Consider the following 72,089-nt stretch of genomic DNA (forward strand, 5'->3'; position numbering starts at 1 on the left):
TTAAAAATAAAAAATGGCGGGCGTGACACCTCTCTTCCTGAGGTCATCATGCCTCATGTGTAAACGGAGGAGGGATCTCACATTAATCGCAATGCAAGATCTTCACTCCTCCATCACGAACTATCAGGTAGGTCTAGCTAAGGCCTCTGACACTTTGAAAATGGTTTGAAAACTGTATATGGCGTGTGACCTGTTAAAGAGTAGCGCCTAAATATGTAGTGAGTTAGCTTTGGGGGCTGCGGTAGTTCCTTCTATAGACTAGGGTCATGTCTACACCAGGGGAGGGGAGGGGGAGGGCCCCCTGACTATGGAATGGGCCCCCAGACTATAGAACGATCTCCCTGACGAGGCTCGCCTGGCACCAACGCTGCTATCTTTCCGGCGCCAGGTTAAGACTTTCCTCTTTGCCCAGGCATATGGCGGCACATCTTAATCACCCACATGTTTAGTTTTTTTAACGGTTTTTAATGCTTTATGTGTTGTATGTTCTGTGTTTTAGAATTTTAATTTTTTTATACTTGTTTTTATCTCAGTTTTAGAATTTCTGTAAACCGCCCAGAGAGCCCTGGCTATGGGAGCAGTATATAAGTGCAATAAATAAATAAATAAATAAATAAATAAATAAATAAATCTCGTGATATGCTGATCGTGAGATCCTCCCCTTCAGTCCACATGGGCTGCATGACGTCCCAGCCATTGCACCCGTCGCGGTAGCTGTTTAAAACAAAAACAAAACCAAGAAGAGCCGGAGCACTTGAGTGCTCCAGCGAAAATAACAAGGTTAAAAAACCCCGATCCCACTCCCCTCACTCTCTTCGATGGGCACAGAGCACCTGAAGAGCTCTGTGCCCCATGCCCGATTCCCAGGTCCTTGCGTTTACTTGTGAGGAGCTGTGATGAAACTGGGACAGCTGCCCACACCTCCCGTGGTCTCGTGACGATCCCAAGACTGCAAGGAAAAATGGGCTAAAAGCCGTCCCGGTTATCCCAGGGAAATGGAGGGATCTTCCCTCCCTGCCCCCGGGATCCCCTGTGCATCATGTGGATGCACAGGGATGATCCTGGGGTGATCCCCAGGATAAGGCATCATCTAGACATGCCCAAGGTGTGCTACAGAGAGAGGACTTAATCCCATGTCTCTGTTTTTCTGTGACTCAGAAGGCACATAGCAGGAGTCCTGGTGACTGTAGTTTGTGGGTAGGGTTTATGCAAAAGCAGCTGGACTTTGTGAACCGCCCAGAGAGCTCCGGCTATTGGGCGGTATAGAAATGTAATAAATAAATAAATAAACTTTGAGATAGCTTCAGCCCAAACCATTTAGCGCTTTAATCTCTCAGTTTTCAAACTAACCTTCTAAAAAAGCTTTAACAGCCTGTTCAGCAACTTCCAATCATATATTGCTTTGAATCTTCTGGAGGTTTATAAAAAGAAAATCATTAATTATACTGAAAATGTAAGTTTCCCAGATGCTGGGTGTTTTTTGTTTTTTGTGTAAATGAACATGAGATTCTCCAATATTTGCAGAGTTTCCTGTGTAATGAAATTGCAGCTGTTCTAGCAGACACAGTAATTTTGTCGAGAGGAACATGCTGTTATTCTGGTTCTTTAAATATTTAAAAATCACTTTGCAACTATTTCCACAAAGTACACAAGCAAAAAGCAATTGAGCAAAAATAGCAATCATTAAACCTGGAGGTGTGCTAAGCGCAGCAGGTAGCATACAAGATTCCAGTGCAGAGTTCTGCTCTTCCGGACGCAAAGTCTGGGGCTACTGTTCTAGCAATCAACAAACAGATTTAAAAGGGTGATCAGACGTGGGAGGGGGCGGATCGTGCCCAGCCACAAACTTTTGTAAGATCAGAGAATAAGAACTAAAACTAAGCTGGCCTTCCTCACTACATTACAAGAACATTTTGGTTCTTTCAAAGAAGTCCATTAAAGTCCATTTGGTGCATTAAAAGAAGTCCACTATCTCAATGATTATTTGGCAATGCCTGCAAAAACCAACCAACCAACCAAACCCTTCACTTCCTCGTTTTCACAAAGAGCTCTCTCTTGCTGGTGCTCTTTACAAGCTTAATAAGGGCTCACAGGGAGGCTACGCCAGAACTTCTATATTAGCCGGGATTCTGACATCACCTGCTACCACCCCACCCATCCCCAGCTTTTCCTTTTCCCTCTGAGCTAAGCTGCAATCCTCAGTGTAGCTGTTTTTTGTTTTTGTTTTTTGAATTTTCTCAATAACAACATATTGTTCCCTGTTGTAACGCAAAGTATCTTGGTCTCATATGGACAATTAAGACCTATTTGCTTTGCAAAAGACCTGTTCTTGCTCCTGTTAAAGATAAAAACGGCTAGAGCTGGTTTCTTGATATGGTTCACCACAGCTGCCTCCATTACACCACTGCTTATCAGTTCATAATTCCTAATTGGCAATGATCAACTACATAGCTAATCCAGGAAGAAGAATAGGGTTTGGAAAAAAAGGACAGTTCTGCAATTTCCACAAATATTGCATTTCTTTTAAAACAGGCATTTTTATCCATCTATCTACACAACTATCTATTTTCCAGTAACAATTCCTTTGCCAAGCGAAATCTATACTAGGGCTGTGCTCCGCTTTGGTTCGGTTCGGAGAAGCGATAGCGGAGCGGCCTGATTTGCCTCTGACAAAGGCGGAGACGAATTGGGTCAGGGGGCTGCGGATTGAGGTGAAGCGGTTCACCTCGATCCGGAGCTCCGGATGCAGGTAAGTGGGGGGAGGGGGACGCACCTGGGGGAAGTTCCGGATCAGGCCACAAAGTGGTTTGGGGTGTCCATGCACAGCCCTAATCTATACTGCATCACTCCAAAATGCTGCTTGAAACGTGGCTAGGGTAGCAAGCTCAGCAAGATGTGTTTGGCCTCTTCACCATCTTCACCAGACGTCTCACTTGTACAACGTATTTTGTCCAATCCAGTTCCCCTTTGACTTTGAAATATGTGATATAAATTTGGCTTGGCAAAAACATCATTACTAAAAATAAATTGATTGCCAGATAGCTGGATAACCTGTTTTTCAGCTTGTTTGAGTGGGGAAAATGCACATTTCCAATGGGAAAAGTAAATATTTCTGGGTGTGTTCTTCAAAAGTATGCACTTCCCCCCATTGACGAAACTGTGAAAAAGCATTTTTTAAAAAAACCCTATAGGTTAATGCATTTTTCAAACACTATCACAAATTGGGGTATTTGCAAGCATATCTAGGGAAAAAAGTGCTTCTGCACATGTTCACTTTCAGAATTGTGATTTCCCCTTCAGTCTATGGAAAATAAATCTTCACTGGTAGATGTTATAGACCTCAGACAGTCAATATTTTAAAGCCTTTGGAATAAAACTGATTTCACTTTGTTGCAGCCCAAAGGTTGCAATCCCGTGGGCTTTTAAGACCTACCTGCAGTGCAAATTAAATACACTCCAGTAGATATTAATTGTTTATAATTAATATTGTTATAATTTTTGTGAACCGCCCAGAGAGCTCCGGCTATTGGGCGGTATAGAAATGTAATAAATAAATAAATATAATATAATATAATATAATATAATATAATATACTTTCTTTCAAATTGCCATGCCCCCAAATGGTTTTTGCAGTCATACTTATTATGTTAATGTTAAGCATCTTATTGATCCTCACTTCAGTATTTCCACAGGAAAACTTTTCCAAGAATTTAATCTCTCTCCCCCACCCCCACTTTAAATCTTGCAGGATTTTTCAGTGTGCATTGTAGCAATTTATGTTCAAACAGTGACACCCAGTGGCTACCTGTTTTTATAACACTAAACACAAATCTTTTTTATTGAGTCCCACAAGGTACAACCTTATGCATTTTTAGAGAGAGAAAAGTCCTACAACTCTCAGCATTCCCTAGCCGTCCCCCATGCTGGGAGTTGTAGAACATTTTTCTGTCTAAACAATCATAGGATTGTGTCCCTATTAATTCTTCATTTGCCCTTTTAAAACTAACCTACCAAATGTGTGTGTGTTATAATTACACATCTCCTGAAAATATGCAGGGCTCCTTTGGACTCACCAAGAAGATAGCACATTGATCTTGCCATTTACAGTGTAATCCATGGGTAAGGTACTTGTGGCTCTCCAAATGTTTTGGCATACAACTGCCATCATCCCTCACCATTGGTTATGCTGGGAGTTGTGGCCCAAACAACTGGAAGGCCACAAATTGCCCACCCCAAGTTAATCCTGTGCATATCTTCTCTGAAGAAAGTCCCATTGATTTCAATTAATTTTCTTTCCAGGTGAGTGTATGTAGCAGCTTTCCCCAACCTGGTGACCCCCAGATATTTTGGATGACAACTTCAGGATTCTTGACCGTTAGCCATGCTGGCTAGGGCTGATGAGAACTAAAGTCTTGGGACCACAAGACTTTAGTTTTGGGACCACAATACCTCATGGAATGCCTCTACCGACATGAACCTACCTGTACACCACACTCAACATCTAAGGTTCTCTTTCAGGTGCCTACTCCAAGGGAAGCTCAGAGGATGGCAACAAGGGAGAGGGCCTTTTCAGTGGCGGCCCCCAATTATAGAATGATCTCCCCAACAAGGCTCACTTGGTGCCAACATTGTTATCTTTTCAGCGCCAGGTCAAGACTTTTCTCTTCTCCCAGGCATTTAACAGCATATGTTGAGTTTTTTAATTGACCCCAGAACAGTTGTTTTAACTGGACATTGTCTGTTTTTATGCTTTTTAAATTTTGTATAATTGTTTTTAATGTTCAATGTTTTGATCTTTGTAAACCGCCCAGAGAACTTCGACTATGGCACGGTACATAAATGTAATAAATAAATAATAATATAACATAAAGTCTCCAACATCTGAAGGGCATCAGATTGGGGAAGGCTGGTGTATAGGACTGAAGCCTTAATTAATCTAACCTTTACAGGGTATTTTAACATTTATACCCAACTGACCAATGTGTCTTTTTTCCCCAGAGCAATTAACAGGATTAGAACAAAACAATAAAATCAAACACTAAACAATACAATAAAACAGCAGACAGTGTCAGAGGTGTTAAAGTGACAAAAGGCATTGGGAAATGAAAAGGTCTTCATCTGGTTCTGCCAGGGAAGCCCCCCCCCCCCGGAAGAGAATCCCATAAAGGGGACATCACAGCCAAGAAATCCCAATCACCACCCATCTTGCCACAGGTTGTGGGGGCATCCAGAGGAGGGACTCCAAAGATGGATCTATGAATTAACTCCCAGGCTATGAATTAATCTGATCCTTTAATGGGGTGCATCCCCATCCAAAACCTGTTGAACACCGCCTCCTTGAGCAGACAGTGCCTCCATCTTATCAGGAATGAGCTTCAGTTTATTGGCACTTATCCAGTCAACTGCTGATTGCAGACACTGATTTAGCACTTTCACCACACCACCTCACCTGAATCAGATGTAAGGGGGGTGGTTGTCTCAGCATACTAATGATGCCTCACTCCATGGTCTTATTCAACAGTTTCATGTAGATGTTAAAAAGCATAGGGGACACAACGTGTCAATGCAGCCCTGCAGGGTTCTAGCATGGCCTTCTGAAATTGACTCTCCAGGTAGGAATGAATCACTGAAAAACTGCCCCCTCTCACAGTCTTCAACCCAGAAAGCCTAGCCAGAAAGATACTGTGGTTGATGGTATCAAAAGCTGGCACACTGTCCTTCTCCCTGTGTCGGGTATTGTCCATTAATCAAGGGAGTTTCTGTACAAAAAGCAAGCCTAAATTGAGATTGAAATAGATCCAGGTTGAATTTGAGATGGATCCCAAGAGTATCCCTTGTTTATCCTTGGCTCTTATCTCTATTTTCTGTTTTTGCTCCTGCAGAACATAAGGCCTGTGGGCTAATTGCAGCTCCTTTCCTATCTACTGGTTTCTTGCCTTTGCCTGGAAATTCCAAATCTTATTTATTTATTTATTTATTTATTTATTTATTTATTTATTTGAACATAAGTGCCATGCTGGATCAGACCAAGGGTCCATCTACTCCAGCACTCTGTTCATACAGTGGCCAAACAGCTGTCAACCAGGGACCAACAAAGTAAAGCAAGGATGCAACAGCACCCTCCTACCCATGTTCCCCAGCAACTAGTGCACACAGGTTTACTGCCTCTGACACTAGTAGCCATTGGTAGCCTTCTCCTCCAGGAATTTATCCAACCCCCTTTTAAAGCCATCCAAATTGGTGGCCAGCAATACATCTTGTGGTAGTGAGTTCCATAATTTAATAATGTGCTGTGTGAAGAAGCACTTCTCCCACCAATCAGTTTCATGGGATGACCCTGGGTTCTAAGATGTCTCCATATCCACATTCTCCCCACCATGCATATTCCGCCCAATAGCCAAAGCTCTCTGCTCTCTTGGTGATCTTTTCCTACATTTTTGTGGGACACATCTAAGCACCTTCTAAGACCATTAAATTGAGGTGGGGCTAGGAAAATATCTGCCTCTCCCTCAGTTGAAGCGGGCATACTGGAATGGGTGTGTTGTTCCCAGATCCACCAGTTCACACGAGCCAGCTCTATCAATCAGGAATAATTTTGCAAGGAGCATAATCTATGTATCTGCCCAAAGTGGCAATGCCAAGCTACATGGAGGGTGAACATTTATAAGAATATGTCCCCTTTTCAGCTTGATGACAACCTGGAATCCATTTTTTTTTAAATCATCTTTATGTTTAAACAAGAGCAAATTGGCCAGATCTACACCTTGTGTCAAATCATTACAAATGTGGAATAAAAAGCAAGAAATAAATTATGAAAGCAGTATATGGAATGTGGATTGTGCCCCAACAGTGATCAGCGCACTTCAATACCATCATAATGCAGTAGTATAGCTCTAGCCCTGTCTGTAGTTCCTTTAGCACAGAGTGCTCACAATGCTTTACTTGTGCCTATTAACTACTTAGGTTTTAGCAAATCTAATCAAGACCTGAGGTTGTGCTCCAAGAACAAGTGAAGGTTTCTTGGGTGTTTGGTGGGATGGCACATGTCCAGCATTTCTATATGTCAACAGGAAGCTCACAAGTTTAACGGATAATGATCCTGACTCCTCTTTGGCAGCTCTCAGAGAAGGTTTCATACTTTAGATAAAGACTTCAACGAAGCCGCTTGGGATAGGCACACGCCTTGCCGTGGCAGGAGTGATGAGACGCTGGCAGATTCCATCAAAGTCTCTGGCTGAGGCTCCACCTTATAAGGCCAGAAACCTCTGGCTGCATCACTGGCAGATTCAGGATGTCTGGGGTGTTGAGCTCTTTCTTAGCTCAGCATCCTGAGTTCTGCATTTGGACCGTGAATAGCCTCCAGCAGCAGCTCTATCTGCTCTGTGGGGAGATGGTCTTCCAGCTTCCTCCTGAGCCTTTCATTCCACGGAGGGACTAAAATGCCAGGCTATTTCTGCTAGGCCCAAGAAGACTGAATACACACACACCCCACTACCACTCCATAACGTCAATGTCGGCTGCACTGCTGCAATGTTGGAGGACATTGTTTCCACTCTTGAGAGCTAACCAAATCCTTAACTAGGAACAAATTCCTGAATTTGCTTCTTTTCTTCCTCCCTCCTCATCCTTTTTTCCTTTTGTGTGATCTCTTTTAGATTGAAAGCCTGTGGGCAGGATGTGCTTGTTCACTGATCTCTGTAAGCCACTTCAGCAATCTTTTTAGCTGAAGAGCAGAGTAAAAATGCTTTAAATACATGAATAAATGTGATGCAGGTGTCATGCGCTTGATATTATTTTGCGTCACGAAGTTTTGCTACCTCTATACGGAGGGCCATTGTCCATTACAACTTGTATGGGTAGCGCTGTTCAAACAAAAAGTGTTCAGAAATTTTACGGCGCTTGTGAAAGTTGTAGGTGAGCATGCAAGGTAACTCAGGTGTCTTGGAATATCCACACCTACCACTATGAGAAACATTGTTCTGAAGAATAAATGAAAATAAATAAACTTCAGGTTGTTACATTCCCAAGGAGATATGGCTGGGTTTGGACGATCATTGGGGAAAGGAAATCACGGTGGCTTCTTTCCCCCGTCGCACCCGTGCTAATTATGTGCCTGCCAGTTCCCTAATTACCATTGCCATGGTCGGGTTGCCATCTCATCTGGACCTGTCAAGGAGCACAGCGCAGTGGCTTCCAAACCACCCTAAAGGTCATGCTTGATTATAGGGGACACCAAAATTAGCCGACCAAGGGCAAAATGGATGGATGACATTCTGGAGGTGACAGACTTGACCTTGGGGGAGCTAGGGGTGGCGACGGCCGACAGAAAGCTCTGGCGTGGGCTGGTCCATGAAGTTACGAAGAGTCGGAAGCGACTGAATGAATAAACAACAACAAAAATTAGCAAAACATTGAATATATTTGTAATGTAAACATCTAGAAGTAAAGGAAAACCCAACTGGAGAGATCTACAAAGATGAGTGGAGTAACTATTCCTAGTTCATTATTATGATTTCATTATTAAAAGACAAATTAAATATGCTGTCTTCCTCAGAGGATAACACTTTCATTCTTTCTTTTTTGGGGGGTGGGGAAAGCTTCATAAAAATTCTAGCAATTGAATCCCATTGTGAATAAAAACTGTAGAGAAAATATAACTGTTGAGGTTTTTGGATAAGTTATCTCCCTTGGCCTCTTATAATAAGACATGAGAAATTAAATTCTTCGGTCCTGGGAGAGCATCCCAAGGGCCATTGGCCAGTTAAGATCCCTCCTCCTTCCAGGTGCACAGAGAGAGAGAGAGAGAGAGAGAGAGAGAGAGAGAGAGAGAGAGAGAGAGAGAGAGAGAGAGAGATTGGCCTTAGCAAAACCCAAGGTTTATCCCGGGATCGTCCCGGGATCATCCCTGTTCATGTAAATGACACACAGGGAATCCCAGGAGCAGGCAGGGACGCCGCCAGGACAACCCTGGGATAAACCTTAGGTCTAGCTAAGGCCAGAGAAAGAGATCAGAGCTCCAACATTAGAAGGAAAAGTGTGGGGGAGGCAGATCTGGGACATGTCTTGGGAGGACCAGGAACCCTCCTCGTCCCCAGTAGGGATGTTATACATCCCTTTCTGAGTGCAGAGAGGGAGAGCAGGGCTCTGAAATCAGTAGAGGAAAAATGGAAGGCAGATTTGGGACATGTCATGGATGGACCTGGATCCCTCCCAGTTTGCAGTAATGTCCCAATATGGGGGGTGGGGGTGTATACCAGCCCTGCAGCTGATATAAGTAATCCAATGGGAGGGAAACTGGAGGGTGGGGTAAGAAAACCCCAACATTTACTGCTCCTCTTTTCCCTTTCCCCTGCTGGCCTGACCATTACACCGTGTGCTGGATTTTTCCAATGTCAGACCTTCCCACCATCACCACCACAAGTAGAATTATGCTGCACACCAGTTAAGTGATTATTCAAGCTGAGAATCTTATAACACCTCTAAATTTACTGATGCTGATTCAGAAGGAGAGCTTCTAAATGGAGAGCAGATTTAACACCAGTCTGCACAGTGGATCCCATCATGGTCCCAGCACCTCCAGCAAAGGGCTTTTGAGCTTGGCCCCACAATCACGGCTTAGAAGATATCACACAGAAATCTTTTGCGCTGAACAAAACCAGAAATAAGTACGTGGCATATCCATTGTTAATAAATTTGAGCAGAAGCAGGCAAGCATGTAATAGACTCAAGAAAGGAATCTTTAAAAGTATCTTGAATTGTTGTTGGAGTAAAAATGGAAGCAAAGATTATTATTTGTCAAGAATTCCTCCTCGAGCCTGGATTTGCTAGCGGTACCTGACCCCAGTGACATTAACTCAGACGTCTTCTGCTGCTACTGCCTCCCCTATCAATCAGTCAGAACTAGGGGTGTGCACGGACCCCCCGATCCTCTTTGCACCCGATCCGCCCCGCCTCGATCCACCTAGGGGCCACTCCGCTCTGCTGCAGAGCTCCGGATCGGAGCTCCACAGTTGTGGGGAGTGGCGCCAGGTAAGGTCCCCCTCCCTCCTCTCCCTTACCTGCATCCATCCATGGTCCTGCAGCTGCTTCAACTGAGCCCAAGGACTCAACCAGAAAGACTAGTTGTGGCCTAGTCTTCCTGTTTTGAGTCCTCGGGCTCAGTTGAAGCAACGACAGGACCGTGGATGGATGCAGGTGAGACCCCCTCCCCCTTTCCCCCTTACCTGGCTCTGCCGCCGTCGCCGCATGGGCGGCAGCGACAGTGGCAGGGCCAAGTAAACCCCCCTTACCTTTTTTGCAGAGCTCTGGATCAAGGCGAAGGATCCACCTTCACCTCGATCCGCTCCGCAACGCTCCGCGGCTCCCCCAATCCTCTTTGCCTCCGCCTTAACGGGAGGCAAAGCCCCCCAATCCGCTCCTGCTTCTCTGCTCCGAGAAGCGGAGCACATCCCTAGTCAGAACAATCTCTGTATTCATCAGTCATAATTCAAATTTTACACCTCTTGTTATGGGGTTTAATGGAAATATACAATATTCAAGCTTAATAAAACCTTTTCTAAAGAACTTATTAATAGAAAGATTGTCTGGACCCACTGACAGAAAATCTCTACACTTTGTTATGACAAAGCATGGTTATTCAAATCTTCTGCCCATTGTGGAAAGTAACTGATGAGCTACGCCAGAGCACTGAGTGCAAACTTAGTAGAAAAAATGACACTTTTATATTGGAATACACATTGAATAAAAGACTGAGAAGGAATCTATTTTTAAAAATCATGCTTTCTATGTCTCTATATTTCTCTAGTTGTTGATGTATAAACAAATACAAGTATATACCCTTCAAGGGATTTGGTATATTTCAGACATTAGAGGGCACTGTTGACTTATTTTTGTTTCATTCATTAAAAACCTGAAAATAAATATTTTGTCCTGCCTTTCCATATTTTTTTAAATGCAAACTATTACTAAAATAGCAGATTAACATTAGACGACAGCATAATGTCTAATTCTAAGAAGGCCTGGGAAAATAAAAGGCCATATGTGGGGGACCTCTTATCATGGTGCACCCGTGGAGATTGGTGGATTCCAAACGGCTTGCCCTGTCACCAGGGCCGGCGATTTTATTCGAGCCCTCGCCAATCAATGTAATAGGGGAGTGACATAGGTGGTTAATGCAACCACTCCTAAATACTCTGTTCTGTTAGTTAGAGCTGAGTCAACACCCTGGGTTTCTGGGAAATGATCAATAGTCAGGGCAAATGCATGGTAAATTTGGCCAAAAACAGGCTAGAGGCCATTTTGGAGCAGGGGCACACAACCTCTTTCTCCCTGAGGACCAGATTCCATTTTAGAGAGGTTCTCAGGTAGGGTGACCATATGAAAAGGAGGACAGGGCTCCTGTATCTTTAACAGTTGCATAGAAAAGGGAATTTCAGCAGGTGCCATTTGTATATATGGGGAACCTGGTTAAATTCCCTCTTCATCACAACAGTTAAAGTGCAGGAGCTATACTAGAGTGACCAGATTTAAAAGAGGGCAGGGCACCTGCAGCTTTAACTGGTGTGATGTAGAAGAAATTTCACCAGGTTCTCCATATATACAAATGACACCTGCTGAAATTCATTTTTCAATACAACTGTTAAAGATACAGGAGCCCTGTCCTCCTTTTCATATGGTCACCCTATCCCAGGGGCCACAACTCAGGGGAGGATGCAGCTGAAGGCATAAGGGAGGAGGGGGAAGGGAGGGGCCAAAATACCAACACATTTTAGCATGAAACGCTTACTGCCAGTAACAAGGCTGAGGAGAGGCACTTCAGCCATTTTAGAACAGGGAAAACGCTGCTGGGAAACCACCAAATGATCTGTGGTTGAGAGAAAGAGGCCAGGGGATGAGAGGCCCTGGGTAACCCAGGGGTGGGGGCAGGTTGGGTCCCCAAGCTGGCCGAATTTGGCCCCAAGCCCAGAGATTCTGCACACCTGTTTTAGAGCCTATTCCAGGGCAGCGATGGCAGCAAAGAAATCTTTGCCACCAACATTATATACTCAGTGTCAGTCTGCTAGCCATTGTCTTTCCTATCTACCTCCATCAGGAATCCTAGCCCCCAAGTTATAGAATCACTGTTCAATCATGTCAAGTATATATAGTGTAGCTATTTCCATAGAGCGTAAAGCATTCAGCCCAAAGCTTTAGGAAATGGGAGTGATTTCTTGGCCATTGATCAGCAAACTGGTGTAAGAGGCAACAAAAATTCTATTGTTCTATTCACCAAGAACCATTGGCCATGGCTTTCCAGATACACATCTCCATAACTACAGCTGTTCCTCAGTTATCCAGTCAAGGGGGCAAATCCCTTGACCTCAATCCAGGTGAAATGTTTTTGGCCACTGCTAATACATAACAGCTGGAGGAGAGGGCGTGGAGAGGAATGTGCACCCGCCATGCACATCCTTTGGGGATGTGAAGCACATACATATATTATCACGCAAACCACAAAAAAGAAAAGTTGGTATGTTTAAGAATGTGCAATGCGTCCTGTTTCCCCCCAAAATAGTATTTTTATTTAAAACAACATCCGTACAATTTAAAGAGTAGGTGTTATAAGAAGGAAAGCAATGAATGTGACTGAATGTTATTGACCCGCTTGTTCTATGTTAAATCAATTTTCATTCCATCTTGATAATAAAAAAGATTTACTTAGACTATAGGAAATCTATGGACTGAATTCATAGAAATTAAAAAAAGACTAATTCCATAATAACTTAGCAACGAAAGCCTATTTAATCTTAATTGCCATTTAATTACTAATTCAGACAATAATCTTTGTAGCTACTCATTAATTGAAAGGTTATCTAATCAGAAGAGGCAATTAATTCCAGACCCCCAAAAGAATAAGAAATCCATAATCCATTCAAAGAAGACCTTTTCTTCAAATGTTTTATTACAGTAAACAACCTTAGCTTGTTTCTGGTGGACAGTAAACAAAATGATAGTATGAACCCATTGTGATTTTTTAGCACATGGCTAATGATGTATTTGCAGTTCTAAAGCTCAGTAATTACTATTTAATATGAGTTAAAGCTCCATGCAGCCTGATCCAATGCATAAATCAGAAATACGTTCCAGTGTCTTCCATGTAGCTGTGCATCAGATTCCAGCCTTTGCTGATTAATTCAAACTGAGAATTTTAAAAGCAGTTAGCAATGTGACTTGGAGCTTTGCCAGGATTGTGTACTTTGACTTGTAGTTTCTCTTGAAGTTGTCAGGCAGTATATAGTAGTTCCCAGCACCTGCTAACAAGGACCCTTTTGAGTTCAGTGCCAAGGAATGAACCTCTGACCTTCTGTGTGTAGAGATGGGCTCTTCCACTCAGCTATAGCTGAACAGCTACAGCTTTACTGAAGTAGTTCTTTGGATCCTGGCTCTGATATTCCTTTTAGGGAGGAGGTGAGGCAGCAGGCTAAATGTGGGTGTGTTTGAAAGCAATGGTCTATTCTATTGTACCCCTCTTACACAGCTGAAGGAATCTAATCACTTGCTTCCAATAGGATAGCCCCCAGCGGTCATTCCTGTTTGGGGTTACAATATAAATGGGATCATAGCTGTTTTCCTCCACCTATATGTAGTACACCTCTTCAGGTAGAGTTGGTGCTTCTTCCGGGCCCACTGTGCCATCTGGATTGCCATCAGGAATGCAAAAACACCAGCTGGAGAAGAGGGAAAAGATTGCTAGTCTATGGAGATCAAATGCAGCATGCCAGAATGGCTACTCCCACCACACCCTCTGCAATAGGGATGAAGAACCTGTGGCCCTCCAGATGTTTCTGGACTACAACTTCCATCACTCTTGACCAAAGGCCATGGAGACTGTGGCTGATGGGAATTGAAGTCAAACAATATCTGAAGAGCTAAGCATTCCCCATCCATGCTCTAAATAAGGCAGACAGCATGAAACACAGCATAATGTATTTATTTTAAGGTTGGGACAGAGTTTTGCCCCGCACCAGAATCTGTATGTGAATTCCAGCCTCCAAAGGGGATATAAAAGCAGTTTGGGGAGTTGGCTAAGGACCTGCTGCTTTTCAGTGGGGTGTGGACCTGCCCTAGAAATTATCACATGCCTCAATTGGCTGATGTAGAACAAAAACACTAGGATTTCCTATATTTTGATCTGACTTCAAAAATGGTGGTAGCAATTGCCTTCCATGCTTGTCACAAGCCAACTGGAGGCTTGAGTTCAAGCTCTCTTCAATCAGGTCATCTGATAGCTGTTCTGGGGAGGGGAGTCTCCTCCCTCAAGTCAAGATGCTCCTTAAGTAGAGCTCTGATGGTAGTTGGGGGACCAAGTGCCATCTCAACTGGGATTACTGGGAGCTGGATGGCAGGCAGCTCCCACCAACCTGTTTTGTCCTCTTTCTCCTTCCCTTGGGGCAAAAATATAGGAAAGTAGCAGAAGGTGGGGAGGAGCTCTGGCTCATTGGTAGAGCACATGCACAAGGTCCCAAATGCAACTCTCAGCTTCTTCAGGTAGGGCCAGGAAGGGATTCTGCCTGAAACTTTGGAGAGCCACTGCAACTCAGTGTGGACAACACTGAGCTAGGTGGACCCATGGTCTGACAAAGTGTAAGGAAGCTTCCTAAGGTCCCCATGCCCTTCTTCCCTGTTTTGGAGCATGTTAGGTGGGGTGGGGTGGCACCACCTTCTGGGCTGCATTAGACCCACCTCCTCACATCCATATCTCTGCACGGAAGCCCTGAAATCCAAAAGGGAGAAGGAAAAAAACAGTCCCTCCTACTTATCTCGTGTGGCACAGAGTGGTAAGTGGCAGTTCTCAGGTCGACTCAGCCTTCCATCCTTCCGAGGTTGGTAAAATGAGTACCCAGCTAGCTGGGGGAAAGGTAACCGCGACTGGGGAAGGCCATGGCAAACCACCCCGCTTCAAAGTCTGCCAAGAAAACGTCAGCGAAAGCAGGCGTCCCTCTAGGAGTCAGCAATGACTCAAGTGCTTGACGAGAGGTTCCTTTCCTTTCCTCCTACTTATCTAGTTGAGAACTTCAGGTACAAAGGAGGCTCTAGCACACTTCAAAGGCTGTGATAACTCATATCACATCCAAAGGATGCTAATCCAATGATGGATCTTTTGTTTTACACCACCACCAACACACACACACACAGATACACACACTGGATCAGAAACTCAACTGGAATTCTAGAAGCCATTCTAGCTTCCACGATCCATGCTGAAGTTTTGACAGAGCAGAATGAAATAATTCCACTGCTGTCCCAGTACCACCAACTGAATTGAGCTATGCAAACATTAGTAGTAGTAATTTATTAATGCTTAGGCCATAGGCCATTTGAATACAAAATAGATACACTATGAAGGAACAACAATATAAAAATACTACATATAATCCCAAACAGATCATACATAATAAAAGAATAAAATTCAATACAATCAAAAGCATAATTGGAATATAAAATTTGTAGTTAAATAAGAGCATTTCCAGCACAGTCAACTGCAATCTCAGTAATAAATCTTGCCCGAATGTTCATTGCTGCCAGGGCAAAAAGAGATACTTTGTGCGTTACCCTAGAGTCAGTGTCAGACGGGAGAGAGAAAATCTTTTCTGAAGTGGTATTGAAGCGTAGTTGATACAGAATAGATTCCAAAAATTTAGTTCTTGGTTCAGAGTATAAAGAACAGAAGAGCAAATAATGAGGCAGGTCCTCAATTTCTGGGCCCCCACAAATGCACAGACGGAGGGCCAAAGGGGTGCGCTGATATCTGCCATCCATCACAGCTGTAGGCATAGTTTGAAAACGGAGGGCTGTAAATGCTTGTCTAAGCTTTGGGGATGTAAGCTTTACCAGGTAAACAGCCCTTTGGTGGTCAAATTTATAAAGCCTATACCATTTTGAAAATTTGGAATTGTTAACGGCTTGTCTGTCCAGCCGAGCGCCATAGTTAAAAATATATTCCTGAAGTTTCTCCTTTGAGTTCAAGACAGAAAAGTTGTCAAGAAGAGCAGGATACAAGCGATGCAAACATAGCTCAGTTCAGTCAATTGATTAAATGGCAGTTGAGCAAGTTAAAAAATTGAATTGTTTGACAATCTGAATAGCTCTATTGCTCTCAAGAGACCAGCAGAAGTCAATTCTAACCATGCTGACCATATTCCTAAGGCAGGTTCGGGGGGAAGAGGGGCGGAGCCAGCTTATTCAGCGTTCTCCGTTATAGCAATAATTTGCTCATCTATTTAATGGCGTGCTCTTACCTGGCAGAGTTTGCGTCATCACTGTAAAGCTCACCCAACAGCCAATCTGTTGCAAAGAAAGAAAGAAAGAAACCCCAATCATCACACTTAAATATAAACACCTAGCTGCCTTAGACTATCCCGATTAGCTAGGTCACAGCCAGACTCAAAACCAACTTTCCAAGGGTCCTTCACAGTTGCTTCTCCCAGCAGTAACAGACCTATCATTCATAGCTTTATCCCATGTACCCATTTCCCTCGAATTATCCTCATAGCGTAAAGCTGTCATTGTTGTTAGTTAAATCACACCCTGGGTGGCGGTGCTCCTAAGATCCTTCGCATGCCAAGAAAAGAGTTTAAGGGGGGAAATGTAAAAAATCAACAGATGACCCAATCCGATTCAAATTTGGTATGCTCAAAGCCTTCATTCATATTTATTACTGTGCCAATTTTGATGTCTTTATCTTTAAAACTTACACAGATGTAAGCATTTGTTTAATTTTTAGTTTAAACATATCAAATCATCCTCTTGCGCCCCCAGTGGCCTCTCAGAGAACAACAAAAGATTTGCTCTTAAAGGGGTAGTAAATAGGACGGTTCTTTTGGCTAAGAAGCACAATTAAAGCAGGATGCATGGGAGTCAAAGCAGATTATAAGCAGTCAAAGCAGATTATAAACTGAAAAATTCGGAGACTTTTGCATGCAATTCACAGTGATTGCACAGTATAACGCTGGTGTGATAAAGCTACAAGTGTACATAAGCAATTCGCTTCCCCAAGCGGGAATGCAGTGGCAGGTGGTTAAGCCAAACTGCTCACCTGAGAGTACAGAGATGGGAGGAGACTCACGGAAAAAGCTGAAGCAGAATCCTCTGAGGCCAAGTGTTAAAGTAGGGTGACCCTATGAAAAGGAGGACAGGGCTCCTGTATCTTTAACAGTTGTATTGAAAGGGGAATTTCAGCAGGAGTCTTTTTTATATATGAAGAACCTGGTGAAATTCCCTCTTCATCACAACAGTTAAAGCTGCAGTATAGCTCTTGCAGCTTTAACAGTTGTCCATACTCTGGTAACCTCCAAATTAGATTACTGCAACGCCCTCTACATGGCCTACTCTGAGGGAAGCTCGGAGGGTGACAACAAAGGAGAGGGCCTTTTCGGTGGTGGCCCCGACTGTGGAATGATCTCCCAGATGAGGCTCGCCTGGTGCCAACGCTGCTATCTTTCAGGCGCCAGGTCAAGACTTTTCTCTTCTCCTAGGCATTTAATAGTTTTTAATGGACCCCAGAACTGTTGTTTTAAATAGATAATGTTGTTTTTATGTTGTTGTCTATAAGTTTCTGGTTTTTTAAAAAAAAAAATTGTATACTTTTTTAATGTTTACTGTTTTTAACTGTTGAAAACCACCCAAAGATTTTCAGCTGTGGAGCGGTATATAAATGTATTATTATTATTATTATTTATTTATATAGCACCATCAATGTACATGGTGCTGTACAGATTACACAGTAAATAGCAAGACCCTGCCGCATAGGCTTACAATCTAATAAAGTTGTAGTAAACAATAAGGAGGGAAAGAGAATGCAAACAGGCACAGGGAAGTGTAAACAGGCACCGGGTAGGGTGAGGCTAACAGTATAGAGTCAGAACAAACTCAATATTTAAAAGCTATAGGGAAAAGAAAAGTTTTTAGCTGAGTTTTAAATAAATAAATAAATAATTGTGATGAAGAGGAAATTTCACCAGGTGCGACATGCATACAAATGACACCTGCTGAAATTCCCTTTTCTATGCAACTGTTAAAGATGCAGGAGCCCTGTCCTCCTTTTCATATGGTCATCCTAGTTAAAGGGGCAGCACTAGAAAATTACGGGGTCTGATATATGAAGGGAGGAGGGCCTGGTGCTTCACCTCAGAACCCAGATTGTCATTTTATTTGGCATTTTTGCTGTGGCCATGAATTCCTGGTCTCACACAAGCAAAATGTGTATCACCCCCTGAGCTAAGCCCTCTTTTGTAAAATAAACTCATTCAAATGCCTTTTCAAAGGCGGCTCTGCTGGAAGCCAGGGCTGAGATCCTAGATCAAAGCAAAGATCTTTGTAATACTAAAATCGGATATACGAGAGAGCTCAGATCTAACAAGACTGCAACAATGTAGCACCTCGACACCACTTGCTTAATTTGCTGACAGGGTGAGTAGAAAAAAGAATACCTCATAAGTGTAATTTGGGCACGAAACCAATGTAAACAGCCATGTGAAAGGGTTGATTGATGGACTTGGGAAAGAGGTTTTATTTCCTTCAGGAAAAGAGAAAAAGCCAATATTTCATTATAACAGGTTTAGGAGTTACAAGAGCTTTATTCCATCCTATGAATTTCTGTTATCATTAATGCAGAAGTTATCCTCGGTATAAAATTATTTATGGCCAGGAAATGTTCATACTACAAATGCAAAGCAGCTTCAAATTCACTTCAGTTGTCACGGTTCTCAGCCAAGAACTTCTGGGAACAAGTTCTATGGAAGGACCAACAAACGATTCTCCTCACTTTCTCAATGATACAGTTTTCAGGATTCTGTAAGAGAAACTATGTTATACCTGTTACAAACTGCTTTAAATTGTGTAGTGTAGATGTAAAGTAACACACATACATACATACATCAATATTGGAAACTGGCAATGAAATAATTGTAGCATTCATAGAATCATAGAATAGCAGAGTTGGAAGGGGCCTACAAGGCCATCGAGTCCAACCCCCTGCTCAATGCAGGAATCCACCCTAAAGCATCCCTGACAGATGGTTGTCCAGCTGCCTCTTGAAGGCCTCTAGTGTGGGAGAGCCCACAACCTCCCTAGGTAACTGATTCCATTGTCGTACTGCTCTAACAGTCAGGAAGTTTTTCCTGATGTCCAGCTGGAATCTGGCTTCCTTTAACTTGAGCCCGTTATTCCGTGTCCTGCACTCTGGGAGGATCGAGAAGAGATCCTGGCCCTCCTCTGTGTGACAACCTTTTAAGTATTTGAAGAGTGTTCTCATATCTCCCCTCAGTCTTCTCTTCTCCAGGCTAAACATGCCCAGTTCTTTCAGCCTCTCTTCATAGGGCTTTGTTTCCAGACCCCTGATCATCCTGGTTGCCCTCCTCTGAACACGCTCCAGCTTGTCTGCGTCCTTCTTGAATTGTGGAGCCCTGAACTGGACGCAATACTCTAGATGAGGCCTGACCAGGGCTGAATAGAGAGGAACCAGGACCTCCTGTGACTTGGAAGCTATACTTCTATTAATGCAGCCCAAAAGCACTTTAAAGCAGTAGTGTAGATCCTGCCAGGGGCTTATTCTCCAATCTGCCCTTTTCTCTGCACAGCGTTGTGAAAGAGAGCCTCTCTCAACACTGCATAGGAGAAATTATCCTGTCAGCTGATCTGCATGGGAAATGTGTGTGTGCGTGTGTGTGTGTGTTTGTGTTTGAATGGACTGTGGGTGTGTTAATGGGATGTGTCTGTGCGGGTTTGTGAATGTCTCAGTATGGGACTCCACCTACACTGAGTTGTGGCTCCACCCACATCTGATATGTCCCAGCCCAATTTAGCCCTTGGACCAAAAATGGTTTCCATCCCCATCGTATTCTAGAGGGTGGTGAAGTTGGGCATTTGCTGGGTGCCCCAGATCAACAAAAGGCCCACCAACCCAACACCACCACCATTCTCACTTTATATAAAGAAATCCAAGAAAATGATTCTTTTTTTTTAAAAAAAAAAAAAACCCTACCATATTAAAACCAGAGGTAAGACTATTTCATGTTGGCTCAAGCTCCACAAAGGTGAGAAATTGGAAGCTTAGGTGAATGCTTTCACAGTTGTGCCCCTGGATCAGTGATGATGTTGTGCAATGTCACAAATTGTGCTAGACAGATGGTTAAGAAAAATGTCACAGGTAAGCCAGTGAAAAATGAACTACAAACCTGATTGATTTTGATGGACTAAAGAAACGTTGATAAAATGATTCCCAGCTTCACACACCTGCAAAACATTTGATTTGTTTTTTCTTAGATTTTCACAATGTAATTATACCACTGTATATTTCGCTGGCGGGCCCTAGTGTGGTGGTGAAGATTTAGATCAGCCAATGAAAATCACAGCAAATTTGCTCTCCACACCCGTAGACAAGGACAGGAGAGCCCCAACCAAGCACATGAACATGGGTTTCAAGGAAAGAAAAGATATTGCTCTCAAAAGACAAATCCCTGCTAATATCCACAAGAGAATGACGTATGCAAATTACCTGATCTATTTCTTGACTCTATGTCTCAATCTTCAGAGCATGAACTTCAAAGTACATCTCTTAGAACAGAGGTGTCAAACCTCTTTTAGCCTGATGGCTTAATTCAATTTTAGAGAGGTTCTCAAGGGCTGCATTCCAGTGGTGGGTGGGGCCAAAGGCAAAGGGGGTAGAGCCAAAAGAGAAGGCATGGGGGCAAGATGCCGAAAATACCAACAGAGTTTAGTTCAAAGCTTTGAATGCCAGTGAAGAAGCCTTAAGGGAGATTTTTCAAAGTTTTAGAACGGAAAACCCCCCAAAAGGCAGGACCCCCCCAATGATTGGCAGTTGGGGAAAGGAGGGGCTTTGGAAGGGAGCATGGCCATCTGGGGAACCCCAGAGGGCCTGATTGGGATCCTAAGGCCTGGGTTTTGACACCGATGCCTTAGATTTCAATAGCATTAGGATTCAAAAATTAAAACTACACCTTCACATCTTGGAGCTCACCAAGGTAGATACAAGCTAACAGTCAAGTATGAACATCAAAGTAAATTGCACCAAATACAAGCTAACAGTCAAGTATAATTGCTGGCCACATGCTTGAAACCCTTCCCCCCCACACACATTTTTACATTTCCAGACAGGCAGCAAAGCCAACAGTTTTATGAATGCTGCTGTCTCTATCTGCTACTGGGCTGTGTTTGGCGCTGTAGGTCACAGGTTGTGCAAGCCTACTCTAGGGTGTAGGGATGAAATTATGGGAGTTACATTTTAAGAGCTAAGGTACAAACAGGCATTCCACTTGTTTGTTTGTTTGTTTTATTGCTAGATATGCTTGGATGTGTTCCGAATCAGGCATTACGTCCCACAAAAGTTCTTCTCTGGGTCAGAATGTAAAAGGAGATTCTGTACATGTGCCATTTACAAAGCTGTGTTTGGCCTGCTTTGTCGATATAAGTGCAAAAGTATGTTCAGTGAGGGAGAACTTTCCATATGAACATCAAAGTAAATTGCACCAAAATTGAAAGAGCCCCCCTTAGTTCATCTGTTTTTTGTCCAAGTTCTGGACACCAATCACAGCTCAGACAATGCTTTATTAAAGCACTCAAACAGTGCATTTTTAAGGCTCCAGGGAACTGTGGTTAAGCTCAGAGATGTACCTGTGCCTGAGGAACAAGGCAGCTCTGTAGTCCTTGAGTTTAGCTATCCAAGTGCATTTTGATTTAACATGAAGGCTTTGTGGAGGAACGTTTTAGAGTGAACACAGGTTATGTGATTAACAATTATAATTTTTGGTGTCACCATATCATAAAAAAAAGCCAATTCCAGTCATATCGAAACTGAACCCCAGGAGAATTTCAGATGGGATGCTTACAAAAATCTCCCCAACTGAAGAGGTGGTCTGCCAGGTGTCTTCACTAGGTCCAAGACACAACATATGGAAGCCACAACCAGGCCTTGCAACGTTCAAGCTCTATGGAGAATTTGACTGTTCCATTCACCTTGTGACTTCTTACAAGAGCCTAGAATTTTACATCCCCTCTCCCAAGATAGTCCGTCATTTGGGTTTACTTTCTCATTTCCTCTTGTGAGAGGATATGCAAAATTAAATGCAAAATTATATTTTCCAATATCATATGTATGATTGTCCCTCCTCCCTGCCCATACATACCAGAAACACAAGGGCAGCAAAAGAAACTTGCTTGTTCCCAAATGCTAGAAAACACAATGAAATCATACATTAGTCTTATGTATGATCTAAAATCTGCTTGGGTCTTTCTTTTGGTAATATAAAGCATTGGCCTTGTTCTGGAAGGAAGCCTCACTCTTCTGGAGCTTTCTATATATCTCTTTACCTCAGGAGCTACGAAAAGTTGGGTCTCAAACATAGACATGAAGCTAGTTCATTTCTACAAGTTTAACTTCATAAAATTTCAACGTAGGAGAACTCCATTACTAGGAGGGGATCTACACTAGTATATGTAATGTTGTTTTTACAGTCATTGAATGTTTTGTTTTTGAATTATTTAAAACGTAGCAGTTTTTAAAACGTTTACTTACTTTTCTCTTTCCATGGGAATGCATTCCTTTTGGCCACACTAAGAAAATAAATCCCTTTGTTCTATTTCCCCGTCCGCCCATTTCCCCTCCCACTTCCTCTTCTCTCCGCTTTAATTGCCCCTCCACCTACAAACAATCCACCAAGAAGCTTCCCAAAAGTAAAACTGGAAGTGGCTGCAAAAAAGAGGCTAGAAAGAAAAAAAACAGCTCCAACTTTGGGCGCGGAAATTACATAAACATGCCCCCCCCCCGGAATGTGATTGGCTAATTAAGAAATACAGGAAACCCATTTAATAAGATGAAATCGGCCACATCATACCAAATAGAATGACTTATTTCAGAGAAGTTCAAAATAAAAACCGGAGAACAGACAACAATAAAAAGTCACAAACTGAACGTCATGTGGCAAAATACTACCAAATGCACACTTAAAAACGGTAAGACACGTTCTTATTTGACTAGTGTAGATTCCCTCTAGGTGTGCTTACAGACAGGGTTATCATATTGCCACAGGTTTCCCGAAGCAGATTGTGCAAACCCATTGCAGAAATACTAATCTGGAGTAATGAGATTAATTTCTTAGATGTCTGTCGGTCACCCAAAAAATTAATTAGAATCCAGATTGGATCAGGCCAGTGGGGGGCAGCCATGTTTTTCTCCCAGCAATGCATCTGGAAGGATGTTACATTGTGACATAACATCCTTCCTGAAATGCATTGTGGAGTGATGTGGCTCCAGATCAGAAGAGCAGTGCAGATGCTGATTCACACAGCAGCCCCCCACCCAGAAAAAAAACCTGTTTTAAAATGGGAAAAAGAGACACCTCTCTGCCTGTTTATTCCTACAAAAGTAAGTCTCCCCCATCCCCAAGAGTTCTGGAATGCTGTCAGCCCGATTGCGGATTGTGGGCTTCTTTGTCCCCTCCCTTTTGGTCCCCATCACCACTGCTGTGAATGTGCCAAAAAAGTTTCATCTGAAAATTTCAGTGCAGCTGGTTGATCTATCATAGAATCATAGAATAGCAGAGTTGGAAGGGGCCTACAAGGCCATCGAGTCCAACCCCCTGCTCAATGCAGGAATCCACCCTAAAGCATCCCTGAAAAGGAAAGCATCTCTACTTACATGGAGGAGTGTACTGTGGGTGATTGATGTAGTAAGCGATCCAAGAAGTGAATCCCCAATAAAAAGTACAACCCTGTAATATAAATACAAATAGAGTGGATATAATATCAAAATCAATTACTGTCTCCAAAGCATTTGGCATAACAGGAAACATAATGTTTTCAATAATAATAATAATAATAATAATAATAATAATAATAATAATAATAATAATAATGGTATGCAAATGCCTTGGAGGAGGCCAAAATCCAAAGCAAGGTATTTCTGAGATATTTAGACTAGGGCTGTGCACGGACGCCCCTCCCCCCCGCGATCCGCTTGATGGCCTGATCCAGAAAATCTGGATCGGGCCCGATTCTCTTCGCGCTGCTCCGCTGGTCCCCCGCTCTGCTCTGCGGAGCGAGATCCGGCTTCACCGCCGTCGCCGCATGGGCGGCGGCAGTGGCAGTACCGCCAAGTAAGCCACCCCCTTACCTGCGCCCATCATCGCGAGCTTCATTTGAGGCCCTGGCTTGAAGCCGGAAGAGGCCTTGGCCTTCATTTCTGGCTTCAACCGGGGCCTCAATTGAAGCCTGCGACGGACACAGGTAAGGCTCCCTCCTCCCTGCCCCCTTGCCTGGCTCCGCTGCTGCTGCATGGATGGTGGCGCCGGCAGCACCAGGTAGGCCAACTCCCCTGTCCCCTTACCTGCATCTGTGGCGGGTTTCAATTGCGGCCCCGGCTTCAAGTGGAAGAGAAGGCCGCGGCCTCTTCCGCTTGAAGCCGGGACCTCAATTGAAGCCCACCACGGATGCAGGTAAGTCTCCCTCCTCACTGCCCCCTTACCAGGCTCCATCGCTGTCACTGCAGGGACTGCGGTGGCGCCAGTTGAGGCCCACTCCCCCCCCACTTACTTGCATCCGGAGCTCCAGATTGAGGCCATCCTCTTTGCCTCAATCCACAGCTCCCCCGACTCTCTTTGCCTCCGCCTTTTCCGGAGGCGAATCAGGCTGCCTCGCTCCTGCCTCTCTGAACCGAAGAGAAGAGGAGCACAGCCCTAATTTAGACCATCTCTGAATCCTGGATGACATGGTTCCAAAGCAGTCTAAAGTGAAGTGGACCAGTCCCTAGACTTCAGACCCAGCTCAGAGGTCTTCTTTGTGGCCCAATACTACAAGCTCTTTGTAAATGGACAATGTCAGGAAGGGAAAAGAAGGCAGGCAATTTGGGAAGGATGTTACTAGGGCTCTATTTTTTTTTACTTCCAGTCATAGTGGTTTGGGGAGGGAATAGAAAGAACATGCCAGAAACTGTTTCAGTGACTTCAAGGATTTCTCTTCTCCTTGTTGAATGTGCTAGCAGAGGTGATCCTCCAATGGGGAAAAAATAGAAAGATTTTGGATGAAAAATTATGGTTACATTCCACGAACATCTCTTTGGTGGATGTTTTTCCCTCTCCCCGCCCACACACAGTTGGCTTAAATAATTACCTCTACCGTAGAGCACCCCCATCCATTATTTAATACCCTGTTCTTTCTAAATAGAACGAAAATTGCATATACTGAGATATCAGGGCAGCACGGTTACTAACAGGGACTGGCCGACGAGACCACATCACGCCAGTCCTTTTCCAGCTTCATTGGCTGCCAGTCCAGGTCCGGGCCTGATTCAAAGTGCTGGTATTGACATTTAAAGCCCTAAACGGCTTGGGGCCAGGCTATCTGAAGGAACGCCTCCTCTCGTATGTACCTGCCCAGACCCTAAGGTCATCCTCAGGGGTCCTTCTCCGTGAGCCCCTGCCAAAGGAAGTGAGGCAGGTGGCTCCCAGGAGGAGGGCCTTCTCTGCTGTGGCACCCCGGCTGTGGAATGAGCTCCCTAAGGAGGTTTGCTTGGCACCTACATTATATGCTTTTAGACGACCTTTTTATTCTCCCAGCATTTTAACAGTCTATAAATAAATTTTAACTTGGTGTTTTAAATTTCTAATTTTGCATTGCAGCTGTTTTTATCTGGTTGAGCTTTTATATTGTATTTTATATTATGGTTTTATACTGTTGTTTTATACTTTGAATGTTTTTAATTTTTGTGAACCTCCCGGAGATCTCCGGCTATTGGGCGGTATAGAAATGCAATAAATAAATAATAAGTAATAATAAATAAATAATAATGTCAAAACCAATTGTCGCCCCCAGCATCTGTTGTTACGGTTACCAACTTCCTAAGTATAGTGACTCGAAATCCATGGAACAAACATAGAATATAAATTAATAATAAACAAATAAATATTGTATATTTATATATATATACACACATACAACAAGCACATTTGTTGGACTGGCTTCGATATTTTTGGCCAGGATGTAGATTTACCAGTCAAAGTAATCAAAATAATGGATGGTTGGCAAGTATCAACAATAATGATTTTTCATTAGCTCCTAACATTTAGCTATTACTATTTTAATGTTCATTAAGCACCACAGCCTGTTTATATAAAACATTGCTCTTAGCAGCTATCTAAGGCTGCCCAATGGCATTACTCTCCCTCCCTCTCCTCCTCAACTTTCTACCTCTTTCTTGGTTTTAAAGGTCATTGCTAAAACTGAAATACAAACGCTATATATCTGATGGCATCTGCTAAACCAAATACGATGACATGTACTTATTTGATATTTAAGACCTCTTGCTATCCCTGTAATGTAGGCCACTCATAGTGGCTTTTAGGAGAGGCTGTACTTCTCTGTCAAATCGTTGGCAAGAGTAACTCGCATAGTGGTTCCGTCAAACAGTTGGGACTGTATTTATTTACCTCCCTTGAGACTGACGTGTTACATGCCTTTGGCATACTGTATGATGCTTTGAACTGGAGTCTTTAAAAAACCAGGCAAGTATGGTGCAGTGGTTATAATGCTAGACTAGGGCAGATCCTACACCAAGCAGGATATAACACTTTGAAAGCAGTATATGGAATATGTCATGGCCCCCAACAGTGGTCAGTGCACTTCAATCCCGTTATAAAGCAGTAGTGCAGACCCTGCCTACGATTAAGGAGACCAAGGTTCAATTTTATTCATTTATAGTGGTTTGGACCCAGATTTAGGTGTGTGCAACTGGGCTGGCAGAAGCCCTCTCCTCAATGTAGCACCCCACTGGCCCCCTAAAAATGCTACACAGAGGGACCCTACTGAATGGGGTGAACTGTGGTGCAGGCAAAATCAGAAGAGGCGTCTTAGGTGGGTAGAGCTCTTCCATTTCCAGAAGGCAAATTATAGACCCAGTGCAGTATTTATAAGCCATCCTACCACAAAGTTCTTTGGATTGCTCTTGACATATTCCCACTTAGTCATGAAACTCAGCGGATTACCTTGGGCCCATCACATATTGTTATGAGGATAAAATGAGTGGACCTGGAAGGGCAGGGTATAAAAGCAATAAATACATTAATATTTTTTTTTCTTTTTTTGCTTATTCAACTCTACAGTGTAATATTTCACATATGACAGTCACCTTGATCATATTCTTCAGGGGTGTATGCCCTTCCGAAATCTTATGGACAAAGAGTGTCTCCAGAAGATGTCTGATATAGTGCAAACAATGGCAGATGCAGGCCAAACTGCAGAAATGACCCCAAAAGAAGGAAGTAAAGATGACAACAATTATTATTATAATGCTAACAGGGTTGCTGTAAAAATGACCAAGATAATGTATATAAATCACTAACTCTCTAAAATGCTAAGTGTTAATCTTAGATGAAGCAACTTTATCCAGAGCAAAACAGAAAAATTCGGCCAGGGTTCATCTTAAGATCTTTCTATTTGACAAGGGAAACTACTACTACTACTCACCCCAAAACCCAGTGGGGCAGTCCATACACACTTAAGATGAGGTGTAACAACCACCCTGCTGATGTGGTTCATCATATTTTACTAACATAGTAAGTCAGGATGGTACATCACATTAGCGCACAATGGTATGTTAACATTCCTGTTTGTAATACAGCATTGATATGTAGATTTCTGAAGCAGGGGTTCTCAAAGTGTGGATATAGCCACAATGTATAATTGTGGCTATATCACAGATATAGCCACAGTTATAGTCAAAGCATAGACAATAGCCCCAGGGCCTTGCTAGACCCAGTCGAAAATCCGTGGAGAGGAGGGGAGAACTCGCGTTATGACTAACGCGAGATCTTGCCCTTATGCACATGTGAGCCACGACGAGCTCTGGAGGAGAGCCATTGCGGCCGCCATTTTTTTATATTTTTAAAGCGGCAGCAGCAGCACAGGGGCCAGGAAAGGTAAGTGGTGTTTTTATTTTTTAAAAAAATATTCTTCCCCCCCTGTCCCCGATCTCATCGCCCTGGCCCCCTTCTCCTTCCCTCCCATCCACCATGTCTGATGCCCCCCCTGCCCGATCGCCCACCTCCGTGCCATGCCTGCCCGATCACCCGCCCGCCATGTCCGATGCCCCCTCCACCCCCCTGTCCGTGATCTCCCCACCCTGGCTCTGTTCTTCCCCCCATCTCTACGGCTGGGTCCGCTCTTTCCCCCCCAGCTCCCAGCTCCCCCCTGTGATTTCTCTCCCCAGCCTGATGGGCACAGGACCTGAGGCCAGGACTGTGGGAAGAACTGCACTACAAGCGGTTCTGGTTAGCACGGTGCCAGGGCGGCTTGAGCCCTGGCTGAGGCCGGGATCCCCTGTGCAACATCTGGATGCACAGGGACGAGCACGGGCCTCACACCGCGCTAACCCCTGGTCTAGCAACGGCCTCAGTTTTCAAAGATGATTGTTTGCACGAGTGCAGGTAGAAAAACAGTTGTGAAGGGTCTGGGATGGGGTGGTACATGTCCCACCCCACAATTTATTTTAATTATTAAAGACTCTTTTCTTTTTTCATGGGACCAGTAAAAGAGCCCAGTGGTCATTAATGTGTGCTAAACTGTTTAATGGACACAAACATCACCTCCCACACCTCCAAATTTATTTATGAATTCTATGCTGTATTTGTATTTGTAAATGAAAATGAAATGAAATATGTGAGGACGTTAATTCGCTCAAGGGCATGTGGATCTAGCAGATGAAAACATGTCAACGAAAGGACAGCGAGGCTGTCTGGGTGCCAGAGGGAACACTCCATTCCTTGCGCTTATATTGCAGAATGAAAATGCGCTTATAACTGAAAGGTCACTTTTTATGTTTACTGTAAAGCAAAGGTGTGTGAGAATTTCACAGAGGGCAGAATATAGCTTGGAAACACTGAGGAAATAAATGCATACCAGAAACAGACGGTTTATTCCATTTTAGCTGTTACGGTTTTCCACTCCCCAAATCCCAAATGCTGTAGTTTGGAGAGGATACGGAGAACTCTGCCGTGACGCCTGGGGCCTCCCACACACAACTACAGCGTTTGGGGAGAAGGAAGACTGGTAACTCCACCTACCTCTGGGTGCAATGGCTTTTTTCTTCCAGTTTACACTAAGATGCTGTAGGACAGGGGTCCCCAATGCCATGGTGCCCACAAAGCTTTTCACTCCCTGCCCCCTTCAAAAAATGTTTTAAATAAAAGCCTTGGAAAATGCTAGGGTGGTTTTCTTCCACTCCCTTTCTAGCCTCACTATTCCTGCCCCTTCACCACCACTGCCTCTTTACCTCACTGTTTCTCCTCCTTTTGTCCTCTAGCCTTGTTCTTTTTCCAGCCCTTTGACTTGTTTTTCCACCTTCTCTCCCAGCCTGCGGCCGCACTATTCCCGTCCACCTCTTTAGTTCACTGGTTTTCCTCCTCTTAGCCTTTAGCCTTGCCCCTTCTCTCCCACTTTGCCTTGCTGTTTCCCCCTGCCTCTGGCTTCTCTAGTTCTGTCCCCATCCCTTTACCTTGCTGCTTCTGTCCCCTCCCAGCTTTTTGCCTCACTATTTCTCGCCCCCTCCCACACACCTTTCTAGCCCATTTTTAACTACCCAGCCCCTCATGGCAGCCATTATGTGTCTATGACAGCCATTTTATTGTGGTGCCCACAGCAGTTTCTCAAGTTCCCAAATATGCCCCCAAACATATAGAATACATTGGACTAATTTCCGTTGGATGAGAACCATTATTTCTTATTAATAAAGCATTGCCCTATCTCTCACTGTTGCAATGGAAACGCCTCTAATAATAAGCACAGTGTCTAAGGCAGCCTTCCCCAACCTGCTGCCCTCCAGATGTTCTGGATTACCAGCCTCAACATTCCTAAACATTCACCATGCTCGGTGGGGCTGATGGGAGTTGAAATCAAAAGCATCTGGAGGAGGCCAGGCTGGGTAAGTCTGATCTAAGTAGGGTTTGGTGTGCTCAGCCTTTGCCCTCCAGAAAGTGCGCAATTACCCTGGCATTATGCACTTCCCAGAAAGCACACTTTGCTGCTCTCCACCAATAGGGGCCTTAAAGTCCCTGTTAAGGCCACCATGGCGGGGGGGGGGAGGCTGGAGAAAGTGCATATTTTTCCCCACTGCGTTAATGGTGGCTGCCATTAATGTAGTGGGGGGAAAGGGCTGTTGCAACCCAGAAGTCAGGGCTGACCGGCGCCCGAGCATTCTTGAAGGCTTGAGAGCATTCAGGACGGAAGAATGTAGGCTGTGTTTTCAGGGCAGTGAAAATATATTCCGACCAACTCCATTGAACATAGGTTAACTGGGGCCTTAGCTAGACCTAAGGTTTATCCTGGGATTGTCCCAGGGTCATCCCTGTTCATGTAAATGACACACAGGATATCCCGGGAGCAGGCAGGGACAATCCTGTGATAAACCTTAGGTCTAGTTAAGGCCTCAGTCTGCTCTCTAAGAGAAGACAGAGATAACCTATGCGAGAAGTGCAGATTATTCTTACTCACTGAACTACAGGATGGCGTAAACTTCTTGTGGTCTCCTTTGCATCATAAATACTTGAGAGTCGAAGGTAAAAGAGTAGATAGATTAGAAGAGGGCCAGTATATTCGGTTAGGAAAACCTGGAAGGAGAAGAAGGAGAACAAGGTGTCTATAACTAATGGGATCAACAGATTAAAAAAACTAAACAAAAAACAAAGACAGCCATTCTGGTCCATAAGTAAAAGTAATAAATAAATCTAAACTCCAGGGGTGGGGAGATTGAAAATCCACACTGAGATAATGTAGGGTGACCAACTGTCAGGATTTCCCCGGATTTGTCCTGGTTTTTGTTCTTTCCATGGTGTCAGGGGGGATTTTCTATAATTTTCAATAATGTCCTGGAATGACACACCTTCCCCTTTAAGGCTGCCATTAGCATGGCAGGAGGGAGTGACATGCTTTCTTGAGGCACATCATTCCCCCACCCCGAGCTCCAATTGAGGTCTTAAAGGGGAAAGTGGGTCATTCGTGGACATTATAGAAAAGGCCCCAATTGGAGTGGATGGTGGTGGTGCAGAATGAAATCCTTTCCCCTCCTCCACTCCAATCGGGTTCTTTAAGGTGGCGGCGGAATAACGTACTTTCTGCAGGACTCAGAAAGCTGCTTCCCCACACACACACTAGGTGTCCTCTTTTTTGGTTTCCCAAATATGGTCACCCTAGATAATGCCTTTATGGGGACCAACCAAAATGCCACGAAAGATTGAGGAAGCTTTTGAGATCTCTAGAACTCTTCATCAGACTAGGTGACGTAAAAATCAGGAGATGGAGAAAACAGAAAAGATCCAAAAGGAGGCCAGAGCTTTCTTGCTTTCGTCTTCATCCCCTCCCTCTTATACAACCGCACCTGATGACGAGTTCTGGAGAACCTGAAAGTTTACACAATCTTTTGCAGCATTTTGGTTGGTTCTAATAAACCAATTGTCTAACTGTGGCTTTTGGTACCCCCCACCCCTTGGATTTGGGATCAACATAGCAATAGTTACATTACTGGGTAGCCTTAAAATTGTCAGAGTCCTTTAATCAAAAGCCAGAGTGAAGTGCAATAAACCAATTCTCAAATAGGTTGCAAGGGTTTTAAGAACCCACACAATAAAGGAAGCCTACTGATCTGAGGATTACTGATAATGTATGTCAAACACTTAGACGGTACAAAATAAATGCTATAGAATGCCTTTCCAAACTAGAATCAGCCCTGCATCTTTTTTTTCGCGTTTGCTGAAAACTTTTCTTTTGATGCAAGATCACTACCATTTCCCCCCCAGAAGATCAGGAGAGTCAGCTGGTTGCAAAGGTAATGCAGGAGTGAGAGCACAGCACCTGAAGAAAGGGAAGCACCCCCAGGTTTCCTAGGCAACGAGGCTACTCTCTGAATAGCCAGCACAGCACTGGGAGAGCAAAATGGTAGTGATCATTGTGGCTGACAACAACCACAGAACACTGCATCTGAAAGTAAATTGAGGAGGTCAATTTTGGACAGAGAGCACCATGGGTGAGCTTCTTGCCCGTTGTGGGGGCTGCAAAGAAAGCTGTGAAATTCACAGGTTAGTTTAGGTACAGCTCTAGTTTTCAGGGGGAATGATTGGATTAACACTGCAGATTAATACTTCAGTTTGGGGTGAAATTAATTAGCAAAATTTGGCAATGCCATTGGGAAACTTTGCCATAAGTTAGCCACAGCTAGGCTACTATGATGACAAGCACAGAAAATAAGTAAAATTTGCTTCTTGACATTGGTTAGGGGAGGAAAGGAGTACACAGAAAAAATTAAGTAGCAACAATGAGAAAAACAGCTGCAGCGTATATTATCTAAAGCTCTGGATTTAGTTTCCTGACAGATAAAATTGGAGCATGATGGGTATTCACGAAAGAGCCCAGACCTAACTGATACAAAATGTACTGAATGCCTAGTATGCTTCTGTGTGTCATCTATTTATATATGGCAGAAAGAGAGAAGAGGCAAATGTTTCTCTTCATTCCCAATTCCATGAATACCAGAGATAATCGTCAGACTATAAGCATCATGTGCCAAGATCATTAGTTTGAAGGACTCACCTTACATTGATGGTAGTGACTCAGCATTTCAGCTTGTATTAAAGACATATCCTTGAGTTGTGAGTTCTCAGAGGAGTTCAGGTTAAATCATTCATAGTGGCCCATTCTTTATCTCTGCTTTGTTATCTTAGGCTGCTACAGTGGCCTAATCTTCACCTACAGCCCTTTTGCAAGGGAGCAGGACTTTATAACTGAGCCTGAGATGATATCAGCATTGCCTGGTCGTACACCAGCACTCCAGCGCATTGTCTGTAGTCACTAGTGGACAGAATGCTGGAGACACTGGGCTAGTGGGCTGGACAACTTGTAACCCTCCAGAAGTTTTGGACTTGGCTCTCATCAGCCCAAGCCAGTATATCCAGTGGTGAGGGATGATGGAAGCTGTAGGCCAAAACATCTGGAGGGCCACAAGTTGCCCACCCCTGTTGTGCTGGAAATGGTGGAATCAATGGCCCAATCTAACTTCACCAATGGATTCCTGAAAATGTTTTGCAAAAGTTCTCTCACCTTTTTATTTGAAAAAAGCACCCTAGAAAATAGGACTCCTTGACCATTTTGCAGAAGTCAAACAGTGGTTTTATTTCCTTAATGTCTAAACCAGCAAAAGGAAAAACTAGAGGTATATTATGGATGTGCAAAATACGGATAGAAACAACAAAAACTGCACTTCAGGGAGGGGAAATTGTAACTGCTATATTTCAGTCATTTCTTGGCCAAACCTTTAAAATCAGGCCATCTTAAAGCTCACATCATGGAGTCTCTCCGAACAAGATTTCAAGAAGTTGAGATAAATGAGGACTAATCTAAATGTCCCCCTCACCTTTTCCAAAGCCTCTATCTCAGCTGCAGAAGTCAAGGGGTGGGGCTGTCAAATGACTTTTGGCTAGGAGGTTGTTTATTTACGATAGGTAAAGTTGCTGTTTTAATGCTGCCACATACACACTGTGAAAATGCAGGCACAACTCCCCGCAGAGGATTTGTATGGGGGGGGGGGAAGATGGCTACCTTATGGCCTCTATTATACCTTCAATAGAAATATTAAGCCTCTATTTTCCATTTATAAATCTCCAGGAAGCTGTGGAACCCTGAACAGGTGCATGGATTCAGTATTGGGATGGATGAGGGAGAACAAGCTGGAACTTAATCCAGATAACGTAGAGGTTTTGTGGGTTGGAAAACTGGCCAATCTGAACTGAAGAGTCAAACCAATCTGGGATGGAGTTGCCTTCCCCTTATTTATTTATGTATTTATTACATTTTTATACCGCCCAATAGTCGAAGCTCTCTGGGTGGTTCACAAAGGACTGAGTACATAACTTGGAGATGCTCCTCAGTACCATTTTGTAAATCTTCAACTTGTTCTCCTTTAGGATAAATATTAAGCCTAGTTAGGGTGGTCACATATCCTATTTTGTTGAGGACAGTTTGAAGGACTCCTGAGTCCTAATCCAGGTTAAAGACCAACAACATAAGGAGAGAAAGTAAGGGTCTTGAAGTTGCTATCAACAATTCACACTGGCACAACAGTCTGTCACTATGGTCACCTTGTGTCAGTCCTCCTCCACTATGGTGAGATGTATTGTATTTCTACTGAAATTATAATAATGATTTCTACATTTGCATAATTTATGCAAATGTTATGCAAGCCAGTCCCCTCTTTTATCCTCTTTTTTGGTGATCATAAGTATGTAGTTGGCAGGGTACTTGCAGCTACGAGCCAGAACTCTTTGATTAGAGGCAGTTCAGCTAGGGTGACCATATGAAAAGGAGGACAGGGCTCCTGTATCTTTAACAGTTGCATAGAAAATGGAATTTCAGCAGGTGTCATTCGTATGCATGTCGCACCTGGTGAAATTCCCTCTTCATCACAACAGTTAAAGCTGCAGGAGCTATACTGCAGCTATACTGTGACCAGATTTAAAAGAGGGCAGGGCACCTGCAGCTTTAACTGTTGTGATGAAGAGGAAATTTCACCAGGTTCTCCATATATACAAATGACACCTGCAGAAATTCCCTTTTCAATGCAACTGTTAAAGATACAGGAGCCCTGTCCTCCTTTTCATATGGTCACCCTAAGTTCAGCAGAACGCTCAAAAAGGAAAAAGGCTCCAGAAAATATTTAAAATATAAGAATAAAGTTTTCAGCGTCAGCTCCTGCAGAAGGATTATTTTTAATCCGAAACGTCGAGCATTCTGGACACAGACAAGAATTATTAAAGATTTTAATCACTTTTATCGGCACCAGAGCTAGTCTCTCAATCCGCGTCCGATCAGAAATAGCCATCCTCAGCCTAATATTAGCTTGCGTTCATGTCATCAAAATCAGTTAGTGCAGCTCCAAAGGCAGGTGTATGTGGTACAGCATTTACATCAGCCATCTTGACTGCTACACTTTATTTTAGAGCTAAAGCTAAAACGCATCATTTGGTACAATCAGATTTGGCTTCAACAGGTCAAATACATTAAAAAAAACCATTCAAACAAATAGCTTTCCAACAACAGCCTCAAAACTTGAGAAATCTCCTTGATAATTGTGGACTGCAAAATCTGGAATGGAGTTTCAGTTTAGTTCATATGAGCTCCAACAAATACAATGAGGCCTAGCATGGAGAATACTACTGTCTAGGCTGACCCTATGAAAAGGAGGACTGGGCTCCTGTATCTTTAACAGTTGTTTAGAAAAGGGGATTTCAGCAGGTGTTATTTGTATGCATGCAGCAACTGGTGAAATGCTCTCCTCATCACAACAGTTAAAGTTGCAGGCATTATACTAGTGTGAGCATATACAAAAGGCCAGCTTTAACTGTTGTGATGAAGAGGGAATTTCACCAGGTGCTGCATGCATACAAATAACTCCTGCTGAAATTGCCTTTTCTCAACAACTGTCAAAGTTACAGGAGCCCTGTCCTCCTTTTCATATGGTCACCCTTTTACTGTCAATGGTTACTGGTCAATGTCAGTATCAGAGGCACTATGCCTCTGAATACTTGTTGCTCGGGAACATGAGCGGGGTTGGTGCTGTTCCACTCATGTCCTGTTTGTGGCCTTCCCATAGGAATCTAAATGACCACTGTGGGAACAGAATGGCTCTTATGCATGGAAGTTCAAGTAGAAAAGCATGGAGAAAGACAAACCAATGAGACAAGAACCACCTCAAGTTGCTCTATAACTTTACTGTGTGTATGTTTTAACAAACATCATACTTACCGTTGTCCAGGTCACTTGCTGACCCATGTCTGTGAAATACAGTGTAATGATAGAAGAAGCTGCAAGGCTCTTTATGTTGACAGAGTCTTTCAAATAGGGTCCTTCTGAAATAACAAAGATGTAAGAACAGGTGACATGTATTCTCAGATCAAACAACATTTCTATGTTACATGCTTGGCAGAGAGAAATCACCTACTAATTTCTTGCCATATCACATAGCCTCTGAAATGCCAAATTTGTTGTTCCAAATAGATGATACTATTAAAATGGTTACATGTTACATAAAATTTCTGACAGGGGTACACAAATTGCCACTGTATGCAAGCCGAAGGACATATAGCAAGCCTGTAATGAGTATGGGATTCCTACCTGAGAGCAACACAATGGCCACACCTTTGGTGGGCAGTCTTTGGTATAAATATCAAGCTGTTCTCCTTCATGGGGAATTCAATTGGTATTGGTCTAGGGATGCAACATGTCAATATTGGAAAATATGTAGGCATACGTGTATTTAGAGGCTTATATAGAAATATATACATGGGGGTCAATGGAAATTTGACTCTCATATGGGTATCATTCTTTCTTTTCAAAAAATGCTCTAAAATATACTGGCAGGGAAATGAATACTTACTGCGTTCTAGTCGCAGGCCTATACGAGATGGATACCACTGGGGACCTGCTCTCAAATAATTGAGGGAAAAAACACATTTTAGTCCCTGACATTTTTAAAGGGAAAACAGCACAATGGCCTCTTATTTTGTCAGAGGATGCCATCTCAGTCTGAAGTCTGCTTGTATATTACAAGGTCCTGCCTGAGGGTTAACCATCATACAGGAAACAGTGGGCCTATTCATACTATCAGTGGGTTGTGGCATTTTGAATATGCCACAGCCATTTTGGTTGCAGCCATTTTGAATATTCAACTCCCAGCAGGGAATTGCCATGGTTTAAACCCAGGCAACAGGGGTGGTTTGAGGGTTAAACACCCTTTATTTGAGGGTTGTTTAACCTTCAAAGAATCCCTGCCGCCCTGGTTCAGACAACATGACAAGCTGCAGTTGTGGCTTGAATAAGCAACCTGACACCCATATGCACTGTGGCTTGTTGTGACTTAAATAAGCCAAGGTGGGCTGTGAGGATTATGTAAATCAGGTCATTGAGTTTGATCCATGCTTACAAAGTAAGTTGTACTATGGTTGGGTAAGTCTTGGGCTGCCCCATCTTGGATTCTGATGGCTAAATTAAAAACACTTGATTGGATTCAGGCTTAATCATACATAGAGTAAACCCATTAAAATCAATGGGTCTAACTCTAAGCCTGGATCCAATCAAATGTTTTTAATTTAGCCATCAGTATCCAAGATTGGGCAGCCCAGGACTTAACCAAACATACACCTTACCTTGGGCAATGGCTTAATTCAGATCAAAATCCCAAATCAAGATTTGGAGAATCGGAAATGAGCCATGGGCTCATGGACTCTGTTCTCTCACTATAGCTTTCTTTCCAGTTAGTGCTAACCACAGTTTGGCATGACAATTGAGGATTCAGTAAATTATGACTACTATATCCGCTTCAAACCAGAAAACTTACATTGTACTGGTGTTTTTGTTGTGGTTTGGATGACAAGTTCTAAATCAAGTTTACAGCTTTGGATATCATGGCAAACTATTATTAGTGCTAAGCCAGAAATGGAGATGAAAATCATATATGAGAGATGACAATCATTGTACTGTATATTAGATGAATTGAGCCAATGTATTTAATAGTTCTAAACCTTTTGATTTTATGCCAAACTTAAATTGTTATTTGCTTTAAGAAAACACCCGTGGAACTGATAAACAAACTTCTCACGACAGCATTTTGCCAGTTTCCTTAATCAAAGGAATTGCCTCTGCACCAAAATGTCCGAAGAGGTAAATCCAAACATTTACATCCAGCACCCACAGCTTGTATTAAAACATGCTGACTCAAAAAAGTCTTCTGGATTCTGACCATCTTACCAAACTTGAATTCCAGTCTCAAATTCTGGAATTAAAATGTCCAAAAAGAAGTTTGGTTCAGCTGAGGAAGAGTCACGCTGGCATCTGTCACTGGCCAGATAACCAAGGGCCACTAGGAGTTTGCATCTCTTCCCTCCCTAGAAAGTAGGATGACCCTATGAAAAGGAGGACAGGACTCCTGTATCTTTAACAGTTGCATAGAAAAGGGAATTTCAGCAGATGTCATTTGTATGCATGTCGCAACTGGTGAAATTTCCTCTTTATCACAACAGTTAAAGCTGCAGGAGCTATACTGCAGCTATACTGTGACCAGATTTAAAAGAGGGCAGGGTACCTGCAGCTTTAACTGTTGTGATGAAGAGGGAATTTCACCAGGTTCTCCATATATACAAATGACACCTGCTGAAATCCCCTTTTCAATACAACTGTTAAAGATACAGGAGCCCTGTCCTCCTTTTCATACGGTCACCCTACTAGAAAGAACACTGACTCCAGTATCAAAGCCGGCTGAGCAGCTGCACGGAGCTTGCTCTCCCCCACCCCGATACCTTCATCAAGAACACCACTGGAAGTGTCTGTTGCCCTTTGATTGCAGAGAGGAGGAGTGGGTCTATCATCCAGAGCAGACTTCCTCAACCTGGTGCCTTCCAGATGTTTTGAACCTCAATGCCCATCAGGCCCAGCCAGCATGGCCCATGGTCAGGAGCTATAGTCCAAAACATCTGGGAGGCACCAAGTTGGGGAAGACCAACCCAGAGAATCAAGACCTATTGAGCAGCTGCATCACTTCCATGCCAGGAAGAAAGACACAAGCAAGGGAGGGTCAGCCTGTTCCAAATGGTTCCACTTTGAGGCCTGGGCCTCAGTTGAAGCTTGCAATGGACTGCAACAGACACAGGTAAGCCCCCCGCCCCCCTGCCCTTTTACCTGGCTCCGCCACCGTCACCGCATGGACTACGCCGGCGTCGGCAGTGCCAGGTGAGCCCCACTTACCTGCGTTTGGAGCTCCGGATGGAGGCGAACCGCTTTGCCTCGATCTGCAGCTCCCCCAACCCAATTCGGATTCGCCTTTGTTGGAGGCGCATCGGGTCGCTCCGCACCGGATTCGCAATCTGAATCAGAGTGGAGCACAGCCCTACTTTTGATTGTGACTTATCTTGCAGTGTAATTGTTGCAAGCCATTTTTGGAGACAATCTTTCAATGGATGGAGGGATGGTTATGGCTAGGATTGTGCTGTTTAAGAATATGAATTACACAAAGAACCCCCAGAACAGAGAAAAACCTTTAAATCTCCTCTTTGTGTCTGTCCTATCAAACAGGGCAGGCACATTCTGGGAAAGTGAACTCGAAGAAGAAATTTCATGTCTAGGTTATGCAGCCCTTAAATAGAAAAGGTCATTCCAGATGTCATTTAAGGTGGATGGGAAGCGGGTATCTGAGAATTCTCAAGAACACTTCTGAGTAACAGCAAGCGAGATAATGATATCATTTTGACAACCCTGCATATCAGTGCCCCACAGATTGGAAGATGTTCTTGAAAAGGAGCAAAACCATCTGGATGGTTTTTCATCAAAAAAAGAAAAAAAATAGAGAGCATGACCCAACCAAAATGAAATGAGTTTTAAGTTTCATTTATTTCCATGGGATGGGGGAGTTACACACAGGCCTAATCTCTCATCATAATCACTGGGAAAGAGATGTGCTTCACTTTGGCTGCATTGTGCCCATTCAGATTTACTTTGATCAGACATTCTCATAGACAGAAGGACAGTCATTCACAAAAGATAGTAAAAGCAGAGAAAATAGATTCTGTGAGCAAGACACCAGTGAGTTCATATGCTCACTTGTGAGAGCCAAAACAGGCATTACTTTAAATGTGTGTCTGGCAGCTCTTTTCACTTTTACTCTAGAATAGCAGAGGGTCTGATCCAGACCTTAAAAGCTCCCCCTTATCCCCACACACTAGGGTCCCCAATCCTGATCAGGAGGTGCAAATTAAAAGAGACATAGCTGCTAGACACACATTCAAATTAATGCCTGTTTGGCCATGAGTGCAAAAGCAAAACTTTTTTCCTCCCTGGGAATGATTTGGCAATATTGCATGGAAAACATTGAGCTCTATTGGTATTAAGTGGCAAAACAGCAGGAGCTGCAAACTTAAACTTAAATTGCAAACTTAACCGGTAGATTAATCAACTAAAAATGTAGCTGATTAATTGATTGCAGGGGCCAATTTTACTTATATTATATTACAATTATTTAAAAAGGCCCTTCACTTTCAACATCACACATATTGCTGATTAACCTCCTTTTTCTCTGTTTATTAAAATGACATGATTGGATTATGTTGATACAGTCTCATCACCAATGATGGCTGTGGTAAAAACTGATCAATAATATGGCCTTATGTCCTAATGTTTGCGCCCTCTGTCAAAAGCACTCACACCATACGCCAGTATTCCTTTCACACAGCTAGTTCTAAGTTTTAGATGACCAGAGCTAGCTTTTTTCCCCTCAATAAAAGCTGCCAGATACTTACATACTTTGTGAAACTTATGCTTTACATCGAGAAGTGTTGATGATGGTGGTATCTGAAAAGGGGCGGGGAAGAGAGAAAATAAATTTGTGCCCTTTCGGTTTTAACTCTGCTGTGCTTATGAGGTTTTAATTGTCCACAAAGGGGTATAAAAAACTGGGAAAACGTTTTCCCTTTCAACCTGAGCCACTTTATACGCCATAGGCACAACTGAGCCAGAGTTTAACACTTTGTAGTCCCTTTGTTTTCAGTGGAAGATATTTAAGTAGGGTGACCAACTGTCAGGATTTCCCCGGATTTGTCCTGGTTTTTGTTCTTTCCATGGTGTCAGGGGGGATTTTCTATAATTTTCAATAATGTCCTGGAATGACACACCTTCCCCTTTAAGGCTGCCATTAGCATGGCAGGAGGGAATGACATGCTTTCTTGAGGCACATCATTTCCCCACCCCGCGCTCCAATTGAGGTCTTAAAGGGGAAAGTGGGTCATTCGTGGACATTATAGAAAAGGCCCCAATTGGAGTGGATGGTGGTGGTGCAGAATGAAATCTTTTCCCCTCCTCCACTCCAATCAGGTTCTTTAAGGTGACGGGGGAATAACGTATTTTCTGCAGGACTCAGAAAGCTGCTTCCCCACACACACGCTAGGTGTCCTCTTTTTTGGTTTCCCAAATATGGTCACCCTAATTTAAGAAGAAAGCATTGAAATTATAATCAATAGAATTAAACACACATAATCGGGACGGGATTGAACCCCATGTATTAGTTTAGACTGTGGAGGTCGGCTGCTTTGTAGTATTTCAACTTCATGCACACTCCACTGCATTTATATCTGTTGAATTGCTTTCAGGGTTTCATTAAAATGGCAGTCAGGCTCCAATTACAGGGAACAGATATCCAAACAACCCCAACCTGGCAAAAACTTTTATGTGACACTGCAATGCCAACATTATATTGTTGAGTCAGTTAGGATTAGGAGGTGTTTATCTTCAGTAGTCTTCTTCTTTCTTTTTTTGTATTTCCAGAAGAATTCTGGGAAATGCTGATATCATGCCCCTTCCAAGAGAAATGAAAGCCAGAGATCATTGCTGTCTCTACCTCTGTTCACTAAAGTTGAGTTTTCCAGGTGGCTGTTACATTGGAGAGTGCATTGGTGAATACAGCTGTTTGGAAGCTCCATATCCCAAAGAGTGAAAATATAAAAATTAAAATGCAGATCTCACAAGGACAAAAAATGAATTGGGGGGAGGGGGGAGGCAGTGAAGTCTTCCTAAGGAACATGTAGGATAAGGCTATCAGTGGCTACTAGTCATGGTGGCTGTATATTACTTCCACTAATATGAAGACCAGTTGCTGAGTCAACCCAAAGGGGGCGGGGGATGCTATTGCCCTCATGTCCTACTTTATCTAGGGTGACCCTATGAAAAGGAGGACAGGGCTCCTGTATCTTTAACAGTTGCATAGAAAACGAAATTTCAGCAGATGTCATTTATATATATGGGGAACCTGGTGAAATTCTCTCTTCATCACAACAGTTAAAGCTGCAGGAGCTATACTAGAGTGAGCAGATTTAAAGGAGGGCAGGGCACCTGCAGCTTTAACGGCTGTGATGAAGAGGAAATTTCCCCAGGTTCTCCATATATACAAATGACACCTGCTGAAATTCCCTTTTCAATACAACTGTTAAAGATACAGGAGTCCTGTCCTCCTTTTCATATGGTCCCCCTAACTTATCGCCTTCCCAGAGGTATCTGGTTGGGCATTGTGGAACAGAATACTGGACATTAGATAGGCCTTTGGTCTGATCCAGCACTGCTCTTCTTTCTTAACGTAGACTTTGTAAACTTATTTCTGAACCCTAATATTGATGCACAGATGGACAATGCAAGACAAACAGCATAAAAAATACAATAGGACTACTTACACATTCCTTTTCGTCATATAAAGCAAGATAAGCAGATTTTATTTATTTATTTATTTATTTCATTTATATACTGCCCCATAGCCAAAGCTCTCTGGGTGGTTTACAAAGATTAAAACAGTGAACATTAAAAACAAATATACAAAATTTAAAACTATAAAAAGCATAAAAACAGACAGTATTCATTTAAAACAACTATTCTGGGGTCAGTTAAAAAAACCTCAGCATATGCTGTTAGTTGCCTGGGAGAAGAGAAAAGTCTTGACCTCGCTTTAAATCACAAGGAATAATTATTTGATGTAGGGCAAAGCCTTATGCATGTTTACACAGAAAAAACTCCTATGAGCCTAGCTGGCTGTGCAAAGCTAGGACTTGTAGGAGTTTTTCTGTATAAACATGAGTAGGATTGCCACCTTAATGTATTACAATTTTCTTAACAGCAGGTATATTTGTATCCATTGATAAATACTGAAGCTCAATGCATCAATTGATGAATGATGAATTAGAGAAACACTGCTGTAATATAATAATAATAGTAGTAGTAGTAGTAGTAGTAGTAGTAGTAGTAGTAATAATAATTTGTTACCCACCTCTCCCTCTGGATTGAGGCGGGCTACAACACAAATAAAAATACCATAAAATACATACAACTAATTCAAACAATTACTATGCAATGTATATCGGGATTCAATTTTAATTGAACCTTTCCCATTTTTAATTTTTATTACTTATTGTTATTACTGCTATTTTATTATTTATTATTTTTATTAGGTCTGCTGCAATGATCTGGCAAGTTTGACACATATATTGTAGCTGTGATGGTATGGACAATTATCCCTAAATCTCCTTACATCTGTCCCATTTATTTTCCATGGACGGAGGTGGAATTACCAAGGGTCGAATGTGCAAACTCCTGCACACACTTATTAAGAGTGAGGAAGCACATCCCTCTGAAAGTAATGGGCAGCATCCACGTTTGAATGCACATCTAATTTTATGCCTAGAGTACAAAACAGCAGAGATACTCAAGTCAGTCAACAGACAGCCTAACGTATGTGATGCTAACAATGTAATTCGCAATTACAACAGTTTTGGAAAATCAAATACCAGTGGCAGGGGAGTTATTGATACTGCAATGTAGAGATAGAGGAGGTTTAAGGCTTCACAATCTCAGTAAAAATGTCCTGTCCACAACTGTGTGCCAGTCAGCATTTGAATAAACCTTCAATGGGAGGCTTTTTCCTAATGCTAATTGTTGCACGGAGTAGACGCCGTATTTACCAGGGAGGGAAATGCTTAAACCTCACCTCCCCACACACTGTGGTTCTAACGATTACCCCACCTGCCCCCTGGGGGTAATCGCCTGACATTTATTTATTTATTAAAACAAACAAACATATGGTTAGCGCAATGTTAGCATCACATGCAGTTAGACCCAGAGTTTCCATGGATATCGGAGGTGATAGGGCGGGAAAATGGAAAACCCCATGGAAACTATTCAAGCAAGGTTTTACATGTTCCTATCTATTATTCCTCCCATTCACCATGGCTAATTATAAAGACACACTCCCCAAATACCAAACTTCGTGTGTTTAATAAATTACATTTTGTGTTTAGTCCACTCGCTATCTCGAAATGTTTGCATTTTTAAGAAATTCAGCTCTCTATATTTCTGAAATGTATCTACCTTTTCATTCAGCGTGACAAAAAGAAACTCAAGAGATTTGAAATGTATTCGCCAGTAGAAGTTGTTCAGAATATAAGAAAGACACTGCAGATCAAAACAAGGGTGTGTCTGTTTCCCACAGTACCCTCTAGAAAGGCCACAGACTCATTCACTGTTTGCTGCCACCGCCACCGCCACCGCCGTCCCAGTAACTGGAATTCTAAGGTACACTGCCTCTGAACATGGAGTTTTCATAGTCATAGGATTGGGGGAACTTTACAAAATTCCCCTCAGATTAACTTGGAAATAATTATAGGATTTCTTCACACACAACACACACACAGAGACAAGGAGAACGTGGGTAATTTTCCTGGGTCAATCTGAAAACTCAGAAAATTACAACAACAAAAACCTGCTTCCATCTCTGAGGGAGCAGGAACCTCTTTCTACTGGCCCCTATATAAATTGGTTTGAATGGAAACTGTTCATTAGTTTGTATGGGATCAAGTAAAATGCAGGAGCAGGGATGTGACTTTCCCCCATCTATGGAGTTTGTCCCTGCAACATCTTCATAGAATCATAGAATAGTAGAGTTGAAAGGGGCCTACAAGGCCATCGAGTCGAACCCCCTGCTCAATGCAGGAATCCACCCTACAGCATCCCTGACAGATGGTTGTCCAGCTGCCTCTTGAAGGCCTCTAGTGTGGGAGAGCCCACAACCTCCCTAGGTAACTGGTTCCATTGTCGTACTGCTCTAACAGTCAGGAAGTTTTTCCTGATGTCCAGCTGGAATCTGGCTTCCTTTAACTTGAGCCTGTTATTCCGTGTCCTGCACTCTGGGAGTTCACCCCATACAAATGGAGCCATGAACTCAAGAGGTATACAGACTACTGAATACGCCTGCCACTCACCCACAGAAAGAGAGCGAGTGAGAGAGAGCACCTACAAGAAATCTTATTGAGAGAGCTGATACAGCCCAAGCAACTCAGTGGTGAATCAAGAAGTCTTTGGTTCTAACTCACCTCCACCATACATTCACTACATGGGCTTAGGCAAGCCAGTTTCTCACCCTCAGCTCCCCCATCTGCAAAATGGGGTATAATAATACTGACTAACTTTGTAAGGATTTCAATACAGAGTGCATGTGTGAAGTGCATAGCACTATGTATTGTTTATCATCATCATCATCATCATCATCCCATTAGCTTCTGAAATGTCAGCAGGCCTTGCCAAAAATCTTCATTCTTTAATGGTATCCTTTAATGGCATGTCATCACAACCATTAAAGGATATAAAATTCCTTTTTATTTTAAATGAAAAGTGAGATTCTAAGGAAGTTAATTCTATATTCCTGAGGAATTGAGGCATACATACATACAGCCCTGTCAATATGGACCAATTTGCATACTCACCCAACTGAAAAGAGAATACACATGGCAGTGGTGCAAGCCCATTTATATGATGTAAACACACTTGTTGACATGGCTATGTGTTTGAGTCCAATTCCTGTGTTCCTATGAGCCAGTGTCTCAGAGTGGCTGAGAGACCAAGCTATGGACTGGGAATTTCCAAGTTTCCCTTCTCTCATGAATTCACAAGGTAGCCCTCTGCACCTCTGCAACATGGGGTTAATAATGGCAAGCTACTTTGCAGGGTTGTTGTAAAGAATATGACATGATAGTGTATCAGAAGCATTTCTTAACATTCTGAAGTGCGATGCAAATGCATTATATTATTATTATTATTATTATTATTATTATTATTATTATTATTATTATTATTATCCTTCTACCTCAAAATTTGCAGGCCATCATTCAAGGAATGGTAGGCATGTCCAAACACCACTGGTTTTAAACAAAAATGACAAATGCAATCCACCAATTATGGAACCTGAACACCCAACTAGCAATAATTAAAGCAGAGGAAGTCCCACTGAATGCAATGAGTTTCACATTTGCATGTACATGTATAGGGTTCTGTACTGATAGTTGATCGCATCCTGCAAGTCATACATAAAAAGCTATCATCTTTCAAATATCAACTGCTACCATTAAATCGGAAGTCAAATGACAGATGTCAAATATTTGCCTGGAATAACCAGCAGATATTTAACATCAACGTCTGCGGTGCAGGATTTAATGGGGTGCAAATTTGTTCCACTTCCTTTAAGCACCAAGAGATACAGTTCTTCAGGTGACCCTAAAACAATCAGTAAGCATGAGCCAAATATTGTGAACAACCTAGTGTATAATACACATTAACATAAAAGGTTTCATTTGAGAGTTAGGCAGAATGGGCAGCATATAGCAAAATGCATTCCATTTTCGCAAGCATGGTTATGTGCTCAGGTCTGTTTGAGACTCAACCCTAACTAAAAGCTACAGTGACACATTAAAGTCAATTTTTCACGACTGCCATGTTTGGCAGGGGGGCGGAATCTGCCTTATCTAACATAGAAAACAGAACATACACTGCACACACATACACCTGAACACGTACCAATGGCACAATTTGATTCTGCCAATCAAACAGCAAATTTTGTCAGAAATGTTTGCAACTCCACCGGGTGGGAGGTGGGGTCAGTACAGTAAAATACTGCAAAAAAAAAAAAAATTGCATGGAAAAAAAAGATATTGCAGATCTTTTCATTAAAGTTATATATTTATAGACAACAAAGCTAGTCTAGTTTAAGCCATGCAATTAGATCCTATGTTCCACAGAGTGCTACAAAAATAATCACACGGAGAGACACGTACCTTGTCCACTACACAGATCTGCTTTTTGCTTTGGGAATCAAGAATCTCCACTTCAAAGTAAGCGATTTTTGAATGCCTTAGGACTGGTGGTGGTCTCAGATGGCCAGCAGAGAGTACAAGTTGGGACAAGTTGAAGAATGTTCTCATGTCATTATGGGGCACGGACAATGCAGATCCGTGGACGGCAAGGTCTCTCTTGTGCTCCGAAGTGCTGGGCTTATGTCTCCTGAACATGGTCGGGACAAAGAACTAGGGCCTGTCATGTCAACACTGGACACCTCCAAGGGGCAATCTGCTGTCCCAGCTTCAGTTAAATAGTACAAGCACTGGCTGATGGAACATGAAAGGTCAAGTGGCATTCCATTCGGAGAGTCTAAGTTTTATATAGCAGGATTGGAAACAATAGCTTTCTAATCCATGACTATATTTAGCTGGCTATTGTGATCTGCTGTATTGCCATTTTTTATTTTAAACACAGCATTTGAAACAACATGTCCTGTTCAGTTCCTTATCTTGGTTTCCTAATAACTGCAAGCCAATCCCTTAAAAAAACCCACAACGCTCAAAGCTATAATGGAATCAGAAGTGATAGGCAATGGAATGCCATCATTATCTATAGAAGCTCGGTGTGCAAACAGGCCCATTTATGAAAATGCAAGTCAGACATCACCCACATGGAGATACTTCTTAATACAGAGTATGTCTATACTAAGCTTGGGATGCCAGTCAATTAGCCGGTCAAATATTGTCAAATGACTGCCAAAATATGCAGTGAAGCCAAGAATACCCTTGTGTAGGTAGGTGGCTTTCCATTTTAAGTGCACCATGTTATCATATGATAGCAAAAGCAAAGGAGTGAAGGATTCTTCTTTCCCACCCTTACAGGAATCTAACACACATTTTAGGACCAAGCACCTCCTATTCAAACGTAAACACAGAGGCTGATGCAGACCTGACCTTGGGTAGTGACCCAATCACAACCCGGAGAATGTGGAAACAGTGTCCTGAATTGATATGTGGTTCAAAGTAAAGTGGACACAGTCCAAGCACTGTACAAGCCAATGTAATGATGTCAGGTCGCGCTCTGACAAATGATAGCCCCGGCACCACACTGCACATAGTGAAGAGCATGAAATTAGCAAAAGACATGAAGTTAGACTGGAATAAGCAGTGATATTTTACATGAGTGCACAACCCTTGAAATAATCCACTGTGTTTTTTATGGCTCTGAGCCTATGGTAAGTTTATTGCCTATGGTACAAAGCTGAAATATATAAGGCATTTACACATCAGAAGCTGATGTGTATTTTAAATGGATCTGTAATTAGATGGTTAAACATATCTTTGCTTTTTCTTCTGCACTGTATCACCCTTTCTTAACCAGATTCACATGTAACACAAATAAGCCACAGCTAGACCTAAGGTTTATCCTGGGATCATCCGGGGTTCACCCCTGCCTGAGCGCTGGATCCCCTGTGTGTCACCTAGATGAACATGTTTGACCCCTGGATGATCCAGGGACAAACCTTAGGTCTAGCTATGGCCATAGTACATGTGAAGCTGAACCAACCAACGGAAATGCAACAATGTCCACACTCGTAGAAATCCCTTGTCTGCCTTTTAGATTCAGTGTACCTCCATATTCTATTCTACCATAAAAGAAACAATTCCTCTGTACCACATAAATAGCACAAACGACACTAAGGGCCATCATGATTTAGGGGACAGGGCAGGGGTGGGGAAACTTTTTTTTGTCAATAGCCACATTCTCCCAGAAAGTATCTGTTGGGGAGCGTATGCCATTGATGACCAGAGTTGAAACTAGAGACAAAAGTCTCTCTATCTCTCTCTACCACCGCTTCTCTCTTTCTGCCACCCACTTCTCTTGCTCCAATATCCCTTCTCTAATTCTTTCTCTGGCTATTTCTACACCTGCCTTTTTTTTCCAGAGATAATCCCGGGATCATCCCTGTGCATGCAAATGACACACAGGAGATCCCGGGATCAGGCAGGGACGATCCCTCCATTTTCCTGGGATAATCCTTAGGTGTAGAAAGGGCCTCTTTCTCTCTCTTTCTCTCTCTCGGACACCCCCTTCCTGCCAAGGGAGGGACACTAGATCACTCTTGCAAGAGGTCCGAACTGATTACTAGCGGAGGTTTTTTTTAAAATTAGACTGAGGTCTACATGCAATAAGGACTTGAGAGTCCCTGAGCTAGAGACTCTGGGATTTAAATTGTAGAACTGTAGTATCAGCTCCTTGGTATTCCAAGAAACTGAGGGCAATGAAAAGACTGTGCCTATGACTAGCACACAAATGGCGGAAGACTCATAATGAATGTGATCGAGCACACTTAAGAACCCATTTATGATCATCTTATGCAGTGGTGGTGGTGGTGGTGCTATATAAATAAATAATAAATAATAATAATAATGGTGAGAAAGCTTTCTTCCCCGTCTCCATTGCAACTGTGCTGTGTTGTCCAGTGGAACTCTTTGGGGTGGTTAAAGGCCTCCCGGGTGTAGGCTCTAGAATAAAACCTCTCAAGCTCTCAAAAGCCTTCTGTGAGCAATTTGGTAGACATTTTGAAAATAAAGTCGCTCATATTCATGCTGACTTGGATGCCATTGTTTTGACAGAGTCTGAAATGGACAGGGCTAGTGGACCATCTAGTCATGATCCCTTTCAGCTTGTGCAACCTGAGGATGTGGACAAACTGTTTCCAGGACTGAGCCCTAAAACTTGCTCTTTAGATCCTTAAGTATCCTGGCTTGTGAAACCCTTAAGTGTCTTGGGCTGGGTACCTGGACCTCCAAGGTGGTCAATGCCTCGAGGGATGGTGAGGTTTCTACAGCTTTGAAAGAAGCATGGTAAGGCCCTTCGTGAAGAAATCAAATTTAGATCCTGTGGTTTGGAATAACTACCAACCCGTGTCAAATTTGCCATTCTTGGGCAAGGTGCTGGAGCATGTGGTGGCCTCACTTATTTAGGTCTGTACCAATCAGGTTTCAGACCTGGTTGTGGGACAGGAACAGCCTTGGTCACTCTGGTTGATGACTTCCACTGGGGAATGGATGGGGAGAGTGCAACCCTGTTGTTGTTTTGACACTTCTCAGTGCCTTTTAATTTCGTCGTATCCCTTCTTGATCGTTTATTTGATTTAGGCTTAGGAGACATGGTGTTAAAGTGATTCCTGTTTTTCCTGGGGGAGTGGATACAGAAGGTAGTGGTGGTGGTGGGGACTTCTATTCCATCCCATGGCCATTAGCTTGTGGGATGCTGCAAGGTACCATCTTACACTCCTCCCCCGCACTTTTTAACATCTAACTGAAACTGCTGGGGTAAGTCATCAGGAGGTAACATACTTTTCCATCTGCACATCTCAGGAAGGCTGCTGAACTGATAAACCAGTCTCTGAAGGGTATTTTGGGATGGATGAGGGTGAACAAGCTGAAACTTAATCCAGTCAAGATGGAGGTACTGTGGGTTGGGAAGCCAACTTCTCTAGAACAAGGTTTACAAGTGGCCTTAGATAGGGCTGCACTTTCCCTAAAAGACCAAGCATGTAGTCTGCTGGACTCTGCACTAGCTGGGGAAGTCCAGAAGGATGAGGTGTTCAGGAGTGCATTCCACTGTTTAGACTGGTACACCAGCTGCTGTGGGGCCCAGCTTTCTTCATAGGTTTTAGGGTTTGTTTGCTTGTTTTTAAACACAGCAAGACCACCCCTTCCTCCAGCATATGGATGAGCACATCAGTTCTTAGCCTATTGGAGACCATGTGACCTCTCCCTCTCCAATAAGCATCCAATAAGCCCTCTGGGCTTCTGAAAATGTGGGGGTTTTAAAAGAAAAAAAGAAAGACAGAAAGAAGACCCCTCAACAATGGGCTACACTTAAAAAGGTTATGTTGAAAACCTGTTCCCCTCCTTAAGGAGAAAATTCTCCAAAATTCTCACCTCTCCCAACCTCTTTCGCCTGAGTTTTTGTTTTCCCCCCACCCCCCACAAAATGCTGAAAATGGAATGGTCGAAATTTCAGCACGTCACTAATTTGCACAGCGTAATAAGCCACGGTGCCCGCCCACAGCAGCCTGACTTAAATAAGTCCATTCTAAATCTAACACTCTGGCCACAACAACACTATGAACTAACAACATGGTTATTTGAGTATTAGCAGAGATGAAATTTCTTAGAAAAGTGTTTCTGGTATTATTTTTTCATACTCCCCCAAACTGCTGAATTTCACCCCAGAATATTTGGTGAAATTTCCCCATCCCAATGTCCCACACATAAATTGGATGGAAATTTTTCGCTCGGCCATAGAAAAAGCAAAAATTAATGACAGTGGAAATGGTCAGAGGGTTGGATTTCCTCTTTGCTTGGTAATATCCAGTGGGTTAGGAATCTTCTTTGCCTCCCTCCTAGTAGTGTAGATTATTTTCTTTTCTTTTTTTTCCCTTTTAAGAGAAACGGTGTTCTGCTTTTGATCAGTGGCACTTTTGACAACTCAAACATCCTTGTCATTCACTGCTCCTGTCAATGGGAGATCACCCATCACTATGTGTCCCACACATTCCAAGCTTCTTCTTGGAAGCAAAATGCTTCCTTCTGTACAGAAACCTTGATAGGGGAAATCTCTGAATGAATGGAACCTTCTGAAGCTGGGAAACAGATCTGTTACAAGACTGATCTTGGGGTTAAGTGTGCGTCAATCCACAGATAAACACCTTGAGCCACATTTAGGCCCCAGAGTAGATGTCCAATTTCAGAGGTGATGAGTCCAAACTGCTGTGATTGATCTCACAGTGGCATGAATGAGTTTATGGTATCTTCAGAAAAGAAAGCCATGGCCAGCATCCAATGAACAGCACAACTAATTCCATGCACCCAAGAGGGATTTTGGCTTTTATTTCTCAACCACTAGCTCTTCATGCCACATGGCATGGCAAGACGTTTTTGAAAATAGGACAGTTTCTGATATGGCATGCGGGAAGGGTTGCCATTCAAAAAGAAAATGCCAAAAATTCCACAGAGCATGCCCAACCCCTTGGGGTCTTTATAGTAGCTTAACAGGTAAATAATGGTGTGAAGGGATTTACTTTCAAGTACTTGCATTTGAATAGATGGGCCTCCATTTTTCCTCAACTCTATTTTTGGCATCAATAGGAGTAAATGTACTCAAGCATTTCCATACATCTTTAAATAATGTGCCAATATGGTTGTACACCTTATCATAGAATCATAGAATCATAGAATAGCAGAGTTGGAAGGGGCCTACAAGGCCATCGAGTCCAACCCCCTGCTCAATGCAGGAATCCACCCTAAAGCATCCCTGACAGATGGTTGTCCAGCTGCCTCTTGAATGCGTCTAGTGTGGGAGAGCCCACAACCTCCCTAGGTAGCTGATTCCACCGTCGCACTGCTCTAACAGTCAGGAAGTTTTTCCTGATGTCCAGCCAGAATCTGGCTTCCTTTAACTTGAGCCCGTTATTCCGTGTCCTGCACTCTGGGAGGATCAAGAAGAGATCCTGGCCCTCCTCTGTGTGACAACCTTTGAAGTATTTGAAGAGTGCTATCATGTCTCCCCTCAATCTTCTCTTCTCCAGGCTAAACATGCCCAGTTCTTTCAGTCTCTCTTCATAGGGCTTTGTTTCTAGACCTCTGATCATCCTGGTTGCCCTCTTCTGAACACGCTCCAGCTTGTCTGCGTCCTTCTTGAATTGTGGAGCCCAGAACTGGACGCAATACTCTAGATGAGGCCTAACCAGGGCCGAATAGAGAGGAACCAGTACCTCACGTGATTTGGAAGCTATACTTCTATTAATGCAGCCCAAAATAGCATTTGCCTTTCTTGCAGCCATATCGCACTGTTGGCTCATATTCAGCTTGTGACCTTGTTGCTTGCAACCACAGTTCACATTGTGGGTTGATAAAAACAACTGTCTTAGTGGGCGATATTTACTGCAAAATATATATATATATATATACTTAACCCACCATGTTCCTTAAGAGTAGCAGCTCTCATTGAGGATGGGTGGCTGCCAGACAGGTCAGCTAAGTCCTACAGGATGCCTAGGGATCACTGGGTTCAAATGGAGCGGGGGGCAAGCAAGGAGTCTGATGGACTCCTGGTCAACCTTGTGCCTTGGAACCCACAACATCCAACCCACTTTGGATGTCCAGATCTCACTTCAGATCCAGAACCGAAATGGGTCGGGTCGAGCCCCAAGTGGCCTGAGGTGGGTCAGGGCTGATTTGAAGCTCAGAATCAGCCTCCAAAGAGGATTAGGGGTCCGTACACAACTTATAGCACTGAAACTTTAGAGTTGGAACATTGAATGACTACATTGGAAAACTAAACACTGAGATAAACTACCCAATGGTGGAGATAGGGCTGGACCTTGGGGCCAAAGACCAGGGACCCACAGCCTAGCTATCCCCTCTGCAAAGGACCATCCAGAGAGTGACAAGTAATGTAGGCAGCAGGACAGCAGTATCATTTATTCCTGCAGTCATGATGTTGCTATGACTTAAGTGAGTTTAAAATGCAAAATTGCTCAAAGTATATGGATTTTTTTAATATCAGAGTTGGCAAACAGTTTTGCTGTTGTTGTTGCTCTAACATATCAGGAAAGTAGAAGCAGCTGTAAAGCATGGAAAAGTGTTAGCTGCATACTTCACAACTGAAGTAATGACCATGGCCATCTAAAGGGGGTTCCCATAAGATTATTAAGTCTAGGGCCCAAAATAACCTACTGCATTCTCCATAGTCCTCCTCCTTTATGATAGAGAACAAATATTTGGCACGTGGGAGGTGGACAGGCATTAAGTTACTCCTGAGCATTAAGATGGCATCAGCCTTCGATAACACCCACAAAACTTATGATCCACCAAGCTGACTGTATCCCACTAGTTATGCATTTTTACCTGCCAACAGCTTGACCATGCTCCTGTTTTTACAATTCCTGGCACATGCAGGAGATTTATCGAGCCCCTGTTTGGTCATCACTCATGGTTGGTGGGCTGTGTTTCACCTGGCGGGTCACACAAGTAGTGCAGGAGTTGTGTTACATTCTATAATACTTCCTGAATAAGAGATATCGCCTTACATCATAGCAATTCTTCAGTACAGCAGTGTGAGAAACATGTGACTGACAGAAGAGAACATCTGAGGTCAAATGCTACAGCCATGTATCAGATCTCAATGTGATGTGGCATGTTCATCTTCCAAAAAACACGGAGGGCACTTTGGAATCCTTCAGCCCACACCATGTACATTTCACAGATGAAGATATGCAGTAAATTAGTGTTGAACAAGGAACTTTATTAAATTGGTGGAGCTGGTGTTATATCCCCTTAAGCAGAAGATCCGTATGTTCAATTTTAAAAGATTCAAAAATTAAACCATGATCAGGGTAAAATGATCCAAAATGATCAAAATCAGGGGTTGAGATATAATGGCTGTGGAGCCAAAAAGTGCTACTGAAAACATGAAGGAGGTATTAGTATGTTCAAAGAAACCCTGAAAGTTAGCAAGAGTAGAAAAATGTTTAGGGAAAAACCTAACAGGTAAACAAACAAACAGCAAGCTATGGGACTATACAATATTGAGCACTTGTTGTGGAGGGGCAGGGAGAGATATGGAAAACTGGGGTGAGGGAAGGGATTCCAATGGAGGATCCTGAAAAAGGACATGGCTGGTTGGCTGGAACTCTGAACAGGATGTTGCATTTCACGCTGCAAAATTTTCCTAAAGGTCTCACTTGTCAACACAAATCACAAAGAATTTTGGGCCATCAGCAGGAACAAGAGAAACTTACCAAGAGAGGTGACTGTGGGAAGGGAAAAAATGTATGTGACTATGCATTTTTTTAAAAAACTGCTCTTAAAAGCTGTTGCTGTCTCTAGACTTAGGTCACCATGCAGAATTTGTAAAACAGTTACATTCATTGAATTCAGTGGGTCTAAACTGGCATAATAACCTTCAAATTACACACTTATAATCTGGTATTGGGGGTCAGATAGAAGCCAAGTAAGTCACAGGATCTAAACAAACAAACATGACTTGATAGCACGCTTTAAATACTTAAAACACTGTCACACAGAGGAGGGCCAGGTTCTCTTCTCGATCCTCCCAGAGTGCAGGACACGGAATAACGGGCTCAAGTTAAAGGAAGCCAGATTCCAGCTGGACATCAGGAAAAATGTCCTGACTGTTAGAGCAGTACGACAATGGAATCAGTTACCTAGGGAGGTTGTGGGTTCTCCCACACTAGAGGCCTTCAAGAGGCAGCTGGACTACCTTCTGTCAGGGATGCTTTAGGGTGGATTCCTGCATTGAGCAGGGGGTTGGACTCAATGGCCTTGTAGGCCCCTTCCAACTCTGCTATTCTATGATTCTATGAAATCAATGAGATGAATGTTATGGATGAAATTTAAAGTAGTATTGAGAATCATTGCTTATACTGATGGAGCACAATTATGTAGAAATAATATCTGGGGTCTGCAGTGACTGCCCCCACAAAGTTTATTTATTTATTTATTTATTTATTACATTTTTATACCGCACAATAGCCGAAGCTCTCTGGGCGGTTCACAAAAATTAAAACCACAGTAAAACACCCAACAGGTTAAAACACAATTACGAAATACAATATAAAAAGCGCAACCAGGATAAAACCACACAGCAAAGTTGATATGAGATTAAAATACAGAGTTAAAACAGTAAAATTTAAATTTAAGTTAAAATTGTGTTAAAATACTGAGTGAATAAAAAGGTCTTCAGCTGGCGACGAAAGCAGTACAGTGTAGGCACCAGGCGGACCTCTCTGGGGAGCTCATTCCACAGCCGGGGTGCCACAGCGGAGAAAGGTAGTGCTTGGTTTTCCTTCCATTCAAAGCCTCCTGGAAGTATGAATTAAAAAGCAATGCTGAATGCTGCACACCTTATTTTTAACTGTAGTACTAACACAGTAGCTATTATGTTGTTGAATGACCATGTTTAGACACACACACACACACACACACCAGTACTTTAAACATCAGCCAAAAATCTATTTTCTTTTTCCCTTGTACATCCCCATCCCTTTTCCTTTTGTGATGTGTCCTTTAGATTGTAAGAGACTGACTTAATATTAATCTTTTTCAGCTGAAAAGTGGGGGTTAAAATGCTGTAAATAAATAAAAGTAATAGTGTTTTATTAGTCCCCATTAACTTTCATCGAGGTCTTTTTGATATCAGTGCCCTTTTTATTGAAAAACATCACATAAAGGGGAGGGGACAGGGTTGTTGAAACATCACAGAAGAATTATCTGTCTTTGTCCAGAAAGTGTGCATGGGGTCTGATGCGGCACAAGTTGAGACAGTTCAGCTCTGGTGCAAGCAACCTGGAAGGGGGCACAAAGTTCCAGGATGGGAGAGGATCAGCAGACAAAGCCAGACGTGTTGTTATAGATGCAGAGTGTTGCAGCCTCCAAAGCAGCTCTGCTAACCATGGAAGTTGCTGAGCAGCAGGGAATATTCAGAAGCTTCTACCTAGAGTAGTGATGGGCAAATCTGTCTGTTCTGCTTCCACACACACCCACGCCACCCTCCACATGTATGTATGTATGTATGTATGTATCTATCTATCTATCTATCTATCAAACTATATTTAATCTCAAGTTATTTCTATCCAGCATATGAAGAACTTTGCATTTATTTATTTGTTGGTAAATACTGATCACCCATCTGCACCAGCCAAATTCAATAGAGGCCACCAGTGAGGGAGGAAGCAGCAGCCAGGCACCTCTCCATCGTGCCTGGGTCCAGCTCCAGAGAGCCCCCTCCTCCTGCTACCAACTGTCACTGCTGAACTTTTAAACTTAGGGCCTTCCTAGACGAGGCCTTAGCGCACTTTGTGGGCCGGTTTCCCTGCTGTGCGTCCACATGACACACAGGGGAATCCGGCGGCAGGCCGCGCTGAGGCCTGGTCTAATGCGCCATAAGCGAATTCACTTATGGCTCGCCTTTTCCCCAGCTCCGGCCTCAGGCCGGGGCTGGGGGAAGTCTAGTGACTTCCGCGGCTTTCTGCGACTACTCGCTTACTCACGAGTAGCCACGAAAAGCCGCAGACCCACGAACACGAGGTGCGCTACGGGCGAGAGGCGGCCCCCTTCCGGCCGCGCTCCGCTCCCGATACGGACGGCTCTCCTTACCGCACCGGGCGGGGATCCGGCACGGCTAGCCGAGGCCAACCGAGGCCGCAGGCCCATCGGCCCATGGGGGGGAAAGAGAGGGGAGGGGGAAGGATGGCAGGGGGGGTGGCAAGGGGGGAGGGCGGGTGACAGAGGGAGCGCCGCGCGCCACCGCCGCCCGAGCAAGCAGGCGAGCGGCGCTTGCCCAAGCAATGCCGCCCCATGCCAGGCATTGCCCGGGCAAGCGCCACTCGCCTGCTTGCTCGGGCGGCAGCAGCGCGCGGCGCTCCCTCTGTCACCCGCCCTCCCCCCTTGCCACCCCCCTTGCCATCCTTCCCCCCCCCCCCCCCGTTAAAAAAAAACACCACTTACCTTCTCCGGCTTCGGGGCGCACGCGGCCCCTTTAAAACAAAAAAAAATGGTGGACGCTGCAGGGACCCGACGTCCCTGCGCGTCCGACGTCTGGAAGCCTGGGCGAGGCGCGCTAACGTTAGCGTGCCTTGGCCCCGCCTCCCTGCCAGCATAAGCCGGCACGTCTAGCAAGGGCCTAAGATTGTAGTCCCTGAATTTGCTTTGCTTTTCCCCCTCCTCCTCCTCCCCCTCCCTCCCTCCCTCCCAATCCCGTTTCCTTTTGTGTCATGTCTTTTAGATTGAAAGCCTGTGGGCAGGGACTATCAAGAAATATTTTTGTAAGCCGTCGTGAGAGCCTTTTTTGGCTGAATGGCAGGATAAAAATGCTTAAATAAATAAATAATAAATAAATAGTTTCAGCTGTTCCCAGCATGCAGAAGACCATGATGTACCTGCCTGCCATAGAGCTGTTAAAGATGGGGAGCCTGGAAGAAAAAAGGGGTGGCACCCCTAATTAAACGCTGACATACTTGAATGCACAGGTATTCAAACACAGACTTTTAAGAATAAAGCACTCAAAACCCTGGATCTGAACTGATGAATCTGTCAGTTTGGTTCTCCAACATTCAGTTCTTTAAAATCTCAAGTTCCTTTTTTTTGTCTGAAATATGGATATCTTTGTGAATGTTGCTAAATTCGGATAAAAACTGAACTGAAACTAAATTCTCACCCACCCATATGCTAGAGCAGTTTGCCCACTCCTGCCTCTTGCCATATCTTGCCCTAAATGGCTTGGGGCCAGGCTATCTGAAGGAACGCCTCCTCCCATATGTACCTGCCCGGACCCTAAGGTCATCCTCAGGGGTCCTTCTCCGCGAGCCCCTGCCAAAGGAAGTGAGGCAGGTTGCTACCAGGAGGAGGGCCTTCTCTGCTGTGGCACCCTGGCTGTGGAATGAGCTCCCTAAGGAGGTTCGCCTGGCACCTACATGATATGCCTTTAGAAGCCAGGTGAAGACCTTTTTATTCTCCCAGCATTTTAACAGTCTATAAATAAATTTTAACTTGGTGTTTTAAATTTGTAATTTTGCATTGCTGCTGTTTTTATCTGGTTGAGCTTTTATGTTGTATTTTGTATTATGGTTTTCTACTGTTGTTTTCTACTTCGAATGGTTTTAATTTTTGTGAACTGCCCAGAGAGCTCCGGCTATTGGGTGGTATAGAAATGTAAAGATAAATAAATAAAGATCTGGCTGGACTTAAGAGAGAGCTTGGGACGGGCTGTTCTAGCTCTTTTCTAATAGGACTGCTGTGTTGAATGAAAACCTCTAGCAGCTAGCCACAGATCCTGAACCCTACAGCAAAGCAGCTCTCTCAATTCTATAGGGATGTCGGAGAAATCCTCAGTGGAACCAAAGGAGTTCAGTTTTTTATGAATCCAACCCATGGATGCCACAGCAGAGTGGCTTTACCCTGTTGGACGGATTGGGTGGACCTGTGAACCATTTTTCTAACCTTTGGGAATTTGCACAAACTTTTTTAAAAAATGACCAAAAATGTACATTTCCCCCATAGGCTAAAGCATGAAAATGTCCATTTTGGAGGAATCTGGGCATTTGGGGGGAATTTGCACATTTGTGTATGTGTAAATTTGCACAAATTCACATTCACACAAATACCAATTTGGGCAATTCTGGAAACTTTAAAAAAAAACTGTTTATGGGCAGACAGCGGAACAACAGGCACCTGACAATCCACAAAACACAGATAGAATGAATTTTAAACAACCCATATGTTTGCCTGATGACTGCAGTGGGTTTGGGGGTTCAGAAGCTAGAGTCAATTTAGCAGAGGAGGCACATTGGGAGGATTATTACACATATTTATAACCTTTCTAGAATCAGTTATGATGACTGCAAATGCACAGAAAAAGTAAGAACAATTGTCCGTCTCTGGTCTTTAAAAAAAACATGCCTGTCAGTTGTAAATCCACTCCCATTCTTGATCTGTGTCCTGTTTTATCAGGTCACCTGAACGTTTGCAGGGCATGGGACACTTATGATAATAAAGTTTTGATCTGCAAGCAATTTGTGCTGCAAAAGAGAGGTAGCCAGGAATCACTAGCACAGCACAATTGTGGGAAGGAAGGAAGGCGAGTCATTGTCCGCTAACACCATGGACAGGGGGGCCTCACAGCTGACGCCGCTGTGCATGTGACAAGCTAGGACAGACCACTGCTACAGGAGAGGCTGAAAAATTGGCAGGACGTAGATGCGATCTAACCCTGCCAACAGGGTCCACTCATCACTTTACACATTAGGGTGGCTGAATGTCACTCACTCACCACCTCTGCAGCTCAGACTGAAACTGATGAAGTCTCCTCATTGCTCTTGCATCATCTGACTTTCTAAAAGATTCAAGATGAACAGCCTTACATTTTGCATAAACCTGCTGCATGATAACCTTTGAAAAAGAGAGAGAGAGAGAGATGCATTAATGCCTACCTTATCCTAGCCATTCTTCAAGAGAACCCAGAGTAATTGCAGCATATTCCACCCCACAGCCTCGCAGCGGTCTAAAAAGTCCAGAAGAACTCTGCAGAGAAGAAGTGGGGAGGACCTGGCTGGATCTTCTATGCTGAATCTTGCCAGGATGCCAGTCCCATCCTATTTGAGACAGGGATGCTGTTGTCACCGAAAAGGACAGGGCCTTTTCGGTGGTGGCCCCCAGACTATGGAACGAGCTCCCTGACGAGGCTCGCCTGGCACCAACGCTGCTATCTTTCCGGCACCAGGTTAAGACTTTCCTCTTTGCCCAGGCATACGGCAGCACATCTTAATCACCCACATGTTTATTTTTTTAACCGTTTTTAATGCTTTATGTGTGTATGTTCTGTGTTTAAAATTTTTAAATTTTGTATACTTGTTTTCAATTTTAGAATTTCTGTAAACTGCCCAGAGAGCTCTGGCTATGGGGGCGGTATATAAGTGTAATAAATAAATAAATAAATAAATAAATAAAAATAAAATAAATTGTCTCCAGGCCATGCTTGCTTTTCAAAGCATTACACCTCAGTGACGGTTATTTCTAAGTTTCCTAGTACACAAGATCACACTGTATAGCGAGAGAAGCATTCTCTAAGCTGACCACAATTGCCGTAATGTATACTGTTGCTATTATTTATTGCCACTATTTATATTAGACTTGCAAGCTTTGATCGGCTTTGACAGCTCTCACTTAGACATTAACGTAATATCATAGATTATCCAAAATTGGACACACATTCCCAGTACAGCTGAGATGTGACCAGTCTGTACGTTTGTGAACCATCCGTATATTGGGAAAATGCAAATGAAAAAAGCATACTTCTGAAAAAAGCACACGATATGCTTAAATGAATGGGAGAAGAATGTGTACATTTCAAAGATGCACACAATTGATGTGACAAATCTGAAGACCTCAGCTGTGCCTAATATCTGATTAAATTAGCAGGGAGAAACCAGAGTGTAGTCTGCAGGTTGGAACATTGTAAACTTCCCTGATTTAGGGCGACACAAAACAGGAATTGGAAAATGTTGAGTAGTGCTGTGTGCAGCCCCCCACCCCCATATCGACTCGGACGGTACCTTGGTCCCAGGCTTCCTCACTTCAGATTTCTATGGCTATTTCTGGCTGCCATAGTTTACAACACTAAATCAGCTCTCCAGCATGCACAAAGGCCTTAGGTAAGTCCTGCGAGCAGGCAGGGGCAGTGGCTGGTTCTGCTGCTTCAAGCCAAGTTGGCCCAGTCTGGTCCCAAAACAGATTTGGGTTGAGGCAGGCTGAATCATCCCACTTGGACTCTGATTCGGGACTAAGGCGAAGCACAGTCCTAATTTTGAATGATCAGTCAGAATGGGTTCCATCCAGCCTGCTACACTTAGGGATGGACAACCCTATCCGTTTCACTTTCTCCAATATTAATTTTAAAAATAATAATCTCAAGTTCTTTCTATACTGTTCGTAAAGAAATTTGTGATGTTGGTAAGTTCTTATAAAAATGAACTGGGGGGGGGGGGGGAAATCTCACCTATCTGCAGTGGCCAAATTTAATAAGTACAGCTATTCTCAAAATGGAGAGGACCCTGTTCCTAGCATGGAGAAGACCAAGTGCCTCCTCCAAAGGAGGCTTGGAGGATGGCAGCAAGGGAAAGGTGACCCCTGATTGTAGAATGCTCTCTCCAGTGAGGTCCGCCAGGTGCCAACATTGTTAAATCTTTGGCAGCAGGTGGAGATCTGTCACTATGATGGGGCTTAATTTTTGTGAACCTTGTCTAATGGGAGATGTAGAAATGTAATAAAATGAATGAATGAATGTACCTGCCTGCCATGTAGCTGTTGAAGTTAAAGAGCCTGTTGGGGGGAAAAGAAGTGGCAACCAGAATTCATCACCACAAATATGGCTGAATACACATAGATTCAAAAACTACAGCTCAGCACTGAAAATCCTCTGCCTGGATGGATGAATCTGTCAGTTGTCCTTTCTCATTCAGGAGGATCAGGAAGGAAGACAGGGTGTGATAAACCAAGAGAGGGTCTCAAGGGGAAATTCATAGTGAGAGAAATTTTACTTCAGAGCAATTGAAAGTAATGAAAGAATTTCAGCTATTTTTGCATCTATATATACTAACGCGTTACTTAAGATAGGGTGAAATATTAGGGCCTTGCTAGACCTGGTGGACAATCCAGGGGAGAGGAGGGGAGACCTCACGTTATTAATAACGCGAGATCTCGCCCTTATTCATATGTGAGCCGCGACGAGCTCTGGAGGAGAGCCGTCGCAGCCGCCATTTTTCTTTTTTAAAGCGGCAGCAGCAGCGCAGGAGCCAGGAAAGGTAAATAGGGATTTTTTTGGGGGGGGGGATTGTTGTTGTTGTTAATTCTCCTTTTCCCCCATCTGTGATCTCCCCCCCGGTCCAGTTCTCCTTCCCCCCATCCGTCCCCCTGGCCATGATGTTCGATCCCCCGCCCGCCCCCCCTGGCCCCATTCTCCATCCCCCCGTCCATCCCATCTGCCCACGATGTCCGATCCACCACCCACCCCGGTCCTGTTCTCCTTTCCCCCTTCCAATGTCCCCCCCACTCGCAATATCCGATCCCCCACCCACCCCCCGCCCATGATGTTCAATCCCCTGCCCGCCCCCCCTGGCCCCATTCTCCATCCCCCCGTCCATCCCATCTGCCCACGACGTCCGATCCCCCACCCACCCCGGCCCTGTTCTCCTTTCCCCCTTCCAATGTCCCCCCCACTCGCAATATCTGATCCCACACCCACCCCCCGCCCATGATGTCCGATCCCCTGCCCGATGTCCCCTGGACCATGATTCCCCCCGATTTCCCCTACCTCCATTTCCCCCCCCCCATGTCCCCACCATAGCCCTGATGGCTGCAGCACTCCTGTGGAGCGCTGCAGCCTGTCCGCCACTTTTCCTGGCTACTCGGGAGTAAATCCGGTAGCCAGGAAAAGCAGCGGACCTGGCTACATGCCTGTGGTCTGGGGCTCAGCCCGAGATCGCAGGAAAAACTGGGCCTCAAGCGGTGCTGGTTACCCCGGGCCCAGGGAGGATTCACCCCTGCCTGAGCCTGGGATACCCTGTACATCATCTGGATGCACAGGGGTGAGCCCCGGGTTCACACCGGGCTAAAGTCCCATCTAGGAAGGCCCTTAGCTTGCCTTCTGACCAAATTCTAAACACAAATATGCACAGAGAGATAAATAAATGTAAATTCCATTACTGTAGAGCACTTAGTGCATTAGGGATTTTTTAAATATATATAAATAATAACATGTTGCATCTGGTCTTGGGTCTGTTACTGTACTGTAGGCCATTTTCTTATTCCATGCCAGCTCTCAGTCAGCAATTAAGCGGTTTGTGTGCTCTTTTCCATGAGATTATCTGATTGTAAGATATTACTGCCTAGGCTGCTGTTTGAATCTCTTGAGTCCATGACCTTAAATCCTGGTTTACATTTAGAGTGGGCTGCATGAACTCATTCTCATCTCCCGTGATGCAGACCTTTTCTCTTTCTTTTTTTTTTCTTTTTTTAAAGCTACATGATTTGGCATGACAAGCGATGAGGCTCACATCCAGTAAATTGCTAGCCTCTGATCAAGGGTGAAAAACATGCATGCAATTTGAACAAAAGCCAGGCAGAGCGACAAAATAGGTTTTGACTCCTCAAAATTGTTTTCCTTGGCCAAAGAGCTCTAATAAAAGTTTCGTCTGTGATACAAAAGCATTTTGGTTTTGAATGCACTTTCAATTTGTGAATTTACCCAACCAACCTGCTAGGGTAGGGTAGCTCTAGCACTGGCTTTAGGAATTCTCATGGCGGGTGGGGGAAGGAGAATGGGGCCAGGGGGGAGATTGTGGATGGGAGGGAAGGTTAAAATATTGCTCACTGGGACACAGCAATCTGTCCAGAACTCAGCCTGGAAGATTGGTACTGAGCTTCTTTTGTAAAGAATGGACAGTGGTTTAGGCAGGCTGTTTAAATATGGTAAGAGGTATATAAATCTAATAAAGATATAACGATATAAATAACAAAGCTCCTTGACCTGCATGCTAACACCCAGTTTGTGGGGTTCTTTTCCCTCAAAAAAAAAAAAAAGAAAAAAGACAAGGAAACTTCTCTATTCATAATGCAAGATGTGCTCCCAGGAAATGTTATTTTAGTAAGGGGCAAGCTCATTTCATCACCATGCAAGGATAGCTTCCTGGTGAGTATATGACCTGGAACTATATAAGGAAAATAGAAGGAGGTCAAACAGTTGCAGATAAAAGCAACCAACAAATGCTAAAAAGTACATAACAGCTATAATTAAACCTGTGAACTCGAATATGTATAAAACCAAGTGATATACATTTTATTTCAAAATGTATATATTACATCTAATATCCGGCATAAGTTATAAGGTAAAATCCAACAGAAGTCTTACTTAGACTAGACCAATCAAAATGAAAAGGACTCTAAGTGGGACTTATATTGGATTTACCTGATGTGTATATTTGGATCTTATTCCAGAGAGGGAGGGAGAGAGAGAGAGAGAGAGAGAGAGAGAGACTTGCTAGATGGGGCTTTAGCCCGGGGCTCGCACCTGTGCATCCAGATGACGCACAGGGTATCCCGGGCTCAGGCAGGGGTGAACCCTCCCTGGGCCCAGGGTAACCGGCACCGCTTCAGGCCTGGTTTTTCCTGCAGTATCACAGGTGTGTAGCCAGGTCTGCCACTTTTCTCAGCTACCAGATTTACTCCTGAGTAGCTGGGAAAAGTGGCGGACGGGCCACAGCGCTGGAGCGCTGTGGGCATCAGGGCTACGGTGGGGACATGGGGATAGGAATTGTGGGTGGGGGGCAGGCGGGGGATCGGACATCGTGGGGGCGGGCAGGGGATCAGACATGGCGGGTGGGGGAAGGAGAATGGGGCCAGGGGAGAGATTGTGGATGGGAGGGAAGGAGAATTTTTTTTAAAAAAAACACCAGTTACCGTTCCTGTCTCCTATGCTGCAGCCACCGCTTTAAAAAAATGGCGGCTGAAACGGCTGTCCTCCAGAATTCATCACGGTTCACGTGTGAATAAGGGCGAGAACTCACGTTATTCATAAACCGAGTTCTTCCCTCCTCCGGATTTTCAACCCGGTCTAGTAAGCCCCAGAGACAGAGAGACTACTAAAATGTATAGCAGACTTTTGCATGCATATTTGAGTTCAGTAGTTTAATTATAGCAGTAGTGGGCTCTTTAGCAGGGCCAGTGCTACCATAGAGGCCACTCAGGCGGCCACCTAAAGCGCCATGCTAAGAGGGGCGCCGGGCACAGTGCAGCACCCATGCGCGTTGGCTGTGAGCCGGCCCAACCCAAGGATTCAGCTGGGCCTGGGTGGACGAGATGGCGTCCCGTGCCCACCCAGCCGAAGTGAAGCCACAGACGCTGGGGTGGGGGTGTTCGGAGTTCCGGAACGTGCCCAGAAGAGACAGAGAGAGAGAGAGAAAGAGAGAGAGAGAATGTATGGGTGAATGGGGTGCATGGGGGCTTTGAGTGAATGCTTGTGTTCATGTGTGTTTGTTTGGAGTGAGTGATGCTGAGTGTGTGTGTGTGCGCGTGCGTGCGTGCGTGCGTGTGAGTTGGGGGGATGATTTGGAGGTGATATTCCTATTAAATAATGCATTTTAGACCTATAGACGTTCCTTTCCAATTTGTTTGCTATAATTGGTAGGGGTGTGCACGGACCCCCCGCTCCGCCCCGCGGGCCGATCCGAAAATTTTGGATCGGCCCGCTCCACTCCACACCACTCCGCCCATACTCCGCTCCTCTTCGCTGCAGAGCTCCGGCTCTGAATCGGAGCTCCGCAGTGGAGGGGAGTGGCGCCAGGTAAGGCCGGGAGAGGAGGGCAGGGGGGGTTACCAGGCCCTGCCACCGTTGCCGCCCGTGCAGCGATGGCGGCAGAGCCCGGTAAGGGACCAAGGGAGAGGGGGGCCTTACCTGCCTCCGTCCGCGGTCTGTCAGCGTCTTCAATTGAGCCCGCGGTTCAACCAGGAAGTCTGGGCCGCGGCCTAGACTTCCTGGTTGAACCGCGGGCTCAATTGAAGAAGCCGACGGACCGTGGATGGACGCAGGTAAGGGAGAGGAGGGGGGGTTACCGGACCCTGCCGCTGTCGCCGCATGGGCGACAGTGACAGCGGCAGGGCCCGGTAAACCCCACTTACCTTTCCGGCAGAGCTCCGGATCGAGGCGAAGGATCCGCCTTCACCTCGATCCTCTTCGCCACGCTCCGCTGGCCCCCCAGTCCTCTTCGCCTCCACCTTAAGGGGAGGTGAAGCCCCCCGCTCCGCTTCTAATTCGCCGGTCCGATTAGAAGCGGAGCACATCCCTAATAATTGGCATGACATATTTCTTGCACTTTATAATAAATTTAGCAGTTTCAAGTTTTGTGCTTCTTATTTTTTCCAGGAAACATCTGTTCTTAAAAATCAAAGTTGGCATTTTTAGTGGGAGGTGGGGTGCTGAAAATAGCTTACCTTGCCTAGGGCGCAAAATAGTCTAGCACCGGCCCTGCTCTTTATCATCTGGGAGTATATGAACCAACCAGGGCAAATAAAGCGAAAAACAGAAAAGAGAAACCATCTTTGCTGCTGCTCCTAAGAGCAAGTATCCAAATGGTAAATGGGGACCCTCACAAACGTGGCAACAAATGCAGTCATATCTAGGCTGCATTACTGTAAGGTATAATACATGGAGCTGCCTTTGAAAATGGTACAGAATTTTCAACTCATGCAAAACTCAGCAGCCAGAACTCTCGCTGGCTCATCTCAATGGAGTCATTTGACACCAATTTTTAAGGAATGAAGTTGGCTCCCTAGGAAGGAGAGAGAATTTCATTTCAGTTAGGTTTTGATTTAAATGTAACATTTGATTTAACGTTTTTAAAGTATTTCCTTGTGTGTGTTTTTGGTTGGCTGGAGAGCTATTGCTTTGGGCTTCTTAATTTCTAATTGTATGGGTTTTATATTGGATCTGCTTTTTTAAAAAAATTCATGTACACTGCTTTGGCATCCCTAATGGATGAAGAAGCGTAGTTTATACATTTTAAAAATAAATACAGTAAACAAGTTTGTACAGGAACACAATTTTGCTTCCACAAAAAATAGTTACTCTATATGTTTTCTGCTTATGATGGAGAGTACTTCTTAAATATGAATATTCTCAAAATGTGAATGGGTAAGTTAGCTTACATTCTTCCAACTGTATTCATTATTGTTTTCTGACATTTCGGGGGAATCTACACTATTGTACCTATAACAGTACATAGGGCTTTGATTGCGTCACTGGTCACATGACTCGTTAGTTATAACGTTTTATAGGTGAATTATGTTCTGTTTTACCTTACTGTTATAACCCTTCTGCACCATTGTTAGCTTTCAATGCGCAGTCTTCTATCGTTGTATTCCCTGTTGCATTGTAAATGCAATGGCACGCGATCCTCCACTCTCCTTCCTGTTTGGGACAACTTCCTGGTTGGGACAGCTTCCTCTCCACGCCATCATCCAACCAAAATCACCAAAAATGGAAATGGGAGGATCATAGAAGAGACAGCCTGGACATTGGGAGGATCATAGAAAGGACGGAATCAAGGATCAGGCAATGGGGCAACCCAACAGTGTGCTCCGGAATAACGTTACAGGAAAAGGTAAGTAACATTAGTGAGCTCAGTTAAAAATAGAAACGTTAGAATTAATAATGGAACAATGGCTAACATTAACATTTTAACCTATAGTGTAGATTCCCCCTTCTAGACTGCTGTCCATTATCTACAAGGCGCACCCTGTTGTCTGCTGACATATAGTATATTCATTTAAAAATTGGTTCTGTTCTTTCTTACTCTCTTTCTCAAGATAGGAGTATAAGCAAATGGAAAAGTTGTTTTAGGGTTACACACAATTATACTGAATCAAAACAAATTATAATGAAGACAATATGTTGACGATGACTTAATATATAATCAGAAATAAAGGGTGGTCCGTCTTTCTGTTGCTATTGGTAGCAGTGGCTGAATGCACTCAGCAGAGATGGCAAATGGAGCACAGCTCCATTATGTAAAATGGCTCCAGTAAGGTTTGTGTCAGGGCTGGGGCATAGTTTGCAACACTGAGTACTGAGCCATAAGCAGACACAAGAATTGTGGCTTTGAATGGGTTGGGGGGCTCAGATACTGGGGGCTAGAGATGCAGTCGTAGACAGGTTGGAGGCCAAATACTGGATTGGATAAATGAGTTGAAGCAGGGCTGGTGTGAGGTGAGCAGCAAGGTGATATCAGGTCTGGGTTGATACTGGCTGTCCTTCTAAAGAAGGTAGGGTTTTATAGGGTCTGGTGCCTCTCATTGGACTGCAAGTTCAGCTGACTACCTTTGGGGTCAGCTGACAGAACCCAGGCCAATACTGTGCCACAGTGGGCATCCTTGCAGTATAGAGCCTGGCCTGGCTGGCTGGTGGAGGAGCTGCTGATGGCTGGCCGCTTGAAGTCCTAGTTCCAGATTCATCTCAGCACCTTGCAGAGGGAAAATGGAGGACAGTCCTTCGCCATTCCTCCTGCTCCTTGCTGATGTGTCCTGTGCCAGCAACAGGGGTGGCCAATGTAGCAGCCTCCAAGAGATACTCTATCCTGCAACAGTGGGTGTATTTTACATTATTATAACTATGTACATTTCTGACAACTAGCTTAAATCCCATTAAATTGAACTCTTGTTATAAGAAAGAAGTCTCTTTTAACATAGCTGTCTTTAAAAAAAATGAAGCAGAAATCTGAATAAAATTAGGCAAAACGGTTTTGTTCCTTCCTTTGACTATGTTGAAATTGCAAAAGCCTTTCAGAATCACTAGATGGCAATGCTGGTACACATGATAATACAATGATCTTCTGGTGGGAGACATTTGAATCACAACAGCAATCTTAGAAGATGCCTCCCTAAAGTAAAATGATTTTATTTCAGAAAGGAACTTTATTCCTCTTACCTCTGGCGTGCACAGCGATGCTAAAGGAGATGAGATCAAGGAAGTGCCTGAGAAGGTACCAAATAGGAGAATATTGCTGGACAGGATGATTAAAATAAAAGATGGTTATGGAGAAGGTGTTCTTTTTTTTGTTTTTGTTTTTGTAATATGTGTGCTGTGGCTCAAAGGAGACAGTGAGTTCGGCTTTCTAAGAATCTGACTTGCAGTCCATGGACTTCTGGGGTGTTTTTTTTTTTTTACTTCCCCAAAATATATGCAAAAACGTTTGCAGGAAAATACGCAAGTTTCTGCTGAGACGTATGTCATGCTGGAAAATATACACAGGGAAAAGTCAAATGAAATGGGGGACAATGTGCTAAATGTTACATACTAACATAAATTACATAAATTGTTACAAACTTTCTTAAAGAATGATTTGTGTATTTTTCTGCATGACGGGAGGGGAAAAGACCATCTGTGAATGACACTGCACAATCCATGAAACACACATGGGATGGATTTCACAACATCTGGACATCCCTAGGCAGAACTTGCAGGGCCCATGGATCCATCCCCTACAGCAGCCCTCCCCAACCTGATACCCACCAGATGTATTGGACTACAACTGCCAGACACCTGTCTCCGCCAGCCAGCTATGCTGTCCTACAGGGTATGTGTTCCCAGCATAGCAGGCAGGGATGAATCATCTGCCCTGCCCCCCTGCCCTAGGTAAAACCACCCAATAGGTGGCACCATCTTTCCCATAGCAAATGGCAGGTCCCCACACCATGGTCTTGATCCAGTTCCCCCACCCCCCATACATACACACACACACACATGCCAAGTATTTGTTTAAAAAAAACCAAGTTTGCAAAGGCAAACCATGTGGCCAACATCATGCTTAGTTCGGCCCTTGCTTGCTTGTCCCAAACAACTACTCCTATTCCATCTGCATTAACCAAATTCATCTGGTTATTATTTTTTTAATACGGGAACAGCCTTGGTCGCCCTGGCTGATGACTTATGCTGAGGAATGGATAGGAGGAGTGCAACAAGCTGGAGCGTGTTCAGAGGAGGGCAACCAGGATGATCAGGGGTCTGGAAACAAAGCCCTATGAAGAGAGACGGAAAGAACTGGGCATGTTTAGCCTGGAGAAGAGAAGATGGAGGGGAGACATGATAGCACTCTTCAAATACTTCAAAGGTGGTCACACAGAGGAGGGCCAGGATCTCTTCTCGATCCTCCCAGAGTGCAGGACATGGAATAACGGGCTCAAGTTAAAGGAAGCCAGATTCCAGTTGGACATCAGGAGAAACTTCCTGACAGAGCAGTACGACAATGGAATCAGTTGCCTGGTGAGGTTGTGGGCTCTCCCACACTAGAGGCCTTCAAGAGGCAGCTGGACAACCATCTGTCAGGGATGCTTTAGGGTGGATTCCTGCATTGAGCAGGGGGTTGGACTCGATGGCCTTGTAGGCCCCTTCCAACTCTGCTATTCTATGATTCTATGATTCTATAACCCTGTTGGTTCTTCTGGACCTCTCAGAGGCTTTCAATACCATCAAGCATGGTATCCTTCTGGATAGTTTATCTGGAAAGGGCTTGGGAGGCACGGTTTTAAAATGTTTCTGGTCCTTTCTGGAGCAGCGGTCTGAGAAGGTGGTGCTGGGGGACTTCAGTTCCCCCACCCCATGGTCATTAGCCTGTGGAGTACAGCAAGGTTCTATGTCGCTCCCCCCCAATGCTTTTTAACATCTGCATGAAACCGTTGGCAGAAGTCATCAGGAGGTTTGGGCTGAAGTGTCATCAGTATGCAGATGATCCACCATGCACCATCCTTGCAGGCTTTCAAGAAGGCCTTAAAAACATTTTATTTTGCCATGGCCTTCCCATGATGCATACTGTTATTGCTGCTATTGTTGTCCCTGCTGGTTTCGTGGTTGGTTTTATTGTTTTAATTGCTATTTTATTGTGAACACGTTTTTAACTGCTTTTAATATTTGAACATTTTATTGCTTTTAACAATTTATTGCTTTAAATATGTATTTTATTGTCGTAAGCCGCCTTGTGAAGGCCTCTGCCCTGAAAGGCGGGCAAGAAATGTTTGAATAAATAAATAAATAAATGAAACAAGATGCAGTTGGACATTAGTAACTCAGACATGAATAAGTCAAAATTGTGTCATGCTTGCAGGTCCACCTTCTTTCTCTTGCTGACTTACTCATTGCAGCACCCTAAGAACGCTAAGGATCTTTGCCAGGCCTTTGATATGCAGAAATCTGCAGGGGGAGAGCTTCTCATCACATGGAAAGGAACATGATCACCTGCTGATAGGTGTGGTGGAACAAATTGCTTTTAAAGGGACAGCTAAAAGGGCAAGAATTGGCAAACCCACTGCTGTCCAATCTTGTCTGTCACCAAACACAAGCCTGGTGGTTCAAGTAGTGCCCACGCTAGACTTCTGTGGCTAAATATAGTCATGTATGAAGATGCTTCTCCAACATTCTTACAACAGTTGGCAATTTTGCCAGAGACAAGCACCTCCCTTGCTCCTCAAGCTGAATTCCTAGAATTGCAGCAGACATATTGTAGGGTGACAATATGAAAAGGAGGACAGAGCTCCTGTATCTTTAACAGATGCATAGAAAAGGGAATTTCAGTAGGTGTCATTTGTATGCATGTCACACCTAGTGAAATTTCCTCTTCATAACCACAGTTAAGCTGTAGGAGCTATACTGCACCTATACTGTGACCAGATTTAAAAGAGGGCAGGGCTCCTGCAGCTTTAACTGTTGTGATGAAGAGGGAATTTCACCAGGTTATCCATATATACAAATGACACCTGCTGAAGTTCCCTTTTCTATGCAACTGTTAAAGATACGGGAGCCCTGTCCTCCTTTTCATATGGTCACCCTACATATTGCTTTGCTGCCTCGTGCTCAGCCAAGAATGAACTGCATGACAAGACATCAGTTTGCAATGCTTTCCAGCTGAAGCCAGTCCCACACTTACTCAGAAGTAAGACCCTGCTGATTTACACTCTTGTGTAAGTGTTCTTATCTTTTATTTATTTATTTATTTATTACATTTCTATAGCGCCCAAAAGCCGGAGCTCTCTAGGCAGTTCACAAAAATTAAAACCATTCAAAGTATAAAACCACAGTATAAAACCATAATATAAAATACAATATAAAAGCTCAACCAGATAAAAACAGCAGCAATGCAAAATTACAAATTTAAAACACCAAGTTAAAATTTATTTATAGACTGTTAAAATGCTGGGAGAATAAAAAGGGCTTCACCTGGCGTCTAAAAGCATATAATG

The 72,089-nt window shown here is 43.7% G+C and overlaps 1 protein-coding gene across 2 annotated transcripts; it reads right to left on the minus strand.

The window, feature by feature from the left end:
* Positions 1-13,497: 13,497 nt before the first annotated feature.
* TECRL (trans-2,3-enoyl-CoA reductase like) lies at positions 13,498-47,028 on the minus strand. 2 transcript variants are annotated; one of them, XM_063116538.1, is made up of 12 exons: positions 46,713-47,028; positions 40,374-40,425; positions 36,464-36,508; positions 35,833-35,936; positions 30,535-30,650; positions 27,176-27,281; positions 23,693-23,765; positions 22,182-22,225; positions 20,214-20,271; positions 18,468-18,553; positions 16,278-16,323; positions 13,498-13,706 (listed from the first exon to the last, which is right to left on the minus strand). In XM_063116538.1, the coding sequence occupies exons 1-12, from the start codon at positions 46,944-46,946 to the stop codon at positions 13,579-13,581; spliced, it is 1,092 nt and encodes a 363-aa protein (XP_062972608.1). In that variant the 5' UTR covers positions 46,947-47,028; the 3' UTR covers positions 13,498-13,578. The 2 variants fall into 2 exon arrangements, with proteins under 2 accessions (XP_062972608.1, XP_062972617.1); XM_063116547.1 differs by lacking the exon at positions 16,278-16,323 and having other exon boundaries at positions 13,593-13,706.
* Positions 47,029-72,089: the final 25,061 nt, after the last annotated feature.

Source organism: Elgaria multicarinata, chromosome 1, assembly GCF_023053635.1.
Source record: "Elgaria multicarinata webbii isolate HBS135686 ecotype San Diego chromosome 1, rElgMul1.1.pri, whole genome shotgun sequence".
NCBI lineage: Eukaryota > Metazoa > Chordata > Lepidosauria > Squamata > Anguidae > Elgaria > Elgaria multicarinata.

Coding starts and splice junctions, on each gene's coding strand:
- TECRL (XM_063116538.1), bottom strand. CDS start 46,946: ATGTTCAGGAGACATAAGCCCAGCACTTCGGAGCACAAGAGAGACCTT. Junction 35,937..36,463: donor AGGCCTGCGACTAGAACGCA/GTAAGTATTCAT, acceptor TTGTTATTTCAG/AAGGACCCTATTTGAAAGAC. Junction 30,651..35,832: donor AGCAAGTGACCTGGACAACG/GTAAGTATGATG, acceptor TTCTCCTTCCAG/GTTTTCCTAACCGAATATAC.